The sequence below is a fragment of the Peromyscus leucopus genome, chromosome 1 (genome assembly GCF_004664715.2).
Source record: "Peromyscus leucopus breed LL Stock chromosome 1, UCI_PerLeu_2.1, whole genome shotgun sequence".
In the NCBI taxonomy this organism is placed as follows: domain Eukaryota; kingdom Metazoa; phylum Chordata; class Mammalia; order Rodentia; family Cricetidae; genus Peromyscus; species Peromyscus leucopus.
The window spans coordinates 58,358,613-58,416,432 of record NC_051063.1 but is presented as its reverse complement, the minus strand read 5'-3'; the positions used below and the strand labels follow the sequence as shown (position 1 = coordinate 58,416,432).

Sequence of the window (57,820 nt, the reverse complement as noted above, 5' to 3'; positions counted from 1 at the left end):
CATGTGAAACTATCTGAAAGACCCTGCTATTCCCAACCCTGCATTCAGAGATCCTCCCAGCAGCTTGACCAAGGCCATTGTGGCTAGCTGTGCCCAGAGGCAGCTCTGGCCTCAAAGCAGCCTTTGTTGCTGGAACCTTCAGTTGTATGAACTACTTTGTAACTTGGCTGGAAAACAGGGTCTCTGGTCTCTGACATGCACTGGCTATATATGCCTCCCAGCCAGAAGGAATGAAAGGCCATCCCTACCTCAACCAAACATGGGGGGAAAAGGACCTTAAGGATTTCAGGGAGGCAGGGCCTAAAGTCAAAGCCAGTTTGTACACCTCCAAAGATGGGAAGCTCACTCTTCCCACCAAACTAGAATGTCCCTTCTTGGCCCTAGAGCTAATTCTCTTGCCCCCAAGAGTTTGCAGATGTATTCACGGGTTCTCACAGCAACTTTTAAAAGGCCTAGATACTACACCAGGGCCTCCCACCCTTTACCTCAGCTGAAGGATGACCCAATGTAGTGAGTGTCAGCCCAGTTCCATATCCCAGAGAGGACTAAGGCAAAGTTCCTGGGCCAGCCAGTTCTTTATTCCTTTCCCGATTTGGGGAGGCGAGGATCACAGTGGATGCTACTCATTGTCAACAGCGAAGGTGAAGGGGCTGAGCTTGTAGCCGCTACCCGAGTAGAACTTGTTCTGGAACTCCACCCTAGGTGTGAGGAAGGGACCAGTGAGGGGAAGGCCACCCGTTCCCTCCATGCCCGGGCTCACTGTGGGTGTGCTTACCAGTGCAACCGCAAGGCATGCAGGAAGGCCGAGAGCCCCTCCATCACTAGCAAGATGGCCACAGTCATGACTGCAAAGGCAGCGAACACAGGGACCAGCACCACCGCTGCCACACCCATCTCTCGGCCCATGCCCAGGCCTATGCGCATCACCATGGCCCACAGGACCTCAGAGAGCTCTGCACACACAAGGGGACAGTGGGACCCGTTAGCATCCCCACCCCAGTAGCATCCTTGACCCCTCCTTGGAGCTGGCGAGGCACCTCTGTGGGGAAACCCAGTTTGACAGGAGGCCCAAGAGAAAGGTCACTCACGGGCATGGGCTAGGCTCAGGGCCCAGAGACGCAAGTAGGAGGCTGTGTTGGAGATGCAGCCCAGGCAGAACTCAATGGTGTGGATGGCCTGGTGCATGAAGACCTCCGAGGGGACAAACTGCACGGTAAGAGGTCATGAGACAAGAGCGAAGGCTGGCCGCCCTCCCCCCAACAAGGAAGTACTGCGCCCACCCACTCACCTCAGCTTCCTCATCATCCCCTGCGATCCCAGCCTTCTCTTCATCAGGGCTCCAGCTATTCTCCGAAGTGGGAGCATCAGAGGCGGCCAGAAGCTTGTCACTGTCCTTGTCCTGAGAGTAGGTAGCAGGAACAGCTCCAGCCCCAGGGGCAGCCCATGCCACCCACCCAGCAGCATGGAGCCTGCAGGGAAGCAAGGAACACCTCCCAGGCAGCCCGCCCTCCTCTCCTGTACTCCTCCCGACCAATACCTGGCGGCCCACTGGCCTTCTCTGAATATTTCTGCGACGGTGTTGCCGCAGCAGGTACAAGGGTGTGCCCAGCAGCAGGACAGGAACGGTGGCCAAAGCCAGGACCACCAGCGCGTACTGTACCACTTCCTGTGGGCAAGGAGGGCAAGGCAACCAACCACACACTGTATGCAAGCAGTGAGTCACTCAGTGTGGTCAGAGTGATCACAGGGAACTGCAGTCCCTCCCCCAGGGACCTTCACTAACAAGGACCCCTGAGAAGGGACTTCAGGTTCCCAACACCCCCTGTGAGAGCACACTGCTCCAAGCTTTAGTCCATCACCTCTGACATGACTCCAGGGATTCTGGCCCACAGCCCATTTCTCAGATGGCCCTGCAGCTCCAAGTGGCCCAGTGACTAAAGTGGGGCTCCCCAGTGAAAGGGCCTGAGCCTTACTCTTCCCCCTGGCCTACCTGTCCATGGAAGAGCGGCTGATTGGTGGGGCTTCGAGCAAAGAGAAACATGTTGATGAAGTGGATGAGGATGCTGGGAGCCGTGGAGGCGCTGGCAGCTGACTCTCGAAGCCACTTGTAGACAATGAGGAACACGAGGTAGCCAAAGAGGCCCAGCAGGAAGACGAGCTCAGGAAGGGTCTCCAGCAGGAGCCGGTGTGCCTGGCCAAAGTGCCTGTGGGAACAGACTGGTCACAGAGGACTCTGGCCCCATAAAGACAGTGCCCATACCCATTGGCAGCTCTGGGCTCACATGTGGTTGAAGATGCTGAGGAACACCCCAAAGGCCATGTGGGTGACCCCAAGGATGACAGACATCTTCATCTTGAAGGAGTTGAGGAAGCTCAGGTGGTTGGTGGCCAGGCTCCAGATCTGGGGTAGTGGGAGAGGTGGGCACTCAGGGACACCATGGTCAGCTTCGCTAGGACATCCCCCATTGTCTCTCATCACCTTCTTGCTCCCTGACAAACCCAATCACAGCACCCTAGTCACTAGTTCTAACAGACAACCGAAGGAAGTGAACAGTTGCTCTCACAGGTCAGTCAGGTTCAGGTGGCCGGGGCTCAAGCTTGCTTCTGTACAGCTCAGGCACCCAGGCCACTTTCCTCTGTGCAACAGGGTAATGCTAACGAATGTCTGTAGGACTGTCACGGGGACCAGCTGTTCACAAGTTCTGGGCTGCTATTCTGTTCTGAGCTTTTGTTTGTGTGGAGAGAGGTTTTATGTAATCCATGAATACACTTGAACTCTGATCCTCCTGCCTCCCACCTCTCAAGTGTCTGAATTACCCTTCTGCACCACTACACTCAGTCTGGATATTATTACTATTAATATATATATTAATATATATATATTGAGACAGGGTTTCTCTGTGTGGTTTTGGTGCCTGTCCTGGATCTCACTCTGTAGACCAGGCTGGCCTTGAACTCACAGAGATCTGCCTGGCTCTGCCTCCCGAGTGCTGGGATTACAGGCGTGTGCCACCGCCACCCGGCTTGGATATTATTTTTATAGGCTTCTCTGCCTGTGTGCCAGGCCTAGCATGGGGCCCGACACACAGGAAGTGCTCAGTGCCAACTGCCAAAGGGGGCAGGGAACAGATGGATCTGCAGAGCCCTGGCCAGCCTCCCCACTGCCTCTACCACTCACGTGCACCAGTGTGGCCCCACTTACCGGGTCAATGCCAAAGGGATAAGGTCCCAGGAAGACACCAGTGATGTTGGGGTTCAGGGTGAGCATGGGGTGCTGGGACAGATACTTGTCACTGCAGTGATAATAGATGATGTCAGGGCTGCACGGTGGGCCGGGGGCCGTGGATGGGTAGGGATATAGGTCCTACCTCCAGCCTGACTGGTTGGCCATGGCGGCCACACTCCAACCCGAGGGGAAAATGGCTGTGGCACGGCTGAAGCATTCATTGTAGATGAAGCCGGTGTAGACGGAGAACAGACCCATGAGCAGGAGTAAGTAGCGACCCCCAAAGAAGGTCTGCCAGATCTGGGGGGGACCGTGTGATGAGAGGCTGCTCCACTGTGTCAGAGCCCCCATCCCTGCCAGGGATGGGTGGTTCATACCTCATTTTGTGCGGCTTTCACGGCCGGCCGGTTCTCGGTGAGGACCATGGCCAGGGCAAAGAGAAACATGAGCAGTCCGTGACCCACATCACCAAACATCACGGCGAAGAGGAAGGGGAAGGTAATGATGGTGTAGGGAGCTGTAGGCAGACAGGACACAGTCAGGCAGGTTCCCATGGGGGCCTGGGTATCTGCTTCCTTGTCTTGAGCTACCACAGAGGCCCCCAGGACCTGTCAAGAGAGGGTTGGTGAGGCAAGGACCACTTGCCAACAGGCAGAGCCCACAGGGTCCATCTGCACCATCTTGGGCTTGCGATCTCGGCTCTCTGCGCCTGTTTCTCCACCTGTAAACTGGAGAGAGATCTCAGCCACCTGACAGGGTTAGTATGAGTGTCGTGGGCAGGCCTGCCGATGTGGGGTGTGGACAGAGGCGTAGCAGTTCCACCTGCAGGCAATTATTTAAAGATAGAGCGGCTGCTGAGTGGTCCAGGATGGTCTTGAACTCCTGAAGTGACCCTCCTGACTGCTATTGTTTTCTGTTTGTGTGTGCTAGACGTACGTGTGTGTGTGTGTGTGTGTGTGTGTGTGTGTGTGTGTGTGTGTGTGTGTAGGTCAGAGGACGACAACAGGTGTCATTCCCCAGAAACCTTTCCACTATGAGACAGTGTTCGTCATTATCCTGGAACTGTCTCACCACCATTGGAATTACAACCGTATACTGCTGAACCTCCAGGGGCTTTGGAGATCCAAATTCAGGTCTTCAGGCTTTGCTGGCCTAGCCAGCTTCCCAGCTCTGTTGTTAAATGTTTCCTTAAACAACACTTATTTATTATGGGGAAGGTGTGCATGTGTGGAGGTCAGAGGAGAATTTGTCGTAGTTGGCTCTCCTACTATGTGAGTCCTGGAAATTGAACTCAGATTGTCAGACTTACTAGCAAGCTTTTACTCAATGAACCATTTCTCTGGCCCTGAATGTTATGTTTAAGATCTTTAAGCTAGCTAAGCATGATGGATCATACCTGTAATTCTAGCACTCAGGAAGCCGAGGCAGGAGGGTCACCATGAGCTCAAGGTCAACCTGGGCTACAGTGTAAGACCCTGTCTCAAGCCAGGTGTGGTGGCACAGCCTTCTATTTGTTTATTTATTTATTTATTTATTTATTTATTTATTTATTTATTTATTTATTTATTTATCTATTTATTTATTGGTTTTTCGAGACAGGGTTTCTCTGTGTAGCTTTGCGCCTTTCCTGGAGCTCACTTGGTAGCCCAGGCTGGCCTCGAACTCACAGAGATCCGCCTGGCTCTGCCTCCCAAGTGCTGGGATTAAAGGTGTGCGCCGGCACATGCCTTTAATTAGCACTCAGGATGCAGAGCCAGGTGGATCTCTGTGAGTTCAAGGCCAGCCTGGTCTACATAGAGAACTCCAGGAGAGTTGGGACAACACAGAAAAACCTGTCTCGAAAATAACCAGGGGCGGTGGTGGCGCACGCCTTTAATCCCAACACTCGGGAGGCAGAGCCAGGCGGATCTCTGTGAGTTCGAGGCCAGCCTGGGCTACCAAGTGAGCTCCAGGAAAGGCGCAATGCTACACAGAGAAACCCTGTCTCGAAAAACCAAAAAAAAAAAAAAAAGAAAATAACCAAAAACCCAAACAACAACAACAACAACAAAAGTACAAAAGCAATCAAAAGAGAGGGAAGAGGAAACAAAAGCTTCACATAAAACCATCCAAAGGACAGAGAGCGGTTGGTCCTGCTGGCCACTCAGCAAGTTCCAGAAGGCCAAGCTGGTTCATCTCAAGAAGAGGTGTTGGGAGGAGCATCCCAGTGCACATGCCTAATTAGGGGTTAACCCTACAGCCCAGAACCTCAGACTGTGACCTGGAGGGGTCTTTAAAGGAGGTCTGGTTAGGAGGGGGCTCCAGAGTGGACTTGGACTCCGTGCTCAGTGTCCTTATACAGAAGGAGACATTTATTTGAACATAGAGAAAGAAGAAGACCACATGGCCGTGACAGCCATCCACAGCCCCGGAGAAAGACCTGGAACAGACTTCTCTCTAACAGAGGGGACGGTGCAGCTGACACCTTGACCTCAAACATCCACCCTCCAGAACCCTGAGTCCATCGATGCTGGTTTATTATGTAGCTAAGGCTGGCCTCAAACCCCTGCGCCTGCTGTCTGCCTCAGGCATCTGCACCACCCTCGGGTCTTCTCTGCCACTTAAGCCACCTTCTGCCCATTCACAGAACTTCACTGCAGTGGTTCTGGCAAAGAACAAGCCCTCCCCCAAGGCCAGCTGCTTTGAAGGTTGACAAAGGGGACACCACCCTGGGCACCCGGCAGTCATGGCATTCTCCCTGCGGTAGGGACCCAGATCGAGCCCAGGATTCTGGTTCTAAGGCACAGAAGCCCCAGGACTTGCAGCTCATGTCTACACGGCCTCAGACTGACCCCAGCCTGTCATCAAGGCCCCTTCCCAGAGAGGACGCGCCACAGTCCCAGAGAGGCCAAGCCTACACCCGGGGGCACTGGGGCACCTCTTTCCGCCTGCTTCTCCTCACAGCCCCATCCCTATATGGGTTCTCTCCAAGAGTACCAGCACAGACAGACATTTCGGGCTACCTGGCCCACTTCTGAGGGTTCTACTGACCTGCTTGGCTCACCACAGGAGAACTGGGATTACATATGTGCACTACTGCACTCAGCTTTTAAGTAGGTTCTGAGGATTCGAACTCAGGTCCTCACGCTTCTGTTGAAAGTACTTTACCCACTGAGCCTTGACCTCTATGTAGCTGAGCATGACTGAATTATTATTATTATTATTATTATTATTATTATTTGTGTGTGTGTGTGTGTGTGTGTGTGTGTGTGTATGTGTGTGTGTTTGCTTGTTTTTCAAGATAGGGTTTCTCTGTGTAATAGCCCTGGCTGCTCTAGAACTTGCATTGTAGACCAGGCTGGCCTCAAACTCAGAGATCTTCCTGTTTCTAACTCCCAAGCACTGGGATTAAAGGTGTGTACCACCAGCGCTGGGCTATGACTCTGAATTCTTTTTTTTTTTTTTTTTTTTTTTTGGTTTTCCGAGACAGGGTTTCTCTGTGTAGCTTTGCGCCTTTCCTGGAGCTCAGTGGTTTCCTGGAGCTCAGGGTTTCTCTGTGGAGCTTTCCTGGAGCCTTTCCTGGCTGGCCTCGAACTCACAGAGATCCACCTGCCTCTGCCTCCCGAGTGCTGGGATTAAAGGCATGCGCCACCAACCACCCGGCCGACTCTGAATTCTTGATCCTCCTGCTTCCACCTCCTGAGTGCTAGGATTATAGGCTACACCACCACACTCAGTTTCTGCTGAGGACTGAGCCCAGAGCTTCATAAACTTCAATCACTCTATCAACTGAGCTCCATCCTCACCCCTGTTCACCCCAACATGGCCAAATAAGCCGTCACTACAGGCTGCTCCGGGGCACTCTGGGCCAGCAGCCTTCCCTCAAGTCTGTGCTGTCATTCTCATTTATAGGCCAAGAAAAATGAGACCCACAGAAACTAAGAAACTCATCCAAACAAGTGAGCTGGACTTCAAGTCCCTCCCAAGCCTGGTTTCTGAACTGATCCATGCTGGCTCCCTGTGGATTTAACAGCAGAAACAAGTCTAAAGTCCCAAAGGGGACTAAATCAAACTGGGGAGTATGTCTCTGTCGCAAAAGGATGGGGTGAACCCAGCTCCTACCCTCTGAAAGTTGGCATCGCAAAGGCAAAAGGACTCCCCTGAGACCCTTACAGAGGATGGGAAGGCTGGCCTCTAGTGAGGGTACAGTAGCCCTTACCAGGGTTGACTTCTCGGTAGCGGCCCACACCATAGGCATCCACAATGCCCTGGAAGCTGGCGGTGAAGCGGTTGGTCCGGATGAGGGTTGGAGGCATGTCCCGGGAGGGTATTCGATGAGCAACGGCACTTACTCCTGCTTCACTCTGGGGTGCCCAGTGGAGAGGCAGAAGTGATGGAGAGGCATTCAGAAACCCTGAAGGCCCCACCCGGGCCCAGCTGAAACTGTCCACAGCCATTTCTAGGTTGAAGCTGGGATGGGATGGCATGGAGGAAGTTGGTCAGCCCCACCGTGCCCAAATCTGGGGCATTTGAAAAAAGTGTGCCTCTTCACAGCTGGTGGCCCAGGAGAGGGACCCATCCCCATCCTGGAGATCCAGCCCTGCATCGCCAGTGTGTGTGCTACAATGTCCTCGTGTGTACCTCCACTGCACCCACCGGTAAGGGCCTGAGGCTCCTAACAGGCTCATGTCACATACCACTGCCTTGGAAGTGCAATTTTATAATTGTCTTGTGTAGCTTGCCAGAGACTCTGGGAAATCAGAAGGGAGGGTTATGGGGCCAGGGCCATCAGGGTAATGCCCCGGGGGAAGAGGCTTCTAGGAAATGGACCCCCTCCCAATCCCAGGGCAAAGACGAGGTACTGGGAGCTTGAGGTGGGGCTGGAAGGAGAAGGAGAAAAGGCAGGCAGAGAGCGAGCCTCTGGCAGCCTGTGTGCTCACCGAGCCATCCTGGAGCGCCTGCTGGAGGGTGGGCAGGTCCCGCGTGGCACACCAGACCTCCGCAATGAGGCACTTGTGTGTGGTGCTCACACTGCACTGGTTGAGGGCCAAGTACACGGCCTTCATCTTGCGGATCTGCACTTGCCATGGCGGCAGCAGCTGCTGCACCCGGCCCAACACCTGGCTCAGGAATCGCTCCGTTTCCCCCAGGACCTGGAGCCAGAACAGGTACTCAGAAGGGGCACTGAGGGAGCCAGCAGGGGTCAGGGCATGTGGGTGCTCACCTCCTGAAGCTCCTGGCTCTGCTGCTGCAGCTGCTGCAAGGCCGCATGCCGGGCTTCCTCTTGCTCCAGGTAAGGGAAGACATGGCAGTGGAAGCTGGAGGGATAAGGGGTTTTGAGGGAGAGCCACCAGGCAGAGCTGGAGTCAGGACAGATTTGGTGTTATCAGGGGCCTGGGGCACACTGGGCCAGCAATATCTAGCTGGGAGCCTAAAGTGGTGGCTGGGGGCTGGACCCCTGGAGAGGCCGAGTGGACGGACGGACGGACGGGGAGACACACACACACACACACACACACACACACACACACACACACACACACACACACACACACACACACGGCTCACCAGTCTGTGATCTTCCTAATCTTCTGACCGATCTGCTCACCCCAGTAGGAGATGATAAAGGTCATCCAAGTTGCAGGCTCACCCTAAGGGAAGTCTGGCTTAGTTGATCCCTGGAGCCCTGGCTCCTCGCAAACCACCCCACCCTGCCCCCTGCCAGCTCACCGTCACAGGGTCCTCCAGCTGCCCCTCTGTCTCCTTAAAGCTGGCAATGAGGAAGCCGCGGCAGGCTCTCCAGAGCAGGCGCTCCAGGGCAGCAGCCTTGTAGGGCTCCACAGCACCTGCCACAAAGCTGCCAGCAGGGCTGGAGGGGGCTGCAGCCTCCCATCCCACCCACCTCACCAGGAAGCACCCCGAGGGAAATTCCCACAGGGCAGAAACTCAGGGACCATCCTGTTCCCTCTCTGGCCAGTGCCCTAAGGCTGACAGGAAAAGCCAAACTGCCCGACTCACTTGACCTTCAGGTCTGCGTGTGGCCCCCGAGCGGCTGGAAGCAGGGGCGTTCTCTCAGAGGAGGGTCCCTCAGTGTGGTCAGCTGCCATCTGGGCACCAAGAGACACTGTGAGCCCCAGCCCAGGTTGGGCTTGGCATAGCTGTCTCCTGCCCCATCCCTGCCTTGGCTGGGGCTGACCGGGGAGCTGTGGTTCTGGCCCAGCACGGCTGAGTGGAGCTGGAGCTGGTGTAGCTGCGCCCGCAGCGCCTGCTGGTTGCCTCGAACATCCCGAAGCTCCCGGGCCAGGCGGTCGGTCTCCTCCTGGATGCGCAGCAGCTCTCGGGGAGGTGGTGCTGGCAGTGCCCCCTCAGGTGGGGGTAGTGTCAGACCAGCCCGCTGTACTTCCTCCTGCAAGAAGGCTAGACACAGAAAGCGGGTCAGGGGAAGCCACCCCGAGGTTGTGCCAGCTCATAGCTACCGTGAGCCAAGGCCTGCAGACATGTAGGGAGATCCCAAGTGCTCATCAAGTGCTATTACTAATCCACTAAGTCAGAGCTCCGCTCCGCCTGCTCTGCCCTCGTCTCTGGCCTAAGAAGAAGCTGCCCACCCCTCGAGCTGGCCTCTGCCCATGCCAGTCCATCTAGAGAAGGCTCAGTCCATGCCTCTTGTTTCCTGCCATCCACAGGACGAGTTCTGAGGTGTGGACCTACTTCAAGCCACCCCGCCTCAGGTCCTCTGCTCCACCCACCCAGAGCCAAGGACGTCCTGAAGACCCCAGCCGCTCTGCCTGCACCCCCCTTCTTTGCCTTCACCCGGGTAACTGAGGCACTTCCTCCCAGACCAAGCTTGCCGAGTGCTCCTTCCAGGAAGGCAGCCTGGAATGTGGGCCTGAGCCCAACTTACTGAAGGTCTTCTCCAGCTCCTCGCAGCGCCGGACGTCCACCACGAAGCGCCTCTGGAAGGCACTCACAGAGGCGTTGAGCTGTGAAGGACACAAAGAGTCTCGGGGAGGGGCCAGGAGGCCACTGCTCTGGGGTCTAGGCCTGAGGCACCTCCTCCAAAACGTTGCTGGGTGCCCGGTTAGTCTAAAGATGAGCTGGAGCAGATTCACCCATGCCAGGAAGGGCATGAGTAGGCATGGGTAGAGCACCTGTGCTGGAAGGGAGGGCTGGGATGCCCCCACAGGGGTCAGGGGTCATCATCATGGGGCCCTTCCGGACGTGGGTTACCTGCCCAGGGCTCCGTTCCCACTCACATCTCTGAATTCCACGAGGCCCAGCTCGCCCAGCTGGCTCACGCAGGTGTAGGCAGCTGCTGTGGGCAGCAGGAGCTGGACCAAGGCCACCTCTTCACTCCGGAACATGGAACCCATGACCCTTAGGACAGGCCAAAAGGTTGGTCAGGAGCCTGCTCCAGGCAGGCATCACACACCTGTTCCCATCCACTGGACAGATGGGGAAACTGAGGCCCAGCAAGGGGTAATGGGTGCTGAGGTCGACAGGAAGTCAGCAGTATAACAAAACATGGAGCAGGCCAATGCCCCCACAGCCTGCTATAGGCTGTCTCTAAGCTCGCTCTCCGGGGCCTCCTTGTCCCAGCCCAGCTCAGCAGCTGCCACACACTGGCTCTGCCCACTGTTCTGCAGCACTGTGCCACCTCTCTGCCTGCCCTCACTCTAGAGCTGGCTCATCCCTGGGATCCTGGGCCCCAGTCCTGAGGCTATGACCACGGGGCTGTCCAGCCTGCCTCCTTACATAGGCAGTGGGGTGGGGATGGAGTGTTCCCTAGGTCCCCTGGGGCTAAAAGCCTGAAGAGGATGATGGCTGGGGTTGCTTTTGGCAGGCTGGCGCGGTGTTGAAACCAATGAAAGTGAAACCGTGAAACCATGAACGGGAAGGCCTGGTGGCCTTGCTCCAGCCTCAGCAGGTACAAACATTTCCTGCCTGAGAGTGGCCCCCAGTGGGCCCTGCAGATTGCCCCCAAAGCCAACACTCTCCCCAGGCCCCTGCCTGTCTGTAGCTATTGCTCTTGGGCTCAGGGTTTTGGTGGGACACAGTTTCCTCAGCACACCATTAAGTGGAACTTTAGAGGCTAATGGGCCCAGCTTGCACAGGCCACTTCCTCCCCAAAGCCTGGTTTTCTTAAGAGGAAACCACAGTCCTGTCCCTAGCCTGGGAACAGAAAGAACTCAGAGGGTAGTCTAGGACTTCAGAAGAGCCAGGCCCTGAGCAGGCAAGGGTGGGCAGGAAGGCGCCGTTACCCAAGAGCATGGCTCTGGCCACAGAGCAGAGGGTCAGGGACCAAGTCTCTAGGGTCTTGCCCAGATTGTGATCAACTGTGTGACACTGAGTAAGTCATTTGCCCTCTTTGGGCCCATATTTCCTCTTCAGTGACTAAGACTTGGCCAAGCAGAGCGGTGGTGGCGCACCCCTTTAAACTCAGCACTGGGAGGCAGAGGCGGGTGGATCTCTGTGAGTTCGAGGTCAGCCTGGTCTACAAAGAGAGTTTCAGGACAGCCAGGGCTGTTACACAGAGAAACCCATAAAACAAAAACAAAAAGACTTATCCACCCCTGGCAGGAAAGGTAGGACGTGAGTGGACGGTGAACAAAAGATCAGAGACCTTGTGTCTTCTATAAACACCACGCCAATCAATAACCGGCACCCCAGCCTTATCTTTGTCTTTTCTTTTTTTGGTTTTCCAAGACAGGGTTTCTATGTGTAGCCAAGACTGTCCTGGATCTCGCTTCTGTATACTAGGCTGGCCTTGAACTCTCACAGATCCACCTACCTCTGCCTCCTGAGTGCTGGGATTAAAGGTGTGTGCTACCACCTCCACACAGGCCCACCCCAGCAAGTGGTGAAGTCTAAGGTCACATGGTCAGCTAGGACCAAACCAGAGAGGGGGCTGTCCCAGACTAGCGGGAAGCTGCTCTGCCGGCTCACGTTCTACCTGTTCCAGCACCATAACCAACATCACCAGGCTGCCCCAGCCGTGGGACCCCAGCCATCTAGACACAAGACAAATAAAAGCACCTCCATGCCCCCTGCGGTCCATACCATGCACTGGGATTTAATAGCTCCTGTCTCCTGCAGCCAGCAGGGCATCTGTGGGCTGGACTCACACGTAACACTTGTGCTCCCTTTCCCGGGACGCCCTGAAATTCGGCTTCACTCCTGCACTCCTTTCTTGGTCCTTCCTTCGGTCCCACGCCTCTTCTCCCAGTCCCTGTCTTTTGGAGGATGACGGCACGGCACGAGGAGGGGCTGGAATCCGCCTCGAGCCCCACCACTTCCTAGTTGGGTGGCCTCTGTTTCCTCATCTGTAGAATGGGTTCCTCCCTCCGAACCAGACGCAGAAGGGGGATCCCTGAGCCCAGGCATGGTGAGGTGGGTTCCGAACTTGCCCAGAGCTAGCAACCCATCTTCCTGCTCCTCCTTGCGGCCTGCCTGCACCCCATACGGCCTGAAACGGGCGCGTGGCCGCTGAGCTTTCTCCACCCGAAGTCGGGCGGGGTGCCTGGTCCCTTGCCCGGGGCAGAGGAAGCGGGTGGTGGGCAGGGCTTAGGCTCCGCAACCCCGCAGGACACTCACCCTGGTGGGCGCGTCGCTCAGCTCCGGCTTGGGATCTGAGCCCGCCAGCCGGCGGGAGCAGCTCACTCCAGCTCCGAAAGGCAGGGAGTGGGCGTGGTCTGTGGCCCCGCCCACTGCCCGTCCCGTCCCGTCCCGCCGAGTTCTGGGAGGAGGGGTTGGGAGGAAGGCGGCGACTGAGATGGTTCTAGGTGGCCTGGAATCGTTTAGTTCCAGGGACTGGGAGATAACCGACAACCGGGGTGCGGGGTAAGACCTTGGGGGATAGGCTACTTTTCCATCCCTCTTAAGAGCTACGTCCTGATGGATCCTAGTACACACAGTCCAAGATCTGTTGCTACCTCACCTCACCCAGCCCAGTCTGAGTGTCCCAGGAAGGCTGGGGCAGAGCTGCCCCACTCTTGGGGTACCTCTCCGCTGGCAGCAGGGCGTTTGTCAGGCCAGTCTCCGCTGAGGAACTTACACCCAGGAGGCCAGGAGACTCCTGGCCTTGAGGTCCAAGTGTCTGGAAACTGGGATTCAGCACTGTCCAGCTGCCTGCACTTTGGACAGGCTGGACTGTACCCACTGGGGACCAGAGGGACAAGGGGCCCCTCAGCTCTGGTGATCCTTGGACCCCATACAGTAAACAGGGGCCTTGATGTGTGTGGGGAGGTAGAGAACGGAAGTCTAGGGCTACGTAGAAACTGAGTTAGTCAAGGTGGGCATCCTCAGAAAACAGGTGTGTCACAGGTCTGATCTGACTTGGAAGGACCCTCATACAAGTACCCCAGGGGTCACAGGTCAGTGCTCTTCAGTGAGGGCAAACCCACAGGGCCACAGAGCTGTTGTGGATGCACTGAGGTAGAAGTGTGCCTCCGACCATGAACACCAACCACGCCAGCAGCCAGCCTCCCAGTGTGTGTGCATGCACGGAGCACCCGTTCCGAGTCAGAGGAGCCACACAGCCGGGCTGGGACTGGAAACCAGGAAGCTGCAGCCTCACAACAGCCGAGTGGGGAACTGGGGAAATCGGATGTAGCAAGAGGCGAAGCCAGCTCAGAGGCAGCAGACCTGTCATTCCCTTGTGATTGTCACCCCACAGCAGGCTTCCCGTTCCCCAAAGGACACCCTGGCCTTCTTTCGGGTGTGTGTGTGTGTGTGTGTGTGTGTGTGTGTGTGCGCGTGTGCGCGCGCACACGCGCGCAGGCACACTCTGGTACAAGCACATGTGAAACCTGAGCTGGACAGCAGGCTTGTTCCTCAGTTGCCCACCACCTTCGTCATTTTGAGACAGGGTCTCTCATTGAACCCCAAGTTGCCATTTTGATGAGATGACGAGCCAGTGAGCCCTCTGGGACCCCTGCCCCCACCCCCAGCAGTGGGTAGCATTCGCCTGTTCTGTGCGTTCTCAGGCTAGGAACACTTTCCTCACGGAGACTTCTACCCTACCTCCTCCTGAGGCTCCTGATGGACTCTGGCCTGAAGCCTGGGAAGGCTCCAAGTCCAAACAACCGGAGTCATGGAGGTCGAGAAGATAAAAGACCTGGGGCCCACCTCTCAGACACCCAACGCCATGGGGACCGGCATTGCCAGGCCCCAGGGAGAAGCCCAGAACATGTGTGATATGGTTCTAGGTCCTGTGGCCAGCCACAAAGAGGTTCTCTGGGCCTGTGAACCACAGAGGATGACTGGGCTCTGCTGTTAGGTCGTGTGGACACGCAAGCTGCTGGGAGCCATTCAGGAAACAAGGCCAAAGGTCCATGCACACCTGGTCTAGTCAGAGGAAGCCCCAGGCCCCAGGCTGTGGGGGGTGGGTTCCACCTTAGCAAACAGATACAACACAGTAGGCAGTTGTAGGACCATAGCTTCTTTATGGGCAGCAGGGGCTACAGGAACCGAGCCAAGTGGCCAGGTCACCGGTACAGGTAGTCAGCCTGGATGTTGGCGGAGATCTCAGCCTCCCACTTGTCTCCGTTATTCAGCAACTTCTCCTTGTTGTACAGCAACTCCTCATGAGTCTCGGTGGAGAACTCAAAGTTGGGGCCCTACAAGAGGGTGGACAGTCAGCAAGGCAACCCCCTCCCAGGAGCCTCTGTGCTAGCCACCTCACCAGGACCCACTCACCTCCACGATGGCATCAACAGGGCAGGCCTCCTGGCAGAAACCGCAGTAGATACACTTGGTCATGTCGATGTCATAGCGTGTGGTCCGGCGGCTGCCATCGGCTCTTGGCTCAGCCTCGATGGTGATGGCCTGAGGGAGTGGCCACAGGTCACTGCCACACTGGCAGGTACCTCCTGGCCCTGCCCCTCACAGCTCAATCTGGCCCCTGGGGGGTCTGCATGGATGCCCCACATCCTCAGACCCCTCCTAGCCCTCCAGGGGAGCCACCTCTCAAATGGACCCATTAGCCTCGCCAGGTTTTTGCTCAGCACTTGCCCAGGTGACCCCCCTGTCTCACAAGGAAGAGGCTATGATCTGCTTTGATCCTTGAAAACCTGTGGCCGGGCAGTGGTGGCACACATCTTTGATCTCAGCACTTGGGAGGCAGAGGCAGGTAGATCTCAGTGAGTTTGAACTCAGAATGACCTACAAAGAGAGTTCCAGGACAGCCAGAGCTGTAACACAGAGAAACCCTGTTTCTAAAAAAACCTGTGACCCTAAGAGGTCTCCTGGAACAGGAAGTGCCCAGTGACTGTCACGTTGAACAACCTTTCTGACAGTCCCCATTTGTTGGAGAAAATTAAGACTCAGGTCGAAGGATTTCCTGAAGTCGCACAGTAATGAGGGACACAGACCAAATCTGAAGGTGTATCTTTAACTGTTGGTTTCTGGGGGAACAGCTGTATGCCAGCCAAGAGTAAAAAGGGGCAGCTGGGACCCACAGGCCAGGGGACTCTTTAAGGAACCTGGCACTCCCCTGTCCGGCTCACTGCTCAGGGAAGCCTCAGGAGGCTCACCCTCTTGTGTTTCTAAGAGCAGGCCGCAGACCTGCAGCAGCTGCTGCCGCAGTTACAGGAGGACACGAGGAACCAGTCTGTCTCACAGAGCGCAACAGCCTACAAGTCATCCCTGCCACCACTGCCGCTCCGGGGGCACTCCCCGGGGCACTCCCAGGGCATAGCCAGGAGCCGGGCATGACAGGTCTCAAGGCTGCACCTGCGGGGCTCCTGCCAGGCACACCAAAGCCACCTCTGCATCTTCCTGTTTCCACAAACAGCCCCAACTGCAGATGTTCCGCATGGCACCCATGAGCACAGTCAAGAGCCTAGGCCCTGAGAGCAGCCACTGGGGACGGCAGCCTTGGCTGCATGTCCTTGGCTCAAATCCAGGATGGGCACACAGAGAGGACTCCTGAAACTACTCCATGGCTCCTGAGCCCAAATGTTACACCATCTACTGACTCCTAGGGTGGGACGTGGGTATGCCACATGGTCTTTTTGGGATGGAGGCTGCCACCGGCTTCCTGACATCAAGAACTCAGTGTCCCGCTCACAGGATCATGGTTAGGACTTTCATCAGGGGTTGTGGCAGTTGCGTGTCTTTATCAGGAGTCCAGAGGCAGAAGCAGGCAGATCTCTGTGAGCTCAAGGCCAGCCTGGTCTACACGGTGAGTTCTAGCCAGCTGGGAATAAGCAGTCGGACTGTCCTAAAAGAAAGAACGAAAGGGACTTTGCCGGGACGTGTATCAAGGCAGAGTTAGACTTAGAGCGTACCTGTGCAGGACAGATGGCCTCACAGAGCTTGCAGGCAATGCAGCGTTCCTCCCCGGATGGGTAGCGGCGCAATGCGTGTTCCCCGCGGAAGCGTGGACTCAGTGGGCCCTTCTCAAACGGGTAGTTGATGGTAGCAGGCTCCCGAAAGAGGTAGCTCAGGGTCATGCCCAGTCCTGGGAGCAGCACAGAGCTGGCAAGGGGCTGCTCTCCTCCCCAGCACATCCCCGCCTGACTCCCACCTCTCCCCGCTGGCACCCACCTCGGAAGAGTTCTGTCCACAACAGAGTCCGGGCTGCACGGTCCGTCACGGACTTCATGTCCATCTCTAACTCTGACACATTCACGTACTCTGCAGAAGTCAGGGTGGGAGGTTAAGGAACCTGGCTCTGGGAGATGAGGCCCAACTCTCAGCTCTAGGTGGGCGGTGGGCTCCTAGTGAGGGCCCAGGGAAGTCAGTCTGCAGCCCTGGGAAGCTTTGCTGGTTCCCTTTCTGCCCAGGTAACCCAAAGAGCCCCTAAGCAAAGCTTTTCAAGTTCAAGGGTGTCGGGGCCTGGGTCCTCCTAGTGTGTCTAGCAGCTCCTCGCCAGCACACGCCTCCCTCCTTCAATGCCACCACAAGGCCCGTGAGTCACATCTCTTGATCACCACCTCCATTTCCAGAGTGGAAACTGAAGCTGGCAGAGGGGCCCTGGCAAAGCAGCAGTTCCCCCGGGTGTGACCACGATCAGGAAAGCCTAAGTCAGAAGACACCATGCGGTACTCACTGTAGGTGGCTGCCACTGCACTGCTGTGGAGGCTTCGGCCACTGAGATGTCCTGCAAGGAGAGGGGGAAACTCTGCTGCTGTGACTTCAGGCCAGAAAGCTTGGCTCCCCTAACCCCAGGAAAGGCTCCCTGGTCCTACCTGCGCGCATGGCCTGGGCCAAGGCCCGTGGTAGCATGACTGAGGTCAGACGGTACATCTGGAACATGGAAAGGAGGGGAGGTGAGGGGTCTAAATCTGCCCTCCTCAGGACCTTCTCACACACCATCCCGGTCGAGACCAGCACCCCCAACCCTCACACTGGCCTCACTCTGCTAAGACTCACCTGACCTGGCACCCCAAGTTCCTTCTACTGTAGTTCCTAAGCAGCTTATTTAATCCACCTCCCCCTCTACTTCTCATCTGTAGTTCACACCAAAACACCCTGACCACCCCGACAGTGTACTGAGTTAACTCTGAGCCAGGCTTCATGCCAGATGTCACAAGCCGTCATCCTGACATATGGACTGCCCCAAAGTTAATGCCATTGGAACCAGGACAGGAACCCAGAAGTCACCTGCAGAAAAACCTTAACGGTTTAAATAATCCTCAGGGTCAAGTTCCTCTCCCCAACCCAAGGACCTGCTGGAACTCTGTCCAGCCTGCCTAGTGACCTTGGGCAAAAGATGTCCCCTGGCCTCAGGCATCTCGCCTTCGACATAGGGAGGGAGGAAGGGTCCCGGAAACTAGGGATGTATGCAGTGATGGGGATGTTGGCCGAGAGCCTGGCACTTTACCAACGCTCCAAAGAGCCCCTCCTGTGACCTCTGACCTCTAGCGGGTCTGCCAATTCTTGACCCGTGACCCCAGGCAATCCTGGAGCCCAACCTACCACTCTCTCTCTCAGACCTTCCCCTTGACCTCTGACCCTACGAGCGCAGAAGGCATCCGGCAAGGCAGCGCATGCGCCTGAGGGTGCAGGCTTCCCGGCCCTGCAGCTCGCGGAAGGACGCAGAAGCCACAGGTCCCCAGCCGACCCGCCAGACCCCAGACTTCGCGGAGTGAGCGCTGACGCCACGTCCAACCCCGTCGTCAGGCCACCCAGGCCCTGTCCTCGCCGCCTTGCCCTGGACACCCACCTTGAGGCGCGCCGGCTCCTTCCCTGGCCCAGGCGCGGTCCAGCCGGGAGGCGGAGCCTAACTTCGGGACGCTGCCATTGGCGGGCTACGCGGGCCTTTTTTATTTTTCTCCTGATGGCCTTGCCTGCTGTGGCCTGATTGGCCTGTGGTGCGGCTGCAGGAGGCGGGGCCAGAATTACATTTTCTCTGATTGGCTGATGGGAACAGGCGCTTGAAGTTTTGTAGGGAGCGGCCATGCTGTATCGGAGAGGTTAATACGCGAGACTTCCGAGCTGCTAGAGGTGGGACTTCCTGGGCGTGGTTTGGGACTTTGGGGCCGTCCCGGTGGGTGGGGCATGGCCGTGTGACTCATTTGAATATTGTCAAGGTGGCGACCGCTACTCTGCGCCAAAGCGCAGTCACAAGGCTTCATCTGGTTCTCGGAGCAGCCGCGGGTAGCAGGACTTTCATAAGTCTGCCCCTGTGACTAGAGAGCCAGGAGGCGATCTGCATGTCTTGTTTGGAGTGGTCAGGGAAGGCTTCCTTTAGGAGGTGGTGTCTAAGCTGCCGCTGAGGAGTCCAGCGGGCCAGGAAGGTCAAACACCGGGCCAGGAGAGGAGACAGGATGTCAAACATTTGGGTTTTAGCAGTTTTAGCGGCTGGAATGTTTCACCCCAGGGAGGATGGGGAGGATGGGCGAGGAGTCGTTGAGGGAGGGGTCTTAGCCTTTAACAGGGTGGCAACACGTCGCTCCAAAAAGAGACAAGACACCTGTGGCTTGGGGTCAGCCCTCCTGCTTTTTAATACTCCAGCGACCACAGGTCGTTAATTCAACCTCATCATACAGCTAGAAAACCGAGGCCCAGAGGCCCCAGACATGCCTGATCACAGGATTGGCCTGTGCCAGACACCACTGATTCCCTCAAACACTATCCACAAGAAGGTGGGTAGTTCAGAAGTGCCTGTTTTCTCCCTGATTCCATGGCTAGCACTGGAGGAGAGAGGTCACAGCGCCTCTTCTCACATTCCCACCCTCAGCCTATACCAGTCAGAACAGTCTAAGGCCCAAAAAGGGAAGCCCCAGAAGGAGGAGGGCTGAGCACCCTGCTCTGTGGCCTGGGCCCAGCAGGCCATTTCCTCAGTGGCTGTGTCCCAGGGAGGGCTCCTGTGGCCCCGGTTCCCCTCACAGCAGTGTGCAGCTGCAGCTTCTCTCCTCCATGGCCACCAGGAGCACCCTGAGGTTTCGCCTCGAGTAGGGCGGGTAACGAAGGTCGTTGATCTTCTCCATCCTGGGGCTGCGCAGCAGACAGGCACGCTGGTTGGAAAAGGTGTCGAAGGAGAACTTGCCGTGGTACCTGCCCATCCCGCTCGATCCTGTGGGCAGCACGGAACACGGAGTTTAGGTCCTTGGTGGCCAACTGAGGGGACATCACATAGACTTTGCTCTGACAAGTGGGCTGTCTGAGCCTCTCTTTCCCTATTTGTTCATTGAGCTAATCGAAAGACATTATGGATAGAAAAAGGCAGAGCCTTGAACCTGCCGCCAGACCAGTATGCCAGGTTTTGGTGTGGGACAGGAAAACTGAAGTCAAGGGCATGAATTCTCCAGCCAGGCTACCCAAAGTTGAATCCAGCTCTGTCCTAAACAGGTATGTCACTTTGGGCAAGTGACTGTGACAGTGGCACCCTCCTCCTAGGGCTGTGGTAGACATCTTCAAACCTGTGTGTTTTCTAGTGTCTAGGAAGGGAGAAGGACTCAGCCCAGAAAGTCCAGGCAGCATGACCTGGGAGTAATGGAGCTGGCTTGTTGGAATGAGTGAAGCCAGAGGAAAGTGGAATCAGACAGACAGAGGATGGGTGGGGAGGGTGGGGGACTCAGGCTTAGGGACAACTCAGCCTTGAAGGCGAGTGACTTGTCAGGGCCAACCTCAGTAACTGCCACAGCAGACTAAGAGAGGGGAACAGGAGCAGGGCAAGACCAGGACAGGACAGACCATGCTGTCACTCCCATACTGAGTATGACCAGGTGGAAGGACCAGAATGCTTTCAATGAGGAAGCAGGCTCCAAGACGAAGCGGCTGCCTGGGTCACGTGCCTGTGGGGCTTGCTGGAATATAGCTGTGAAGTTTGCAGTTGTGTGTGGGGTGGGACATCTCCGCATCCCAGGCCTCCTGGAAGGAGAGATGCGCAGAGCTGGATTTGCGGGGACCTGGGAAGGCTGAAGGAGCGTCACCTGACCCTACTGTGGAGTTGAAGGCACCAGGATGAATGGCAGAAGACTGGAAAAAGTCAAGGAGCTCGTGACTGGGGGCAACTAGTATCTTTTTACAAAACCTACCAAAATGATCTCTCTGGGTTCTCACCCACATGTTTAAGTGCAGGCACAGCTGGAAGGTCCCCCACAGCTGTAGGGAGGTGGGGGGCAGGCTAGATGGACACAGACTATGGAGAGGGGCTTCCTCCCGTGTCCGCTGCACTGGGAGCGGGCTGCATGTTCTGCAGTTAGCATGCTCGAGCAGCGGGGGTGGATGCAGCCGTGGAGCAGCCCAGAGGGCAGAGCTCTGCAGCCACCTACCCACTCCTCCAAAAGGAAGGCTGGACAGGGTCATGTGCATGAAGCCATCGTTCCCGCAGAAGCCCCCGCTGCTGGTCCGCGCCAGGACCTGTTTAATCACCTGGGGGAGAAAGAGGAACTTGTAAAACATCTGGTTGTACCTTGTTTCAGGAAGGGCCTGAGGTCCAAGATAGGCCCAATGGACCAGACTCACAAACTCCACCCTAGGGACTGTTCTCTGTGTGTATGTGTGTGGCCCTGGCAGGGGGGGCAACACAAACCCAAGGAGAAGTCATGAGACCTGGTGTCACCTAGGAAAGGCAGAGTGGCACATGAGGTGACTGCTGAGTCTTGTGTGACAGCAGGGAGAGGGAAGGGAGGGGCTCTGTGGGGAGAGTTTGGGAAGCCAAGGCCAGGTTTGGACTCAGCAGCCTGAGACTGGCCTTGCCTGACTTCCTGAAGGGTTCTCCTGCAGCCCGCGGGTCTGAGCCGGCCGGAGGGAAGGGAGATAGGTTTGCTCTACTTAATATAATGCTGTCCGGTGAGGACGGCTCTCAGTCGGGCCTTGTCTGGTGGAGTGGATCCCCCCAGGGAGCAGCATTGCCTCAGCCTGAGGCTGCCAAGAACCACGGTCACACCAGAGGATGAGCAGGCTGGGAGACAGCCTGGCTTCGAGTGCTGGGTTCGAGAGACTTTGAGGGACAGTTGGCCTCACTACCAAAAGGGCTGTGATGTGATTTCTTTTTTGTTGTTGTTGTTATTTTTCAAGACATTTGTTTCTCTGTGTAGCCCTGGCTGTCCTAGAACTCGCTCTGTCGACCAGGCTGGCCTTGAACTCAGAGATCTGCCTGCCTCTGCCTCGAGCACTGGGATTAAAGGCGTGTGCCACCAGCACCTGGCTTGTGTTGTGTTTTCTAAAGGTTCCACAGAGAAAGGGCTGAGGAGGTCCCAACAGAGCCCCCACTCACGGGGGAGCAATGGAGGACGTGGTCACCGAGGAAGCGGCCAGGACAGAATGGCGGCCTGGGTAGTTAGTTAAACCCAGCGTCAGGTATGGTAGTGTTGCCTGTAATTACGCCCGCGGCGGCAGTGGCAGAGTAGGGCCCAGAGTTCAAGGTAATCCTCAGGCTGGCCTGAGCTGTTTGAGACCCTGCCTCAAAAACAGGGCTGACGAGATGGCTCAGTGGGTACAGGCGCTTGCTGCCAGGCCTGACAAACTGACTTCGAAATACACATGGTGGAAGGAGAGATCGGACTCCCTCACATTGCCAACAGACTCTCACACAAATGCAGTGCCGTGCACACCTGAAGACACACGCAATAAACAGATGTTTAAAAAATGCTTTTAGCCGGAAGGTGGTGGCACACACCTTTAATCCCAGCACTTGGGAGGCAGAGCCAGTCCGATCTCTGTGAGTTCAAGGCCAGCCTGGGCTACAGAGTGAGAGCCAGGACAGGCGCCAAAGCTACACACAGAGAAACCCTGTCTCGAAAAACCAAAAAAAAAAAAAAAAAAAAAGAAAAAAGAAAAAAAAATGCTTTTAAGGCTGGGACCAGCAACATGGTTCAGTGGATAAAGGGACTTGCTACCAAGCCTAAAGACCTAAGATTGATTCCCAGGACCCACATGGTGGAAGGAGAGAGCCGACTTCTGCAAGTTGTCCTCTGACCTCTACATGTTCACACAGATACATAAAAATGTGATAAAAAGTGTTAAGCCAAAACCATGCACAAGACTCATTCTAATTGAATTAAACGGCCCAGGAGACAAGTCTTTCCCCTGGATCAAGAACATTTCTACAGTAACATGGTAGCCACCCCTCCATAGAGAGGGCTCTAGCACACTGCCTCCCTTCGGGGCCAGCGCAGAGGCTCGCTCAGATACTCGAGACAGGACAGAACAGCTCTGAGCAGAGCCTTCTAACAGACACAGTCTTCCCAAGTGACCTTTAGCTTCCTAGATACATGTGGCTCTGGGGTAACCAGAGTCATTCTCTCTGGAAATCCCATCCCCTATTACAGAGTAGTGAGAAATCAGGAAAATGGGGACATTGCGGAGAGCTGCCGGGACTCCAGGCTGAGGCCAAGATCTTGCATGGTGAGATCGGAGTGCAGACGCATGGATGGAGGGCAGCTATGGCGATGCCTGCTGTACTTGCCTGGTTGTGGCACGTGCCAGAGTCCTTCATGGGGGAACTGGTTGTGGCGTGCACAGGGAGTCTACTGCCTTTGTGTCTTTTGTATATTTAAAGTTATTCTAGAATAAAAAGTGTGTTTTAATGAAAAAATGGTGATAGCTGAGTATGAAACTTATTTGGTAGGTTTTTTTTTTTTTTAAAGGTTTATTTATTTAATGTGTACTGGTATTTTGTCACACAAATGCTGTGACATGCACACCTGAAAACACACTTTGTGTGAGGGTTTCAGATCCCCTGGAACTGGAGTTACAGATAGTTGTGGTTGCTGGGAATTGAACTCAGGTCCTCTGGAAAAGCTCTTAACCACTGAGCCATCTCTCCAGCCCCATTTGGTAGGATTTTGTTTTGTTTTGTTTTTTGTTTTTTAAATTTATGTTTTTTTTCGAGACAGGGTTTCTCTGTGTAGTTTTGGTGCCTGACCAGGAACTCACTTTATAGACCTGGATGGCTTCGAACTCACAGAGATCCGTCTGCCCCTCCTTCTGAGTGCTGGGATTAAAGGTGTGTGCCACCACCGCCCCGGGCAGGTTTTTTGTTTTTAATTATTACATTTTATTTATTGTGTGTTTATGTGTACTAGTCTCAGCTCATGTGAATATTTTGTAGGAGAAAAACTTGTGGGAGTCTGTTCTTCTACCACAGGATTCTTAGAGATTGGGCATCTTTACTGGCTGAGCTATCTCACCAGCCCTCTTATTTGTTTGTTTGTTTGAATCTTTGAAGATTTATTTATTTTATGTGTATGTTTTGCCTGCCTGCATGTATGTATGTGTACCACGTATGTGCCTGTGCTTGAGAAAGTGAGAAGAGGGCATCAGATCCCCTGGAATTGGAGTTATGGATCACTGGGAACCAAACCTGGGTCCTCTACATGAGCAATGTGCTCTTAACCACTAAGCCATCTCTCCAACCCAGTTTGGTAGATTTTGTCTAGTGTGCAGGAAGCATTCGGTTTGATTCCCCAGAATCAAATATAACCAGGTGTCATTAACCCATTTATAATCCTAACACTCAGGAGGTGGAGTCAGGAGGATCAGGTTCAATCCTGGACTACATAGTTTGAGGCTAGCCTAGGCTACATGAGACCCCCATCTCAAAAACATGTTTGACCAGGTGTGATGTCATCCAGGAGAGTTTGGCCCAGGTAGGGTTGACTTCCAGGAGAGAGGTAGGGACAAAGCCAGGAGGCCACCATGCATGAAGTCCTGCTCTGTGGCCACCCTCCCACAGCCCACTGCTGGTATCCCATCCCACCTGGCTTCTCTTTGAGAAGGCATACAGCGCCAGCGGCTTCTCGCGCCGGTTGATGAAGTCGATGGCCTCGTCCAGGCTCCTCACAGTCACCATAGGCAGGATGGGCCCAAAGATCTCCTCCTGCATCACGGGCTCCGTCTCCTGCACGTCCACTAACACGGTGGGTGCTGCAATAAAAAGGGGAACCCAGCCTCACCCATAGGCAAGACGTGTCCAGAGCGAGGGCTCCGATAAAGACAGCCTGTGCCCCACACAGAGCAGTCCCAGGGTCTGACTTCCTGGGACCTCAGGCTTGGGGTCTGGAGTCTCACAGAGCAACAAAAGCTACAACAGAAGTTCAAGCCATTCTCTGAACCTCTAGAGTGGGGTCGTAGGTCAGTGAGTCCTGAGAGTCAGAGGCTCAGAGTCACGGTGGTGTGTTGCTGTGGAACTGGGTCCCAGAGCTGTGTACTCGAGCCAGGCTCCAGAGGTGAGACAGAGGAGTTAGTCAGACATAGGCTGAGACTTGTAGTCCAGCGTGGGCCCCTCCAGCTTGGAAAGGTCTGAAAAGCCCAGGTTAGGAAGGGGGAGACTCACCAATGTAGAGATCGCTTTCATCGCTCTGGCCACCAATGGCCACGCGGCCACAGCCCAGCAGTCCCTGGAGACGCTTGAAATGTTTCTGGTTGATGATTCTGCCCAGGCTGGGGGAGGTCTGTGGGTTGTCTCCATAGAAACGTGTGATGGCGTTCTGCAGGGCCGGCACTAGCCGCTCCTGCATCTCCTGGCTACACAGGATGTAATCGGGGGCCACACAGGTCTGGCCAGCATTGAAGCAGCGGAACCAGGCCACACGGTTGGCCACGGTCTGAGGGTCACAGTCGTCATCCACATAGCAGGGGTTCTTACCCCCCAGCTCCAGGGTGATGGGCGTCAGGTGTTTGGCAGCAGCGGCCATCACGATCTTGCCTACATAAGCGTTCCCTGGGTACATGGAAAGGGCCTAGAGTGACTCATTAGTGAACTGGTAAGTGGGTGGCCTTATCTGAGTCCCTACACAGGGACTCGAAAAGAATTTATCCTACACTCCCAGCAGTGAGTTGGACTCTGTGACCCCCTCCAATGTAGCCCCTCAGCTCCTGGCTGTATTCACTTCTGTCCCTGGCCCACCTTGCAGCTTATGCTCCAGCCTGTCACAGTGTTAGCCACCTCTCTAGCTCCTAAAACCTCTGATGTCCTCTGCCTTGTCCTCTAAGGCCATAGTCCAGCTCCGCCTGCCTGATGCTCAGTCCCTCCTCTCTCTCACAAACTCCTTCCCTGAGTTCCTGGTCTATAGGCTCCTCCTCACTCCCCCTCTCCCTCTGCCATCTACTCATCCCCCAGGTTGTCCCAGCCCTTGCCTGCCACACCATAGTTCTTCCGTTCCTTGTTTACTCTCTGCTCACCTCAGCTCAAACACCGCAGAGGCACTTTGGCGACAGGGACACTTGCCTGTAGTCTTAGTGCTCAGAGAGCTGAGGTAGAAGATTGCCTCAAGTTCAATGCCAGCCTGCACTACACTGTGAGATCCTATCTCAAATAGTGGCTGATCCAGCCATGGTGGTACACTCCCATACTTCCTGCACTCAGGAGGTAGAGGCAAAAGTGTCAGGAGTTGAGGGTCACCCTCAGCTACGTAGTGAGTTTGAGGCCAGCTTGGGTTACATGAGATCTTGTTTGGAAAAAAATAAGACAAACCCAAACAAGAGCAGCGTCCAAGGGCTGAGAGTATGGCTCAGTGGTAGAGCACTTGCCTGGCATGTATGAGGTCTGGAGTTGATTCCCAGCACCTCAAACACGGATAAAAGACTCCAGAATCCCAGCACTCAGGAGGCAGGGGCAGACAGATCTCTGTGAGTTTGAGGCCAGTCTGGTGTACAGAGCGAGATCCAAGACAGCTGGGGCTGCACAGAGAACCCCTGTCTCCGGGGGTGGGGTGGGGGGGGAATCCCAAACATGTAGCCTCTGACATACAGTCTGTGTACTCAACAAAGATGCCCTGGTCTTGGGAGGATGAGTGATGAACACTTCCTATGAACCATATGCTGTGATAAAGGACCTTGTCTTCTGTACAGACCTGTGCTTTGAATTGCCTCAGATGAGAACAGGCTAGATTAGTCACGGGACCCAGCAGTGAGATCCCGGTCAGGTCTGTTGGGACCTGGCTTGAAAGCTGGCCTTGGCCTTACCTCTGTACCTGGCCCTGAGAACCTAACCTAAGTGCCACCAGGGCTGAGGATGTAGAGGTGTCTTTGATGGCACTCCCCTGCCTCTCTTTTCCCCACAAGATTGGAAGACCAATCTACCTTTGCTTCAGCAGCCTTCCCTGTCCCTAGCTGGGCCTTTCCTAGGCTTGAGGCAAGGTCTAGAGAAAAGTCCAAAGCCCACCTCTGGCCTGTTACTAACCACCTGCAAGTTGAGCCAGCCAGCTTAGGCTCAGACCCACTTGGGCACTGCCCACTACCTCTACCATTTTTATCGTCCAGAAACTTCATCCTGACCCCTTGAAGCAGACGCCTGGGATCTGGGACATGGTAGCAAATGGCAGGTAACCTCTGGGAGCTAGTCTCACTAAGAGCTTGGGTGCAAATCCTGTCGTGGCCAGCTGGGCAACCCTGGGTCGGGTTCTGCTGCCCTTCAGCACCCCAAGGCAGCCTCTTACCTGTCAGGGCTGAAAGGAGATCACAGGGCCTGCTGCCGGGAGGTCATGGGGTCTGCTGTCAGGGTCTGGTGCAGCAGGAGCTTGGAATGGGTGGACTTTTGACTCAGGGTTGAGGTGGGGAGTTGGTTGGTGGTTGTGGACATGGTAATCTGTCTTCCCTAAGGGTCTGGAGGCTGGAGCCACCCCTGAACCTCACCTGTAAAGAAGATGTGGTCGAACCTGTGTTCCAGCAGCTTCGAGGTCTCCTGAGGCCCACCCAGCACCACGGCAAAGCAGCTCTGTGGGGAAAGAAAGGTCCTCAGACCCATCTTCCGAGTTTAGGGGTGGTCCAGCCTCCATGGAGCCCACCCATCTTGCTTCACCCAGGCTTCGATGATCTTTCCTGGGAACATCCAGGGGGCTGAACACTGCGGTCTTAGGGAAGAATGAAGCCAGGGCCAGTCATGGGACCCCAGGGCACAGACTTCCCTGGCTACATCCTAGAAGGGAAACTGAAGGGGAGGGGCAGTGATGTAGCCAAGGCCATGCAACTCAGAAGAGGTATCCCTAGCCAAGCATAGCAACTCATTCTTGTAATTCAGCTCTCAGGAAGCCGAGGCAGGAGGATCACAATGAGTTTGAGGCTAGCCTTGGCTACAGAGTGAGGCCCTGTTAAAAAAAAATGGAAGAAAGCGGCGTGGTGCGCATGCTTTAATCAGCAATCGGAGGCAGAGCAGCGGATCTCTGTGAGTTCGAGGCCAGCCTGGGCTACAAGTGAGCTCAGAAAGGCGCAAAGCTACACAGAGAAACCGTCTCGAAAAAAAAAAAAAAAAAAAAAAAAAAAAAAATGGAAGAGATGGGGGCTGGAGAGATGGCTCAGAGGTTAAGAGCACTGGTTGCTCTTCCAAAGGTCCTGAGTTCAATTCCCAGCAACCACATGGTGGCTCACAACCATCTGTAATGAGATCTGGTGCCCTCTTCTGGCCTGCAGGGATATGTATACATAACAAATAAATAAATTTTGAAAAAAAAATAGAATTTGAGACGAAGACTAGAGAGGTGACTCAGTAGTGAGAGTGTTTGCTGTGCAAGCTTGAGGCCCTGAGGACCCACTGAAGAGCTGCGTGTGAGGGCAGGCACCTCTAATTCCAGCACTGGGCAGTGGAGAAGGACAGATCCCAGAGATTCCCTGGTCAACTAGTCTAGCCAAATTCTCCAGTCCCAGGAACCAGTGAGAGACCTTGCCTCAAAACATAGGATGAACATTTCCAAGAACCACCAGGGGTTGAGCTCTGGTCTCCACACACATACACACAAACAAGCATGCACACACACACACACACACACACACACACACACACACCCTCAAATACACTCCCCCACACTGAAGGCCCTCCTGAGGTTGGGCCATGTCCCCTCCTTACCCCCACCGGAGCTGCCCAGCCCTAGGCCTCGACTATCCCTCTTACCTGGTCCAGATAGCGGGGCAGGACCTCAGCCAGGATCTTCTCAATGGCCTTGCTGGTCTCCGAGGGCTTGAGTACCACGCAGTTCCCTGCAGTCAGCACAGAGGGAATGCTAGGAGAGGCAGCCATGCAGGGTGCGTGCTGGCCACACGAGCTCTCAGATGAAGAGTCAGAAGTGATGGATAGACCCTGGCCAGGGGCTGCCTAGGAGCAGGGTGCCAGCTCCCCTGTCTTCCTTTTCTGGTTTCCTAGATAGTCCTGTGTTCTCCAATGAGTAGGATTGTGGGAAGGTGGAGGTCTCACCTGCAGCAATGGCCCCCACCAGCGGCACAAGCGTCAGGTTCAAGGGGTAGTTCCAGGGCACAATGATGAGCACCAGGCCGAAGGGCTCCTTCCGGATGAAGGCTGAGTCCAGCTGTGTGGCCTGGGCCAGGGGTGAGCTGTGAGGCTCTGTGGAGCCCCACTGTGGGAGCAAACAGTTCCCAAACCCCAACTGCCACCCTGACTCCGTCCCAACTTACCAGATTCTTGGACACTTTCTCATCCTTCATCCACGATCGCAGGTTCCTGAGGGCCAGGTCCACCTCAGCCTGGCTGATGGCAATCTCAGATACTTCCGACTCAAAGGCTGACTACAGAAAGGAATGAGGGTCAGGGTTGAGTCCTAGGGAATCCCAAAGCAGCAAATAGCTGGGGTGTGGGGAAAATACTTCCCAAAGGTCCTGCATCTCTTTATCCTTTCATTCATTCATTCATTCATTCATTCATTCACCCACTCCAGGGAGCCCTGGGCACCTGGAGGCAGAATATAGTGGAGTCAGAATATAGAAGCAATCCTAGTAGGTGCAAAGGCCCTGTGGCTGGCTGAGGCTTGCTCTGCTTCTGCTTAGCAGGGAGTACAGAGGGAATAAGGCATGATTCTCCTCGGTCAGTGGTTTCATTTCCCACAGCCCAGGTGGACAGTACCAAGTGCCCATGGGAGAAGTAAGAAGACAATGGGGATGTGACTCAACCATAGAAAGATTGCCTAGCATATACAGAACTCTAGGATCCATCCCCAGCCACACATAAACTGGGCATGATAGCATACACCTAGCACTGAGGAGGCAGAAGCAGGAGGACCAAGAGTTCAAGGTCATTCTCAGCTTCATAATAAGTTTGAGAACCTATCTCAAAACCAAACCAAACAAACAAACAAAGGACCATGCTTCTGACTTCTGCAAGCTGTGTGCTCTAATCCAAACTCCAGGAGGGGTCCAGACTTCAGGGTCAGGGATGCCAGAGCCAGGTTGGATTGAGATCATTGAAATTCAAGCTCTCCTGGGTAACAGCAGAAGATGGAGGCCTGCAGAGGTGATGCAGAGTGCCAGGAAGACCATACAAAGGATGTGCCATGCAATATAAGGGGATGTGCCATGCAGTATAAGGGGATGTGCCATGCAATATAAGGGGATGTGCCATGCAGTATAAGGGGATGTGCCATGCAATATAAGGGGATGTGCCATGCAGTATAAGGGGATGTACCATGCAATATAAGGGGATGTGCCATGCAATATAAGGGGATGTGCATGCAATATAAGGGGATGTGCCATGCAATATAAGGGGATATGTCATGCAATATAAGGGGATGTGCATGCAATATAAGGGGATGTGTCATGCAATATAAGGGGATGTGCCATGCAATATAAGGGGATGTGCATGCAATATAAGGGGATATGCCATGCAATATAAGGGGATATGCCATGCAATATAAGGGGATGTGCCTGCAATATAAGGGGTTGTGTCATACAATATAAGGGGATGTGCATGCAATATAAGGGGATGTGCATGCAATAAGGAGGTGTGCATGCAATATAAGGGGATGTGCATGCAATATAAGGGGGTGTGCATGCAATATAAGGGGATATGTCGTGCAATATAAGGGGATATGTTATGCAATATAAGGGGATGTGCCTGCAAAGCCAGGTGGGTGTTCTGTGCCACTCAACCCCACTGTGCTTCCTAGTAGCCGAGCCTGGTTCAGGCAACTTTTAGCCACACACAGCTCACAGCAAGTCTGGCAGCTCCTGAGGACCCTATTGAGGTATGGGGGGAGGATGCACACAGTGGGCACAGTGACCTCAGGAGAGCAGGGTACTTTGAGTGAGATTCTTCCTCAGGCCCTGCTTTTCCTGGCTGTGTGTCTCTGGGCAAGAAACTGCCTTCTCTGAACCCTCCTCTAGAGATAACTGGCTGTGACTGTCCAGCAGGAAGAGTGCTAGGGGTCGGAGGAGAGAATGACCACAGCACTGGGCAGATGCCACCTGCCGAGGGTGGAGACCTGAGTAGTCTGGCCGGATTAGAGGGAGGCACCAGGTTGAATTTTCTGGGCCGATGCCTCCTTTGTAAGGTCCAGGTTTCTGGAGTCAGATGAGAAAGCAGAGTTGGAACCTGAGCTGAAGGGGGAAAGGTCGGGTCTCCTGGGCGCTGGGCGCGGCTGGTGAGAAGCTGTAGGAGTCAGTCCCAGGAGAGCCCATCAGACTGGGGCAGACTCTAGGGTAACAGCAGGGGATAAAGAGAAGAGGAACTCACTGGGTCAGTCCCTTGGAGGGACTGGGGGACCCTGTATGGCTGCTGCTGGAATTGGGAGGGAACCCCAGAACCTCCAAGATATAGAAACTGTGATGTCCACAGTGCCAAGTGAGACCAAAGTCGTCCAGGGCGTGGCCCACTTCCTCAGGCCTTCTCTTCCATATCTCTCTGTCTCTGTCTCTCTCTCTCTCTCTCTCCAGCCGCTTTGGGCTCTGCAGGTCCTCAACTGCAGACACACTAAGCTCTTCAAGCCTCAGGACCTTTGCATATGCTGCTGGCCACTCCCTCCAACGTGCATGCAGCTCTTTCCTCCTCCTGTTCTCTGACTCTGTTCTGAGGCCCCCTTCTCAGAAGAACCTTCGTTGGCCTCACATACCAACCAGCATCACCATCCGGCCCCCGACTTAGCACTGGAATGTCTGCACCTCACATGTTACCAGGCCACACGCACAGGGTGGATTTGCTGTCATATTGTCACCACCCTTTCCCCGGCGGCGGAGGTCAGCTCTGTAGACACTGGGACTTTGCTCTCTGTGTGTTCCCGGAGCCTATCCTGGCACCCGTACCAAGCACAGACCAAGTTTTCCATAAATAGCTGCAGCGTAGATGGGGGACAGAGGGATGGGGGCCAACAGTCACCCGTGGCTCATGGAAGGACCTGGGGTCCCATGGGCTTTCAACTCCTCTTCCTGGAGGATGTGGCTGAGCTGTGTCCCTTGTCCCAGCTGTACCACCCTTGCTGACCCAGGAGGGGGATGGGGAGACACACACACCCTCCCCCACTGTCCCTGCTCCACGCACCTTGCGCAGGTCCTGGGCCAGCGCCTCCTGCAGCTGCTGTTTGTTGTCCCGAAGGAAGCGGCTCAGGCCTTGCAGCTGCGCAGCCCGGAACTCAGCCGGCCGCGTGCGCCCCGTGTGGAAGGCCTCCCGCAGCTGCCGCAACCTGTCCTCAAATGAGTCCATCCTGCAGGACAGCGCAGTGTGAATCGGGCGGCTGCCCTCACCTTTGCGACAGTCCCCAGCCCCTGCCCACCCAGGGCCTCCCTTGGACAACTCCATTGGTGACAAGAGTGGCCTTTGAGACGGTCCTTCTGGGACCCAGCCAGACACAACAGGCTCTCGTCCTCCTCCTGCCGCCTGGACTACGGAAGGGATGAGCTTGATAAGGCTGGGCAGGTGAGCCGGGGCTCTCTGCTGCTTTGGGGAAGTTAGTTCCGACCCAAGGCCCCTCCTGCTCTAGGGCCCTCCCAGGGGCTAACACTTCACCCTGCCTGGCCTGAGTAGAGTGGACAGGAGGGACACCCCGGCAGCCACCACAGCTCTTGTGGGACTGCACGAGGAGCCAGGCTGGCTGGCGGCAGCTCAGAGGCCTGGGGTGACCTCGGGCAGACCCTCAGCAAAGGGAAGAATGGCTTGGGCCTCCCAGAGGCCCTCCTGCTCACCTCAGCAGGGATGCCCGCTGGACCACAAGAGAAGGTGGCAGCTGCGGAGGAGAGCCAGCTGGGGTGATGGGAGTCGCCAGCCGGGGCTGGAAGACAGGGAAGGGGCCTGATATTCCCCTGGGCTCACGTCTGTTTACACGAGGCTCGTCAGAGGAGCCTGTGACGCATTTTCTCCTTGGCCTGGTACCAAGGACAGGTCGGGGACCCTTTCCTCCTCCGCTGTCTGCCTTTGGGTCTCAGTGTATCTGACACCTACACCGATGCTCTTTCATGTGCTCTCACGGTGGTCCCTTGCTCAGCTTGGCTCTGTACTGACAGATACCACAGGATGCCTAGTTGCCCTCCACCTACCTCCTTTACCGATTGCCCCCTCCCATGGGACCAGGAGGCCACTCCACTTTGTCTATTTAACTCATTTCTTGGGGCTCAGTGCCCCAGACTTCCCAGTGACAAAAAGATAGTTGCTGGAGTTGTGGGGGTTTGTTGCTGTTAGTTTGTGTTTAATTTTTTTTTTCACGTGCCTCTGTGTGTGACGTTCATGCATGAATGTGTTCCCATGTCCATGCAGGCCCAAGGTTAATTCTGGGTCCTCAAACATGCTCCACCTCATTATTAAGTCAATCTCTAAACCGAACACCAAGTTCACAGCTAAGACCAATCTAGGGCTGGAGATGTGAACTCAGCAGTTAAGAGCACATGCTGCTCTTCTAGAGGACCTGAGTTCAAATCCCAGCAGCCACATCAGGTGGCCCACAACCAGCTGTGACTTTAGCTCCAGGGGATCTGACACCTCTGGCCTCTATAAGCACTGTGCACTCACACACACACACACACACATAATAAACTAAAAAGTGCTGAAGGAAAACTAGCCAGACAGTTTGCTCTGGGGATCTCCTCCCTCCTCCTTTGGGCTATGGAATTCCAGGCAGCTGTCACACCCACCAACACTTGTGTGGGTGCCGGGGATTTGAACGCTGGTCCCCTTGCTCGAGTGGAAGGACTTTATGTGCTCAGTCATTTCTCCAGCCCGGGGTGTTTCCCCCCTGGTTGAATGTGAGACGACAGGTGGTCCTTACACACACTATGTAGCTATGATGGTCTTGGACTCTGGGTCCTCCTGTTTACAGTTCCTGAGTGCTGGGGTTATAGGCACATAGCGCCATGCCTGGCTTAGCTGACAGGCTTTGTGAAGATGAGGCCCTGCCTTCTGCTTCTGGGCCCAGGTGGGCACCAGTGCTTTGCCACTGTCAGGCAGCTGTCTGTCTGTCTGTCTGGAGGCCTTCGTGGAGAGCAGTGATCTGGAGCAATAAGCCACCCCAGAGGCTGTGCCCAGGGTCCAGTGTTGACCCTCCAGGCCTCCTGTGCCCAGGCTCCAAAAGACAAGCTGGAAACTCGGAGAGAGTGTTATCTCCATCCTCAGTGTGTCTCAGGGCTCTGCTTCTGCTAGTTGTGAGACCTTGGGCACAGACTCTCCTGTCCTGCCTCAGTTTCAGGAGGTGAAGCCCTGGCTTGCAGGAAGATCTGAGAAGACTGCTGTACAAAGCATTTGCCGTTGTCCCCAGAAGGCACAGGGAGACCAGCAGCCCATGAGTCACCAGCAGAGTTGGGGGGACATTCTGTGGTTAAAGCTCTTGCTGTGCAAGCGAGAACACCAGAGTTCAGATTCCCAGGCCCAAGTAAGTGCTAGTGGGCACGTGAGCTCCCCACAATTCCAGCCTCGGAAAACAGAGACAGGACTCCCTGGAGCAAGCTGTCTAGTGAGGCTTCTCATACTGGCAAGCTCTGGGTTTGACTGAGAGACCCCGCCTCAAAGAGAATGAAAGTGGGAAGCTGTGGGAAAGGTTCCAAACATCAACCTTAGGCCTCCTGCATACATACATACATACAAACACGTGCATCCCCACACAGTGACTCCACACACATGTGAACACACACACCCATGAGAAAAGAAAAAAATGACGCCACCAACAGTCCCTCCCTCCCTAATGCCCTGCTCACTGGAGTCTCTTCAGAGCCCACAAAAATGTAAAGCATGCTACCAAACATTGGCTTGTGGGCAAGGGAGCTCTGTGGGTGGGGTCTATACAGAACATTCTAGAAGTGCTCCTAGCAACACTGGTGCCAACTCACTATGGCAGCAGTACACACACCTCTCCTGCAGGACTGCCACCTGGCCCACAATGCCCCCTCAGGGTTGGTCACTGTGGAGGGTACCTGAGGGTGTGCCCACTAGGGGCTAGAAAGCCAGGCTGGACCTGATTAAGCAGAGGAGCTAAGGTCATCTGCCACCTGGGATCAGGAGTCTTAGACTAAGACATCACAAGGGAACTGGGAAGTCACAGTGGACATACACTAGGGGATTCTTATGTAACTCCTGTACCCCATCCTCCCTCCACAGGTACATCCCATCCTGGGGAAGTATGTAAGGATGTCTGCCCTGACCCCTTTAAACACAACAGAGGCACAGAGAGGACAAGGAGCCAGCCTGAGGACACCCAGTTCCTTCACATTGGAAAACCTCAGCCCAGAGGCACAGAAGGCTGCCTGCTTCTGTCTCCCTGTTCCTGGAGCATGAGAACAGGGCAGCCAGTGAGTGGGGAGAGGACAGACAGTCCTTGGGAGGAAGCAACACTTGTGAGCTGCAGATTCAGGACCAGAAGGACAATACTTGCCCACCACAGGAAGAGAAGAACCCCTGAGCACAAAGAGCCAATCTGTTGGGGTCTCCTTCCCTCAATCCCATCATTCCTACTGATCCCCACCATGCTGTCCTGTCCAAGCCCAGGGCTCAGCTGGTGAGCCAGGGGGTCTTCCTGAGAATGGGGTGGGAGTTTCTATGTCATTTGTATTTTCCTGGGGCCTGAGTAGGACCATGGGCCTGGGGATCCCTCTAAAAGTAATAATCAGCCTGGCATGGTGGGCCATGCCTCCAGTCCCAGCAGCAGAAAGGCATATGAGTTCTAGCAAATTTCATATGAACCAAGGCTACATGAAACTCTGTGTCAAAAAAACCCAAAATTATGGGCTGGAAAGATGGCTTGGGGGTAAAGGAGATTGCTATGCCAGCTGGACGGCCTGAGTTTCCTCTCTAGAACCCACATACAGGCAGAAGGAGAGAACATCTCCACAAAGTTGTCCTCTGACCTCCACGGACATGCCATGGCATGCACCACCCCACGTCATAAACAAATGCTCTAAAAAACATACAAAAATGCTGGGTGGTAGTGGCGCACGCCTTTAATCCCAGCACTCTGTGAATTCGAGGTCGACCTGGTCTATAGAGCAAATTCTAGGACAGCCAGGGCTACAGTGAAACCCTGTCCCTAAAACAAACAAACAAAAATAAATAAAAAATTTAAAAATTACTAGCTAGGGGCTGGAGATGTAGCTCATTGATAGAGTGCTTGTCTAGCGTGCAGGAGGGACTGAATTTGGTCCCTTGGGAAGTGGAGGCAGAAAGATCAAAGAGTTTAGGGTCAGCCTGGGCTATCTATGAGACTGTGCCCACAAACAAACTGGTGCTGACCATGGTAGGTGGGGCTAGCCTGGGCACTTGCTGTGGATGTCCAGGGCTGCGGGGTGAGCCTGAAAACTAGAGAAGGGGGAAGGCGTGAGCACTGAGGCCCACACTCCATCACCCAGGGGGTTAGCTGTCATGCAGAGGCCCTGCCCTGTGCCCTTGGAAGGGTCCAGCTGGTGGACTTTCCCTCTGGCTGGTGCCTGCTCTCTCCTACCCCACTGGGCTCCTGTGCAGGAAAGCTCAGCCCAGTCCCTCATCCTTCCTGCCTCAGTTTCCTCAACCACACCACAGGCCTCCGTGGTCAGGGGCTCCGTGACCTGGACACAAATCTCGTTCACTGGCTGGAAGACGTCACGCAGGTTTCCTGGCCTCTTTGGCTCATTCTTTTGATTAGTAAAATGGTCAGCTCTTGGTGCACCCTGCATGCTTGTTCCTGGGGAGACTCAAAGGCAGAGGTTTAGAAAGCCTTGGTCCAGGCATGGCCCCCAGAAGCACTTAGTAAGAGGTGGCGCCAGAGGCGCTGGGGGAGGAGGACTCCGGGATAAGGGCCCAAGGACACCTTAATCCAGTGTGGGATTTGAGAGGGCTGGGGATCTCGGAGACAGTGAATGAAGGTGTGATCTCAAGGCCTGGAGACCTCCATCAGGACTGCCAGAGGTGGGGGCGCTAGGTCAGGCTCAAAGGCCCCCAGGCCCTGAAACTGAAGGGGGGTCCTGCTTTAATCTCCTATTTGTGGCCTATGTGTGGCTTTGGCTCTGTGTTCCAGGAGACTGCCCAGAGCTTTGGGCAGCAGCTTCTCCTAGCCATGGTCCCTAGGGAGCTGGGACCAAGACATTCCTGGGCCTGGAGACTGAGCCTGCCCTCCCATAGATAAGCTGCTAGAAGGTGAAGTCCTTGGAACCACGAGACCCCTCCCCAGGCACAGCAGGAGCCTGCCTGTCTTTCACTGGGCTCTGACAAAGTCTGTTGCTGAGGAATCTTTCCTAAGATCTTTGGAGCGCCCCCAACTAGCCGGGCTGGCATGGTAGTTAGTGCCTTGGAAACTTGGTGCCTGAAGAGACTTCCAGGGGTCAGAGGCCGCGTTCTCTCCTGTGGCGGCGGCGCCCGTGTCCCTCATCCCCCTCACAGGATGAGTCCCCCAGGAGGAGGAGGGCTGTGGAGCGCAGTGCAGACTCAGGAAGCCAGCTGAGCCCTGTACTCCTCAGCCCTCCCCCTGAGTATCTTCCTTCCCTTTTCTCCTCAGGCTGCAGGCAGATGAGGCCTGAAAGACACAGGCTGCCGGTGTGTGAAGCCACCCACTGCCAAACAAGACAGGGAGCCCGGCACCCCAGAGCAGCGAGGCTAGATCCCAGCCAGGACAGATCAATAGCAGACCCACTCCCGTCTCCCTGGGATACAGTACCTGAGGCCTCGCCAAGCTGCCCTTCTTCCTGGCTGTCCAGCCAGCCTGGCACCCCGCCTTTATGCAAGGTCCAACAATGCCTGCCCCTGGGGCGGGGCCACCCTGGCCTAGTGCCTGACCTTGGCTCCAGGCCTGGTGGAAGCTTCGAGCTGGGATTTTACCAAAACATCTATCTTGTAGCGGCCTAGAGACTCTCTCAGACCACAGAAAAGGAGGCAGGGCCCAGGGAAGGGTGGCGTTAATTCAGGGTCACACAGCAGTTCTGAGCATTGAGTGGGATAGTGAGTGTGTGTGTGTGTGTGTGGGGGGAGGCTGAGGTGGGCATGTTCTCGGCCCTAGGAGGAGAGCCGGGGAATTTCAATGTGAAGGTGGGACCCAGTGGCCTGGAACATTAAGAAAGGCTGAACACTGCCACCCAGCCTGGTCTACACTGAGTCTCAGTTTCCCTGTCTGCTAAGAGGTCAGACCCAGAGTCCAGAAATACAGTCTCAGGACTAGGCCCTCTGCCAGCTGTGTCCCAGGCCTCGGCCTTCCTGTGACCCCCCAATCTACCTCCAGCTGCAGCCCACTCACAACCTCGTCACCCTCAAACCTCGTATTTTACAATGAGAAACTGGGCCCTGTGAGGGGACGGGTCTTGGCCACAGAGGATGATACGCACGGCAAGGCTACGACTTGACGAACTGAGGATGTGTCTCTCCCCAAAGCCATCCCCTCTGCCTGCCACCCTCAGCCAGCCATCATGATCCCCTGGGGTCCTGTTCCTCTGCAGGTGCAGAGCTGAGCCTGGCTCCACCCCGGGGACACCTGTGGGAGCCAGCACAAAGGGGGATGATCCTGAGCAGCTGCGGGGGGCGGACAGGCTGGCGGTTGGGTTACATGGATGTGTGTGTGAGAAAGGGACATCCTCTGTACCTCTGCCCCGGGGTCACATGCAGTCTTTCCCCACAGGTGCCCCGAACGAGCCTGGAGGCTGCTGGCCAGGGCCTCTGTGCCGACCTTGCACCTAGGAGATGATGCTCCTCACCGCCTCACCCAGCTCCCCAACCTACCTGGGAGGGCAAGAGAGGCCCGCAGGCCCAAGCCCCGCTGCCAGCCCTGCAGGATTCAGTTAGCTGGGATAGGTGTAGGGCCGAGGGGCCACCGAGGGCCCTGTCTTCTGCGTGGGATGGAGCCCCCAGCCGCCGCTTGTCACGTGGATCAGCATGTGACAGCCCTGCTGTGCTACTGTCTGGAACTGAGCCAGACACACGCACAGGCAGAGCGGCTGTCATGTAGGGCTGAGCTGGCGCTGAGCCGATAGCTCTCAGCCAGAAACTAGGCCCAGAGAGGGTTAGCCACTGGTCTGAGGCCACACAGCAAATGAGGGGCTCATCTGGGAAAGATCCTAGTAAGCAAGAGGGGTGTTGGATTCTGAGAGCCTCCTTCCTAGCCAGTGGGCTGTTGGGGACTTCCCTGCGAGTTTAGGGGTTATATTTGTCTCAATTTAGGAACAGCCTCAGATAAGGCCCACAGGAGGTCCAAATTTCTAGGATAAGGTACCTGAGGTTGTAGTCCCTGTCCAGGGGCCTGGGACACAGCTAAATCATTGTCAGCATGATACAGCCTAGAGTCACTTGAGAGGAAAGCCTCAACTGAAGAAACGCCTAGATCGTACTCGCCTGTGTCCGTCTCTGTGGGAGACTGTCTTGATTGTTCATTGGTACAGGCTAGCCCGCCCATCATGGGAGGCACCATTCCCTGGGCAGGTGGTCCTAGGCTGTCTAAGGAAGCTAGCTGGCCTGAGCCTGTGAGCAAGTGAGCCAGTAAGCACCGCCCCCCCATGGTTCCTGCGGCCCTTCTTCAGCTGCGAAATGAGTCCTTTGGTCAGCGGTGATGCCGTGGGAAGCAGTGAGAAACCCTGCCTTCAGGCTCCTGTCTTGATGCTGCCTTGACTTCACTCGATGACAGACGGCATCTGGAATTATGAACCGAAGAAATCCTTTCCTCTGTTAAGCAGTTTGATCACAGCAGAACAGAACCTAGAACACTCCCCCAGGATGGGGATCCGGGACAGTGCGCCCCACTGTCCTGCCTCTTTCTTCTGTCCTGTGGAGTAGGACCTGGCACTCACGGCCTTGCCAAGGGGATCAAGAGTAAGTTGTGTCGTGGGGACCATGTGCAGAGCGGGGATCCTAAAGCTGAGACCAGTCAAAAGTCCTCACTGTTTTTATCTCAGTCCCCTTGGGGACAGGAATAGACAGGGTGTAGACTGTGGTCTGGACCTGAGAGTGCTCGTCCTTCACCTGCAAAGAAGACCTGACCAAGCCAGTAACCCTCAGGGGGTCTCTGTTCTCACCTGTAAAATGGAGTTGACCCTACTTGTGTTACAGGGCTCAGAAAGGATAGTGCAAGAATCATCCAAGAATCATCCGCAAGGGCTGGAGAGATGGCTCAGAGGTTAAGAGCACTGACTGCTCTTCCAAAGGTCCTGAGTTCAATTCCCAGCAACCACATGGTGGTTCACAGCCATCTGTGATGAGATCTGGTGCCCTCTTCTGACCTGTAGTCATACATGCTGTATACAAAATAAATAAATAAATCTTAAAAAAAAAAAAAAAAAGATCTTAAAAAAAAAAAAGGATCATCCGCAAAGTGCCTGATGATACACCTAAAACAAGCCCAGTGGTGGTGACGCACACCTTTAATCCCAGCACTCGGGAGGCAGAGGCAGGAGGATTTCTGTGAGTTCAAGGCCAGTCTGGTCTACAGAGAGAATTCCAGGACTGCCAGGGCTACACAGAAAAACTCTGTCTCAAAAAACAAAACAAAACAAAACAAAACTAAGAGTGCCAGGCGGTCGGGGCACACACCTTTAATCCCAGAACTCAGGAGGCAGAGGCAGGCGGATCTCTGTGAGTTCGAGGCCAGCCTGGTCTACAGAGCTAGCTCCAGGACAGGCACCAAAAATACACAGAGAAACCCTGTCTCAGGAGTGGGGCGGGGGAGGAGAAAACAAGAGGGAGGGGTGTGTGTGTGTGGGAAGGTTAGGGAAGAAACCTGGAACACAGCAGGAGACCAATATGAGCAGCTGGCCTTTTTCCCTGCCCTCCCGAGGTTTGTCCTCAACACCAAGTTCAGAGGAAGAGGTGCAGAAGAATGCCCTTGGCACTCACTGAGTGTCAAGACCCCTTGGCACAGGTGCGCAGAGATTGCCAGTCCCCTGCTCCTTCGGGCTCTCAGCAAAGCTTGTGAGGCCCCTCTTGTGCCTTTGGGTCACACATCCTCAGACCATTCCCAGGCATCCAGCTGAGACTGCAGGCCCAGAGAGGGGTGGCCACTCGGCCACAGCTGCACAGAGCGGTCAGGTGAGCATTCACACTAGCTAGACTCATCCCCACCCACAGCATTTTATGAATGTCTGGAGTCACCATCCCTCAGTGAGGTCCTCTTTCCAGGACCATATGTCTCAGTAGACAGCAGCAGCCCTGTTTCCTGGCCACTGCTGGGAGGAACTGGGCAGGGTCCCTGGGTCATCTAGGCTTGAGACCCTTTCAGCTGCCCGACTTGAAGATCAGCACCATTGGTTTGGGGGTTGGGGTTTTTGACATAAGGTCTTATTATGTAGCCCAGGCTGGACTCACATTTGGGGCAGACTCCTCCATCTCAGCCTCCCGAGCCTAGGCTCACATGTGTGAGCTGCCACAACCTACCCCGGCCCCCTTTTCTTCCTGTGAGGGACATTGATTCCTGACATAAGGATCATTTAAAAACATGAAGTGTTATTGTAGAGAAGGCACTGGGAAAGCATGTGGGGTATAGCTGCTCAGTACTGGGGTGTCACCTCAAGCTGTCATGGTCTGACTAGAGGTGGCAGGGACAGAAGCCTTGCCAAGTTCTCTGTTCTGCAGGTTGCACTGGATGTCTACCTGGGTGACATCTATTAGCTTAATGCTCTCTGTCAGTGTTTCTCTCTCTCTCTCTCTCTCTCTCTCTCTCTCTCTCTCTCTCTCTCTCTCTCTGTGTGTGTGTGTGTGTGTGTGTGTGTGTGTGTACATATGCCAGCCTGCAGAGGTCAGAGGCTGACCTTCATCTTTCTCTTCTTCCACTATTTGATGCTCCAGGAGTGAGCTCAGGCTGTCAGATTTGGCAGGAAGTATCTTCACTGGCTGAGACATGTCTTAGACCCTGCTTCTGTCCTAAAATCAGTGGCTGCCCGAGCACAGGCTTTAGGGACATGACACTGGCCTCTGCCCTGGCACACAGGGCCCTCTGCCGATGTGATTGAAGGGGTGCACTCCTGGGAAGGGTGGGGCTTCTTTTCGGTGTTCCCCACACCCTCCTTCAGAGCATGCACATAGTGCAAACCACACATACCACACACTCCACACCATGCATAAACACACACACACACACACACACACACACACACACACACTCTCTCTCCACACTGCCTTTTCCACTCACCACCCACTGAGCCCTCCCTGCACTACAACTACAACACCCACCTCAGCTGCTATCTTTTTTTTCTTTGTTTGTTGTTGTTGTTGTTGTTTTTTGAGACAGACTTTCTCTGTGTAGCCCTGTCTGTCCTGGATCTTGTCCTGTAGACCAGGCTGGCCTCGAACTCAGAGATCCGCCTGCCTCTGCCTCCAGATTGCTGGGATTAAAGGTGTGTGTCACCACCACCCAGCAGCTGCTAACTTTTTTTTTTTTTTTAATAATTTAACTTTAGTTTATGTGCATTGGTGTGAAGGTATCAGATCCCCTGGACCTGGGGTTACAGACAGTTGTGAGTTGCCATGTGGGTGCTGGGAATTGAACCTGGGTCTCTGGAAGAGCAGCCAGTGCTCTTAACCACTGAGCCATCTCTCTAGCCCCCAACTGCTATCTTTTCATCGTGCCTCACACCTGCCCTCAATTCTATAGGATCGCATCCTCTTGGGGTGCCAAAGTCCACTGCCAACCCAGCCCTATGATCACTCACCTGCAAGCTCACCATGGCCACCACATAGACTTTGTTATCACTTGAGACAGTGAACACTGGTGTCCACGATGACTACAGCCACGTGACTTCCGGGCTTCCTAATGCCTACCGTATCCCTGTCACCGTATCCCTGTCACCCTGTGTCCTCTATGCTCCCGCACCTCAGGCACTACCCTCTCTACTGATTTTTTTTTTTAAAAGATTTATTTATTTATTATGTATACAGTGTTCTGCCTGCATGTATCCCTGCAGGCCAGAAGAGGGAGCCAGATCTCATTACAGATGGTTGTGAGCCACCATATGGGTGCTGGGAATTGAACTCAGGACCTCTGGAAGAACAACCAGTGCTCTTAACCTCTGAGCCATCTCTCCAGCCCCTTGTTTGTTTTTTTAAGACAGTGTCTTGTGTAGTAGATTCTGATGTCAAACTCAAGATGTGGCTCAGGCTGACTTTGAACCCCTGATCTTCTTCCTCCACTCCTTGTATGTTGGACTTACAGGTGTGCACAGCCATAACCAGACACACGGTGCTGGGGATCAACCAGGACTCTGTGTGTGCGATGTAAGCACCTGACTGACTGAGCTACATCCTGTCCTGTCCTGTCCTTTTATATAGCCTCTAGGCACTGTTGGGGAATACTGTTTTAAGGTGTGTTACTTTTGTTTATGTTGCATTTGTTTAACTCTGTGAAACTGTGTTACTGTGCCTGTCCGAAACACCTGGTGGTCTAATGGAGAACTGAATGGTCAATCGCAAGGCAAGAGAAAGGAAAGGCGGGGTTGACAGGCAGAGAGAATCAACAGGAGAAATCTGAAGACAGAGAAGGAGGAGGGCATCAGGGGCCAGCCACCCAGCTACATAGTAAGCCACGGAGTAAGAGTAAGATTTACAGAAGTAAGAGAACGGAAAAGCCCAGAGGCAAAAGGTAGATGGGATAAGTTAAGTTAAGGGAAGCTGTAAGAAACAAGCCAAGCTAAGGCCAGGCATTTATAATTAAGAATAAGTCTCCATGTGTGATTTATTTGGGAGCTGGGTGGCCGGCTCCCCAAAAAGAGCAAAAACAAACCACAAGGCACCAAGAGCCAGCTGTCTGCTGCACCCACAGCAGCCCTGTCACCTGGAGACAGTCCTGCCAGCCAATAGCCTGAAGCCTCTGCAGGTTCTACCTGTCCCCATACCTAGCCCCCAGACTCTACAGTGACCCTTCTGGGGGAGGTATTTGTCACCTTGTCCTTCATCCACTCATCTATTTTTACATTTATGTACTTATTGATACTCTCCAGTCAGCTTTGACAACAAAATCACAGAAAGCCAGATGGGAAACGGGTTTACAACCCTCTACCAGATGGCTGCTTCTTCTGAGAGGTGAGGGCTACAAGAATATCACTCCACCCACTCTGTATTTCTGCCACAGCCCAGGGAGTCCTGCTAAGTGTCTCTGCTTTATGCATGAGTAAACTGGGGGACAGAGAGGTGGAACTTAAGAGTCTTAAGACACAGTGTCATGCGGTGGCTGACCTGAGTCTGGAACTAGCCTCTCCCTGAGGCTGGGTTCTAAGATGCATCCCGATTGCAACACCACACTCACTCACACACATACCACAAATACACACACACTATACACCACACAAACACACACAAACCACAGTACACACATATACCACACACACATCCCCACACACGTACACACACCACTCACAGTACTTCTGGGAAGAGGCGGTCTGCGGGGTGGGGCGGACTGGACAGGGCGGTCCCTGATGAAGGAAGTCCCAACCCGCTGCTGGTGCCCAGAGCAACGCGCTGCGGGGTCTGGGTCTGGGTCTGGGCATGGAGGCGGAGCCGCCGCTCTACCCTGTGGCCGGGGCCGCGGGCCCTCAAGGGGATGAGGACCGCCTCGGAGTTCCCGATGGGCCGGAGGCTCCGGTGAGCAGGGAGGGAAGCGCAATGGAACGCCGGCTGACTGCCTCAGCGGGACGCCGGGGAGGGAGAGGGACCCTAGGAAGGGAACCTGAGCACCTAGGATGGGGGACGGGACTCCACACGGGGGACCGAGGTCTCAGAGTGAAGACACCCCAGGAGAAGGGATGGGACTCTGGGTGGGGACCTGGGAAACCAGCATGGGGAGCACGGATCTTGAGAAAAGGGACCAGGACCCTGGATGGGGAACCCGAACTCCGGGAAGGCGGGTGGGAGCGCAAGGATCGGAGAGTCAGCGTGTGATTATCGATCCGGCCCGCAGCTGGACGAGCTGGTGGGCGCGTACCCCAACTACAACGAGGAGGAGGAGGAGCGCCGCTACTACCGCCGCAAGCGCCTCGGCGTGGTCAAGAACGTGCTGGCGGCCAGCGCGGGTGGCATGCTCACCTACGGTGTCTACCTGGGTAGGGCCGGACGCGCGAACCCGCTGTCCCTCCGCCACCCCGCCTCCACTCCCGAGCTGGGAAAGAGAAACCTTGCGGCCAGCTGGCCTCCTTCCCCTTTCACTTCCCGGGTCAGAACTGCTGTTGCCACGCCGTGCGTGTGGGACAGGGAGGGGGTGCCACAGGCCAGTGTGCCCACGCCCCAGCCAGAGAATAGATGCGGGCGGGTGGGAATGGTCTCTTGTCCTCTCTATCCGGGTCCTGATGAGCAAAGGAAGGGGTCGGTGAGTCGCCCTGCCGAGCTTGCCATGGGCCTCGGTTTGGTTGCTTTGAGCTAGCCTGCTTAGAGTCCTCCACCCTGCCCCCTGTCCCCAGGCCTCCTGCAGATGCAACTGATCCTGCACTATGATGAGACCTACAGGGAGGTGAAGTACGGCAACATGGGGCTGCCGGACATCGATAGCAAGATGCTGATGGGTATCAACGTGACTCCCATCGCTGCCCTGCTCTACACACCTGTGCTCATCAGGTGCTAAGCTGCTGTCCCCCGATTTCCTGGGGTGCAGAGGCTGCCCTGGTGTTTTTGAGGGAGGGGCAGGGAACTGCAGAGAGACCTTGCTTGACTGGGAAAGTGAGAAGGAAAGGGGGAAATCCCTACTAGAGGAGGAACCAAGAGCTTGCCCGCCACCTCCCCACCCCCTTGCACATTTGGTTTCGTGCAAGAGATTCAAGCAGGCTCTGGCTTGGTTGCATCCTTCTACCAGACACATGGTGACTTCCTGAGGTGAATCTGTAAAGTTCCCAGCACAGCTCAGGTCCTCAGCCCAGTGAGCCATGACTGTTGAAAGGCAGTTCTCTCTCTCTCTCTCTCTCTCTCTCTTCTCTCTCTCTCTCTCTCTCTCTCTCTCTCTTTTGAGACAGGGTTTCTCTGTGTAGCTTTGCACCTTTCCTGGAACTCGCTTTGGAGACCAGGCTGGCCTCGATTGAACTCACAAAGATCTGCCTGCCTCTGCCTCCCGAGTGCTGGGATTAAAGGCATGTGACACCACTGCCTTTCTCTTTCTTTCTTTCTTTCTTTCTTTCTTTCTTTCTTTCTTTCTTTCTTTCTTTCTTTCTTTCTTTCTTTTCTTTCTTTCTTTTCTTCTCTCTCTCTCTCCTCTCTCTCTCTCTTTTTCTCTCTCTCCTCTCTCTCTCCTCCTCTTGATCTTTCTTTCAGATGTGTACACCATCTAGGCCTTCCTGCCTTCTTCCCAAATGATTCTAAGTTTTTATGTCAAGTTGACATATAACTAGCCTGCATATGAATGTCTCACCCAGTAGTCCCAGCTGACTCCCAGAATCCTCCTGGTTCAGCCTCTTGAATGCTGGGACTACTGGCATGTGCTATCATGTTGACTGGCTTTTGAAACTTATCACTTTAACGATAACAGTAAATCTTATTTCGTCCCCTCATACAGCTGGGGGAGCTGTTCTTACTTTAGACATGAAGCAGTTTTGCAGTTTCTACACCGAGGGGAAGTGGGAAGCTGGCAGGTTGGAGACCTGGCAGTTTTGCCTGGAACCCACATTCTTGCCTCCTATCAAATTGCCAGGCCACTTTTCTAGGGCCACATAGCCTGCACAGCCACCAGCTGCGCACCCCTCCCCCTTTTTAGGTGTTGGTAATTGAACACAGGACATTATGGGTTCTAGGTAAGTGCTTTACCGCTGGGCCATAACACTAGCCCTAATGTGTGTTATATATGAACTTTATTTACTTACAGACAGGGTCTCATATTACAGACAGGTCCTAGGCTGGCCTTGAAGGATCCAATTTCAATTCCCAGCACCCACACGGTGGCTCACAACCGGCTTTAACTCCAGTTTCAAGGGATCCAGCACCATTTCTGGCCTCCAGGGGCACCAAGCATACACATGGCCAGCCTGGGATATGTGAGACCTTGAACTCTCGGCTCGCTTGGTTCCACTTCCCCAGTGCTGGGGATGCAGGCATGTAATACCATGCCCAATTCATGTGATGCTGGAGATCAAATCCAAGGCCTTGTGTGCTGTGCATGCACTCTACCCACTAGTTACAGCCCCGAGACGGTTTCCTTGGGTACAGCCCTGGCTGTCCTGGAACTCACTCTGTAGACCAGGCTGGCCTCGAACTCATTGAGATCCCCCTGCCTCTGCCTCCCGAGTGCTGGGATTAAAGGCGTGAACCATCACTGGCCCGGCAAGATTTGTTTTTTAATTTGATTTTATTTTATTTTTATGTGTAGAGTGTTTTGCCTGCCCATACCATGTGTGTGTTTGGCAAAGCCAGGCAGATCTCTGAGTTCGAGGCCAGCCTGGTCTACAGAGGGAGATCCAGGACAGGCACCAAAACTACATGGAGAAACCTTGTCTGGGGGCGGGGGGGGGGGTGACAAAAAAAGAAGGAAAAAAACTGGAGTTACAGCGATTGTGAGCCACCATGTGGATGCTGGGAATCGGAACTGGGCCCTTTGGAAGAACAGCCAGTGTTCTAGTGTTTTTAACCACTGAGCCATCTCTCCAACCCTATCTTACTTTTTAAATTACTATTGTGTGTGTGTGTGTGTGTGTGTGTGTGTGTGTGTGTGTGTGCTGTGTGGAGGCCAGAGGCCCATCTTTTGTTTTCTTTTTGGGGACAGGATCTCTCACTGGGACCCAAGGCTTGTCCCTTAGGTTAGGCTGGCTAGTGAGCTCCAGGGATCTGCCTATCATCACTTCCCTGATGCTGGGATATCAAGTGCATATCAGTCGCCTGGCTTTTCCCACAGGTGTTGGGGATCCAGCACAGGCCCCTGCAAGCGCTTTACTGAGTGGCTATCTCCCGGGGACTGTCTCTCATTTGTATCCTTTCAATGACTGTGAGAGGCTTGTGACATGGCCCGCGCTGCAATCACAGCCGTGAGCACAGGCCACTCTGCCAGTCTGTGTCCATGAGACTGCATCTTTGACTCTCTGGCCAAGGCTTCCCATGACCTCTTAGAAACTGGGACCTGCGATCTTGATGGTTCGGGCCACAGCAATCCCTAGGTTGTGATACTAATGACCCTCCCTCTGCACAGGTTTTTTGGTACCAAGTGGATGATGTTCTTAGCTGTGGGCATCTATGCCCTCTTTGTCTCTACCAACTACTGGGAACGCTACTACACGCTGGTGCCCTCTGCTGTGGCTCTGGGCATGGCCATTGTGCCTCTCTGGGCCTCCATGGGCAACTATATTACCAGGTAAGCCTGATAGGCAATGGAGTAGAGGCTGGAGAACTGTTGAATATTTATTTCTTTGCCAGCTTTAGCTAGGGGACCCCAGGCAAGCCTTTGACTCTGCTGGGCCTCAGTTTCCCCCCTCAAGCTATAGGCTAGCCTATAGTTGTGGCTGCATGAAGGAGAAGTGTGGCAGAGGGCGGGCTGGGGCAAGCCCTCACTCTCTGTGCTCCAGGATGTCCCAGAAGTACTATGAGTACTCCCACTACAAAGAGCAGGACGAGCAGGGGCCTCAGCAGCGCCCACCACGCGGCTCCCACGCACCCTATCTCTTGGTGTTCCAGGCCATCTTCTATAGCTTCTTCCATGTGAGTGCTACAGGAAACCTGGGGGTGGGGTATTCCAGATTCCACACATGACAGCCTACTCCACAGTTTCCTCAGCCCTCCTGAGCCAAGCCCTGCTCGATGACCTCCAGTGATGGAGAGCTCCTCCCTGTCCACAGTGACCAGGAGGAAGTTCTCTTGCCACGCCCCCCCCCATCCTCACTGCTGAGCTGTCTCTAGGGTTGGGGGGACTTCTGCTCCCCCACCAGAGGCCATGTCCAGACTCCTCCGTAGAGCTTGCCTCCTGTCCGGTTTTGTTCTGGGCTCTGATCCCAACTGCCCTCCTGCCCACAGTTGAGCTTCGCGTGTGCCCAGCTGCCCATGATTTACTTCCTCAACTACTACCTGTATGACTTGAACCACACGCTGTTCAACGTGCACAGCTGCGGTCAGTCCTGGGGCAGGGGGCGGAGCCCCCAAAGCTGACTTCCCTCTCACCCAGTAGACGACACCAGACCTTCCCTTTCAGCTTTCAGGGCTGCATGCGTGGAGGTGGGAGGTGGGTGGGGCCCCCTGCACAATCTGCCACCCCCCAAGGAGCTTGCTGCAGGAATCCTTCCCTGCCCCTACACCCCACCTCCACTGCGGCCTGGCTGCAGGATACTCTAGTCATGTCTCCACTCACCCTTTCCCAGGCACTAAGAGCCATGGCATCCTGACCGGCTTCAACAAGACGGTTCTGCGGACGCTGCCGCGCAGCCGAAACCTCATTGTCGTAGAGAGCGTGCTTATGGCAGTGGCCTTCTCGGCCATGCTGCTGGTGAGGCTCGGGGTTGGTGGGGAGGAGGTCGTGGGAGCAAGGGGTTCTCTCCCCTGCTAGCACATCTACGTGGTCAGGTCGGAGTTGCAGGCTAGGAGCCTAAGAATCAGGACTGAGTTCTGATTGCAGGATAGATGCCTGTAGACCAAGGCTGGAGTTTGGATTCCTTAGGCCAGAGGAATAAGGAAAAAGAGGGACAGGTCCTATAGAGCTGGTTGTGACCTTGGAGGGGACTAGGAACACCACCCAGGAACATGGGCTGGCATGTGTGACTCTGGACTGAGGGCGGTTCTGGAAGGCAAACTGAAGCTCGAGGGACCAGAGCAGGGAGGTGTGGCTTTAGGTCTAGAGGTGGGGCTAAGGGCGCACAAAAAGCAAGATGCTGGCCACTGGATGAGTTTGGGACGAGCCTTGGGCAGAAGCTTTTCGGGTATTCCACAACTTCGGCTGAGGCTTGTAGGTGTATGGGGGACGGGGGTGCGCTCGGGACTGCTGCTCTTTTCTTTTCTCTTTTTCTTTTTTTGGTTTTTTGAAACGGGATCTCGCTAGTCCTGGCTGTCCTGGAACTCGCTATGTAGCCCAGGCTGGCTTCAAATTCACTGAGGTCCTCCTGCCTCTGCCTTCTGAGTGCTGGGATTAAAGACATGCGCCACTACACCTGGTGCAGGGTGGCAGCCTTGTGTAGACCTGTGGTCGTGTCTGGGGCGGAGCCTCAGGCTGAGACCTGTAGGTGTGTCGGGGAGGGATGTCTGGCTGATGGTCCCTTCACAGTTCCTGTCTGCAGGTGCTGGGTCTGTGTGGAGCCGCTTACCGGCCCACAGAGGAGATCGACCTGCGCAGCGTGGGCTGGGGCAACATCTTCCAGCTGCCCTTCAAACACGTGCGTGACTTCCGCTTACGCCACCTGGTGCCCTTCTTCATCTATAGCGGCTTTGAGGTCCTCTTCGCCTGCACTGGTTTCGCCCTGGTAAGTACAGACAAGACGTCTGGCCAAACTTGAATTTCAGACGCACAGCCCATAGGTGTATAAATATGTACACGTGCATCCCAGATTATTCCCCTCCCAACCAGGACTGAGTTCTGGTTGCAGGACAGATGATGCCTGTAGACCAAGGCTGGGGTTGGGATTCCCCAAGGCCAGAGGGGATCTTCCCTCTCTCGCCCCCATTGCCTTTTACCCTGAAGAAGCCATTTCCCACTTTCTGTAGTTAGAATGGTGCTGCTCTCACCCTTTCTACCAGCCGAAGGGGGAGTTCGAACCATCCTGATGGGACGAGGTGTGGCCTAAAGTGGCAGTTGGTGTGTGGAGGACCAGGACCCACTGGCCTCCTCTTGCTCTCCTCCTCCACAGGGCTACGGCGTGTGCTCCGTGGGTTGGAGCGGCTGGCCTACCTGCTCATAGCTTACAGCCTGGGTGCCTCTGCCGCCTCCTTCCTGGGGCTGCTGGGGCTGTGGCTGCCTCGCTCGGTGCCCCTAGTGGCTGGGGCAGGACTGCACCTGCTGCTCACCCTCAGCCTCTTTGTCTGGGCCCCAATGCCTCGGGTCCTCCATCACAGTTGGATCCTTTACGTTGTGGCTGCCCTCTGGGGTGTGGGCAGTGCCCTCAACAAGACCGGACTGAGCAGTGAGTACAGCCTTAGGGACTGGCATGTTTGGGGAGGGGGAGGGGCAGGCTGTAGCCACCTATAGGTGGTTTGGGACCCTAACATCCTGTGGGTTGCAATGGATGTAGGGGATTTCCCCTGGGGTTCTGTGGGCATAGTCGAGGTAGGTAGAGATTGCTTGGCGTAGTCTGGGGTGGAAAGAGTTCTGTGGACACTGTAGAGATGGATGGGGAAGTCTCATGGACACTCTGGAAAGATGTAAGTTCCATGCTGTGGCAGGCAGACATCACACTGAGGGAATACACGTGAAATCTTGTGGGTAAGCAGGGTGGGTGAAGGCTCTGGGGAGAGAATGTAAAACACACACCAGCAGTCAAGGATTATGTTGGCATAATTTCCATGGCACAGGTAGCAGATACCAGAGTCCAGGCCCCAGGGAGGGGAAGGGTGGCAGGCGCTTGTCCATGCTCCAGGTGTAGGTACAGAACTGGGCTCTTTCCTGTTTCTTTTTCTCAGGGCCTCTCTATGGAGCCTTGGATAGCCTGGGATTCACCTATAGCTCCCAGACTGGCCTTGAACCCACACAGATCCACCTGCCTCTGCCTCTCCAGTGCTAGAATTAAAGGCACGTGCCACCACACCAGCCTTTTCCTTCTTCTTCAATTGTATTTTTTGAGGCAAGGTCTTATGCTGTAGTCCAGGCTGGCCTGGAACTCACTATGTAGCTGAGGCTGGCTTCACCCTTGTAGAAGTTTGATCCTGTTTTTGATGCCCGAGTACTGGAGTTACAGCCTGAGCCACCGCCAGCCTCCTTTCTTTTTTCTTTTTAGTTATTTTTTTTTCCAAGACAGGGTTTCTCTGTGTAACCCTGGCTGTCCTGGAACAAGACCAAGTGGACCTTGAACCTGCCTCTGCCTCCCAAGAATTAAAGATATCTAAGTATGTTATTTATTTATTTAGAATACATTGGGCTGGAGAGATGGCTCAGCCGTTAAAGGCTAGGCTCACAACCAAAAATAGAAAACATGTATCATGAGTGTGGAGTTCCAAGGACAACCCGTGGAAGTCGGTTCTTTCCTTCTACCACATGAGTCCTGGGAATTGAACACAGGTCGATTAGGCTTGAGGGAAAATGCCTTTTATCCACTAAGCCACCTCTATGGAGCTCTTCTTTTTCGTCTTTTTTTTTTTTTTTTTGTCTTGCTATATAGCCTTGGCTGGTCTGGAACTTGCTATGTAGACCAGGCTGGCCTCGAACTCATAGAGATCAGCCTGCCTTAGTTTTCTTAGTTCTGGAACTAAGGGGGCTATTTTTTTTCTTTTCTTTTCTTTTTTTCTTTTTTGTTAATAGAGAGGATCCAGGCACATTCCCAAACCCACCCTGCCCAGCCTCAGAATCCACGCCCAGATCTGGGCTGCTGGAGTGAGGCCCTGGGAAAAGCAGCCATGGTGGCCGGGCTCAGCTGTGTGGGGCTATCTGTCAGTGACTGGCAGATTGTCCATGAGTGCGGTCACATAGGTCGTCCTCACTGGCGTTGATTCTGATGGTCTGATGCGATTAATAGTTTCAAGTATCCCCTGAGCCACATGATGGCGGTGTTCATGTCCTGAGCCTGACGGAGCTTAGCAAGTAGCAGCCGCAGCCAGCCAGCGCTGTGCCACTAATTCAGAGCTTCTACCCGACAGACAACTGGTGTGAACTATTTCACAGTCGGGAAACGTCAGTTTAGGAGATTTAAGTAGCTGTTGTTAGGTACTTTGTTAGGGACCTGCAGTGTCAGCCTTTGCCTGAGCCCTGCAGTCTCAGTTCCCTGACCGCCCGTCCAGGGCTGCTTCTCTAACCCTCGAGACGATCCCCAGGAGACTGACCTGCTCCGTTCCAGGTTTGACTTGTGGCAAGTCGGTCGCTGAAAGGTCACTCTCCAAGCCCCCCGGTGAGGAGGGAAACAGCAGCTGAGCACTAGGCACACTGGGCGCAAGGCAGGACACACCTACCTGTAGGTCGGCTCATCTTGACAGTGTAGTAACCAAAGTCTCCACTAGAGGATAGGCCAGGATCGGCGCACAGCCCCTGTTCCTATTCCCGGCCACGAGCTGGACCGGGTACGTTACCTGTCTTGTCTCTCCTGTCTGCAGCGCTCCTGGGCATCCTGTATGAAGACAAAGAGAGGCAGGACTTCATCTTCACCATCTATCACTGGTGGCAGGCCGTGGCCATCTTTGCCGTGTACCTGGGCTCCGGCTTGCCCATGAAGGTGAGGAAGGGAGGGAATTTGGGAGTCCATGCCTCACTGTAGAACAGACCCTCATTTCACAGCCTCTTAAAGGCACTGCTTTCTAAGGGCACCGATCCAAGGACCCCTTAGTCCATGGCATATCCCCCAACCCAGCACCCCACTTACTGCTTCATCTGCTAGTCTCCGTCTCTGTGGGCATGCCCAGCTGAACTGTGGGTTGTTTGGTGACCCGAGACCCGATCTTCAGCTTCTGGACTCCCTGACACAATGGGTCTCTCATTTCAGGTTCTGTAGGAATAAACACCTCTGTGTTTTCATGTTCTTCTGATCTGATTTTGTTTTGTTTCAAGACGGGGTCTCACTCTGTAGATCACTCACAGAGATCCACCTGCCCTCTGCCTCCCGAGTGCTGGGATTAAAAGTGGGCAGCACCATGGCCAGCTTTTGTTTTGTTTCTGATTGTAATGGAGAAGGACCCAGGGCCCATTCTTGCTACATCAACTGTACCCTTAATCTCCTAGTCTGTTCCCAACCCTAGCAGGTCATTTTAGCAGGTCCTTATCACATGGTTTTGTTCAGTTTGTGTCTTTGAGTCGGGGTCTCAAAGGCAGCCCAGAAAGACTATGAACTCATCATGCCTCAGCCTTCTGTGAGCTGAGATTATAGGCATGCACTAATAGGCCCAACTTTTGCAACGGATTTTAGAAAGTGAAATGAGGGGCTGGAGAGATGGCTCAGTGGTAAAGAGCACTGGCTGCTTTTCCAGAGGACCAGGGTTCAATTCTCAGCACCTACATGGCAGCTCACAACTGTCTGTAACTTCAGTTCCAGGGATCTAATGCCTTTACATCAATGTACATAAAATACATTTAAATAAATTATAAAAAAAAGAAAGTGAAATGAATTGAAATAGCAGGGAATGGACATACAAGCACAAGCGTGCTTGTGTGTTTGTTTCCGGCTGTGGGTTACAGTCAAACTGTCTGAAAAGAATAGGTGGTGAATGCTTTCCTGGCACATACAAGCATATGCATGGCTCACCCCCAGCACTGAAGACTAAAAGAAGAAAACACACTGGAGAGCGTTACTGTGGTGGATTTTATTTTTTATTTATATACTATGAAAATATACTATATATCTTTTCTTTATGTATTATAAAAATATAATATAGTTTATATTTTTTTCCTGAGACATAGTCTTAAAATGTAGCCCCAGCTGGCTTTAAACTCTTAGAACCCCACCTCCCCCCAACTTCCTAAGCGATGGGATTATAGGCTCGTGCCTCTCCACACACCAGTGTCCTACCGTATCTAGAGCCAGGGAACAATTTAACTGTGGTCCAAGGAAGCCAGACCTGCTTGCTTTTAGACTTCCTCAGACCTTCATGTTTTCTCTGAGGCAAAGTGATGAGCCCCTTTTTGGTTGCAAAACGGAGTCCTGCTGGTGACTTTTAAGTTTGGTGATTTGAGCCTTATCTTCAAAGGCTGCGTTGGAAATCCTGGGTGAGCGGGCTGGGGGTGGGGGGAGCCAGGAGGCTCGCTGGAAGAGGAAGACCCCAGAGGAAGGAATGACCTCTCCGTCCCCTTGTTCCCAGGCCAAGCTGGCAGTGTTGCTGGTGACCCTGGTAGCGGCAGCAGCCTCATACCTGTGGATGGAACAGAAGCTGCAGCAAGGTCTGGTCCCGCGACAGCCGCGCATTCCGAAGCCACAGCACAAAGTGCGCGGCTACCGCTACCTGGAGGAAGACAACTCAGACGAGAGCGATGTGGATGGCGGCGGCGGCGAGCAGGGCCAGGGCGACTGTGCAGAGGAGGCGGCTCCACAGGCAGGGGCCCTGGGTGCAGAGGCAGCTGGCCCCTGCCGCAAGCCCTGTCCCTATGAACAGGCTCTGGGTGGTGATGGGCCTGAGGAGCGGTAAGACACCCAGGGGCCTGCCTGGCCCGCAGACTCCGCTTTCCTGCTTCCCAGCCTCAGTTTACTGTGTCTCAGGTTGAAGATACCCCTGATTCCTGCTCCGGCTGCCAGAAGAGCCCTCTTTTCCCTCCCAGAGCCTGTGGCCACCTGGAACTTCCCCAAGGGAGACGAGGGTCACCTTCCAGAACCCTGTCCCTGTTTAAGGGGAATGAATGCCTTGGAGATCCCCTTCCTACATGCCACACCTCAGGGTGTGACAGCCTTTGACTGGAGCTTTGCATTTCTTACCCACAGGTTGCCCCACCTCAGAACAGGGGGACTATTATTTTTAATAGAAAATGGTCAATAAAGAGTTTTGTATTTTCTGGAGAGGGTCTGGGCTGTGTCCGTCAGTCCCATCAGGGTTTCATCCCACGGAACAGAATCCTTGGTTGACTGTGGGAGGGCTCAGTCACCCTATGGAGGAGGCATTCCCCTCTAAGCCCCATCAAGACCCATTTCTTATCCAGGAATTTCAGCCTGTTGACTGCACCCTGTCCACCCAGGAGCAAGGGTCACAGAAATGGTTTGCAGGGACCTCAGCAGAGGAGCAGTGTAGTTTTTTTGTTTGCTTTGCTTTTTTAACTCTTTGAGGGCCGCCACCCAGCTCCCAAATAAATACACAGAGACTTACTCTTACTTTTTTTTTTTTTTTTTTTTTTTTTTTTCCGGACAGTGTTTCTCTGTGTAGCTTTGGTGTCTGTCCTGGAACTCACTCTGTAGACCAGGCTGGCCTCGAACTCAGAGATCCACCTGGCTCTGCCTCCTGAGTGCCGGGATTAAAGGCGTGCGCCACCACCGCCCGGCTAGCCAGCTTTTCTTAATTTAAATTATCCTATCCTTTTGCCTCTGGAGTTTTACCTTTCTCTATTTTATATACCTTTTTTTTCCTTCTTACTCCGTGGCTGGTTGTGTGGCCGGGTGGCTGTGTGGCCGGGTGGCTGGCCCTGGAGTCCTCTTTTTCTTCTTCTCCCTCTTCCTCTCCTATGTATTCTCTCTGCCTGCCAGCCCCACCTCTCCTTTCTGCTGCCTTGATATTGGCCATTCAGTTCTTTATTAGATCATCACGTGTTTTAGACAGGCAAAGTAACACAGCTTCACAGAGTTAAACAAATGCAACATAAAAGAATGCAACACATCTTTGCATCATTAAACAAATATTCCACAGCATAAATGAATGTTAACACATCTTCAACTAATATTCCACAATAGAGCAGGACCTGAGTCTAGATAGCAGGACAGGAGCTAGAGACCACTCTCCTTCCAGCCCACCCATCACCCACCCACCCCAACCCACAAGCCCGGCCTTTTCCCTCCGGAAGTGTGTTTACCCATGGTGCTCAGGGGCTGTCTTATTAGGGCACCTGCATACACTTGGTCACAGCCCTGTCTTTGACAGCCTCAGTCAGGATGCCCAGGCCCTGTGCATGGTCCTTTCTCCACCCTCCCCCCACTCTCTCCATCAGAGGACACTGAGACCCATTGTGAAGAGCCCCGAGTGGCTGGGGAAGGACAAAGGGGCCATGAGAGAGTCACGGGGCCTCTGCTGTGTTATGACAGTCTCTCAGCTGGGGCCATGCCTCTTCCTCTCCATACAGACTCCGGTTCCCACCTCACAGCTCCACACCAAGCTCTCGTGGGACCTCCTACCACACCCCAGGCTTCCATCTCTCCTTCTCTCCATCTCCTCTAGCCATGCCTGAACCAGACTCTGTGACCTTGGAAGGGGTCACCTATCTGAGCCCTAGGTTACTTCTTGTGGAATGGGTCTGCACTGAGAAGTGTACACCCCAGAAAGCCCACAGTCCAGGTCCTAGAGGAGACTCTCAGGCACGGCAGGAGACGGTTAAATTTTCGAAGGTCTGGGGGAGAGCAGTCTGCTCCCATACATACTCAGTGAGAAGCAACTCAGAAACAGTCACGCTGTGTGGCAGGCAAGCTTGGCAACGAGCCTGGCCTCTGTCTGCCCGTGAGTTCAGTCCGGGTATGGTCTCCCAGGAGGCTGAGGTAGAAGGATTGCTGTGGGCTTGAGGCCAGTCAGAGCTACATAGCAAGCTCAAAGCCTCGTCGACTCAGCTACAAGATAAATCTGAAGCTTACGTGGCCTACACCATGAAACTGTCTTCAGACAAACATAAACAATAAATCCCTAAACCAAACAGCAGACAGAAACACTCTGTGAAGGCAGGTGTGGTGACGGCCGGGGGACAAGATTCCAGCTCCTTCAGTCACAGTCGGGGCTTGGCCTGGACAGTGAGGGTACATACACAGACACACCCAATTCTTACTCACAGAACTAGGATAGCATTCACCTGTAATCATAATATTTGGGAGGCTGAGGCAGAAGGATTGAGGTCAGCCTGGGCTACTTGGTGAGACTGTCTCAAAACTCTAAGAAAGAGGATGGGAGGAAGATCTATTCAGATCAGGCTAGTGTCATTACCTCAAAGAGCTAGAGGGCATGTCATGATTTTGTGTTACTTTATATATATATATTATATATATATATATATATATATATATATACTTTTTTTTTTTTTTTTTTTTTTTTTTTTTTTTTTCGAGACAGGTTTCTTGTGTAGTTTGCGCTTTCCTGAGCTCACTTGGTAGCCAGGCTGCCTCGAACTCACAGAGATCCGGCTGCTCTGCTCGATGTGGATTAAAGGCATGCGCCACCACCGGCCGGCTATATTGACTTTTTCAGACAGGGTTTCTCTGAGTAGCCTCGGCTGTCCTGGAACTTGCTCTGTAGACCAGGCTGGCCTCGAACTCAGAGTTCCACCTGCCTCTGCCTCCCAAGTGCTGGGATTAAAGGTGTATGCCACCACCACCTGGCCCAAGATTTTATTTCTAAGTATGTATGTATGAGTGAATCTGTGTGGGGTTATGTGCATGTGAATGCAATGCCTGTTGAGGCCAGAA

The 57,820-nt window shown here is 54.3% G+C and overlaps 4 protein-coding genes across 13 annotated transcripts; 1 reads left to right on the top strand and 3 right to left on the bottom strand.

The window, feature by feature from the left end:
- Positions 1-556: 556 nt before the first annotated feature.
- Tcirg1 (T cell immune regulator 1, ATPase H+ transporting V0 subunit a3) lies at positions 557-12,905 on the bottom strand. Of its 2 annotated transcripts, none has more exons than XM_028871645.2 (20): positions 12,797-12,905; positions 10,459-10,579; positions 10,107-10,185; positions 9,402-9,622; positions 9,224-9,312; positions 8,936-9,062; positions 8,774-8,856; positions 8,430-8,523; positions 8,146-8,358; positions 7,425-7,569; positions 3,604-3,743; positions 3,369-3,526; positions 3,203-3,293; positions 2,283-2,401; positions 1,991-2,204; positions 1,538-1,666; positions 1,289-1,399; positions 1,089-1,206; positions 776-953; positions 557-698 (listed from the first exon to the last, which is right to left on the bottom strand). In XM_028871645.2, the coding sequence occupies exons 2-20, from the start codon at positions 10,573-10,575 to the stop codon at positions 620-622; spliced, it is 2,505 nt and encodes an 834-aa protein (XP_028727478.1). In that variant the 5' UTR covers positions 10,576-10,579; positions 12,797-12,905; the 3' UTR covers positions 557-619. The 2 variants fall into 2 exon arrangements, with proteins under 2 accessions (XP_028727478.1, XP_037064442.1); XM_037208547.1 differs by having other exon boundaries at positions 10,459-10,610; positions 12,797-12,895.
- Positions 12,906-14,625: 1,720 nt separating this feature from the next.
- Positions 14,626-18,461, bottom strand: Ndufs8 (NADH:ubiquinone oxidoreductase core subunit S8). 5 transcript variants are annotated; one of them, XM_028871713.2, is made up of 7 exons: positions 18,125-18,427; positions 17,395-17,452; positions 17,256-17,306; positions 16,751-16,840; positions 16,492-16,664; positions 14,900-15,028; positions 14,626-14,820 (listed from the first exon to the last, which is right to left on the bottom strand). In XM_028871713.2, exons 2-7 carry the CDS (start codon positions 17,450-17,452, stop codon positions 14,689-14,691), a joined length of 633 nt encoding a protein of 210 aa, XP_028727546.1. In that variant the 5' UTR covers positions 18,125-18,427; the 3' UTR covers positions 14,626-14,688. The 5 variants fall into 5 exon arrangements, with proteins under 5 accessions (XP_028727546.1, XP_028727555.1, XP_037064440.1 ...); XM_028871722.2 differs by having other exon boundaries at positions 14,627-14,820; positions 18,372-18,461; XM_037208545.1 differs by lacking the exon at positions 18,125-18,427 and adding an exon at positions 18,065-18,086 and having other exon boundaries at positions 14,627-14,820.
- Positions 18,462-19,128: 667 nt separating this feature from the next.
- Positions 19,129-38,593, bottom strand: Aldh3b1 (aldehyde dehydrogenase 3 family member B1). 5 transcript variants are annotated; one of them, XM_028871702.2, is made up of 10 exons: positions 38,469-38,593; positions 31,854-32,016; positions 29,003-29,113; positions 28,785-28,905; positions 28,485-28,570; positions 27,233-27,314; positions 24,933-25,319; positions 24,357-24,523; positions 20,926-21,025; positions 19,129-19,724 (listed from the first exon to the last, which is right to left on the bottom strand). In XM_028871702.2, the coding sequence occupies exons 2-10, from the start codon at positions 32,013-32,015 to the stop codon at positions 19,534-19,536; spliced, it is 1,407 nt and encodes a 468-aa protein (XP_028727535.1). In that variant the 5' UTR covers position 32,016; positions 38,469-38,593; the 3' UTR covers positions 19,129-19,533. The 5 variants fall into 5 exon arrangements, with proteins under 5 accessions (XP_028727535.1, XP_028727528.1, XP_037064426.1 ...); XM_028871695.2 differs by lacking the exon at positions 38,469-38,593 and adding an exon at positions 37,417-37,543; XM_037208531.1 differs by lacking the exon at positions 38,469-38,593 and adding an exon at positions 32,495-32,552.
- Positions 38,594-44,140: 5,547 nt separating this feature from the next.
- Unc93b1 (unc-93 homolog B1, TLR signaling regulator) lies at positions 44,141-55,228 on the top strand. Its single transcript, XM_028871737.2, is given in 13 exon segments — positions 44,141-44,182; positions 44,184-44,306; positions 44,623-44,764; positions 45,119-45,272; positions 47,821-47,982; positions 48,194-48,326; positions 48,639-48,732; positions 48,980-49,104; positions 49,889-50,071; positions 50,456-50,471; positions 50,474-50,728; positions 52,845-52,963; positions 54,540-55,228. Coding segments are annotated over 13 exon segments (1,872 nt in total). The 3' UTR covers positions 54,864-55,228.
- The last annotated feature ends 2,592 nt before the right edge of the window (positions 55,229-57,820 follow it).

What these genes read in the sequence shown, in the direction of transcription:
- Tcirg1 (XM_028871645.2), bottom strand. Translation starts at nt 10,575, where the DNA reads ATGGGTTCCATGTTCCGGAGTGAAGAGGTGGCCTTGGTCCAGCTCCTG. An exon ending in GGAGCTGGAGAAGACCTTCA is followed by an intron (nt 9,623 to 10,106) that starts GTAAGTTGGGCT and finishes TTCTGTGTCTAG; the next exon opens with CCTTCTTGCAGGAGGAAGTA. An exon ending in GCCAGAACCACAGCTCCCCG is followed by an intron (nt 9,313 to 9,401) that starts GTCAGCCCCAGC and finishes CTTGGTGCCCAG; the next exon opens with ATGGCAGCTGACCACACTGA.
- Ndufs8 (XM_028871722.2), bottom strand. Translation starts at nt 17,452, where the DNA reads ATGTACCGTCTGACCTCAGTCATGCTACCACGGGCCTTGGCCCAGGCC. An exon ending in GTGGACAGAACTCTTCCGAG is followed by an intron (nt 16,665 to 16,750) that starts GTGGGTGCCAGC and finishes TGCTGCTCCCAG; the next exon opens with GACTGGGCATGACCCTGAGC. An exon ending in CTGTTGATGCCATCGTGGAG is followed by an intron (nt 14,821 to 14,899) that starts GTGAGTGGGTCC and finishes ACCCTCTTGTAG; the next exon opens with GGCCCCAACTTTGAGTTCTC.
- Aldh3b1 (XM_037208524.1), bottom strand. Translation starts at nt 32,111, where the DNA reads ATGGAGTTGTCCAAGGGAGGCCCTGGGTGGGCAGGGGCTGGGGACTGT. An exon ending in GGTGGGGGCCATTGCTGCAG is followed by an intron (nt 28,571 to 28,784) that starts GTGAGACCTCCA and finishes TGCTGACTGCAG; the next exon opens with GGAACTGCGTGGTACTCAAG. An exon ending in TGCCCCGCTATCTGGACCAG is followed by an intron (nt 27,315 to 28,484) that starts GTAAGAGGGATA and finishes CTTTCCCCACAG; the next exon opens with AGCTGCTTTGCCGTGGTGCT.